Raw genomic sequence first — 71,899 nt, 5'->3', positions numbered from 1 at the left:
AAAATAGAAACAGACTCCCAGATATAGAGAACAAACTAGTGTTTACTGGAGGGGAGACTCGGGGAGAGGGGACTAGATGGGGTAACACATAAGAATTGCAAACTATGGTGCATCAAGTGGATAAGCAATGAGAATACATTGCACAGCACAGGAAACAGCTAGGATTTAGTAATAACTTTAAATGCAGCATGAAAGTGAAAGAAGATGAAGTCACTCAGTCGTGTTTGAGTCTTTGTGACCCCATGGACTGTAGCCTACCAGGCTCCTCCGTCCATGGGATTTTCTAGGCAAGAATACTGGAGTGAGTTTCCATTTCCTTCTCCAGGGGATCTTCCCGACCCAGGGATCAAACCCAGGTCTCCTGTATTATAGGCAGACGCTTTTACCGTCTGAGCCACCAGGGAAGTCTATACAAATGTATTGTCTATAAAAACATTGAATCCCTATGTTGTACACCTGAAATGAATACAATATTATAAATCGGCTACACTTCACTTAAGGAACAGGAAACAGTTAAACAGTCCAGCAAATTGTGCAGGGCCCAAAGGCCTTGCTCACAACTCTCCTCACGGGACACTTGTGCATCTCAGGGAGCTGAGGTCACCACAGCCCAGAGACTGGGTCATCCTGGAAGCGTCCAGTGGGGTGGGGGAGGTGCTGTCACCCCTCCACACACACCAGTGGGTGCTGGCTACTGAGTTTCCCTCAGTTAAGCTCAACACACTTATGTATATGTGCATGTGTATTGAGGATATGTGTACACTCACACATGCATTTTAGGGTGTCTACACAGATGTGCATATACACACACTGTGCACCTATTTGTCTGTGTGTGTACAAATAGATGGCTCCATCCACGCATCCGCACCCACATGTGTTCCTGGTAGGTTTGTACGGAAGGGTCACCATTTAGACATGGACCCAGATAGTGACCACACCCGGGGTCAAGGTGCAAGATCTGATGCACACGGGGTTTTTCCACATCAATTTGGGTAAGTTTAAATTTATAACTGATTACAAAATAATACTTGAAAACCCTCATTTAAAAATTAGAACCTTACAAATAAGTTCCAGTAACAGTTTTCCTTCACTTGTTCAGTCGCTAAGTTGTGTCTGACTCTTTGCAACCCCATGGATGACAGCACAGCCCATCCTCTGTCCTCCGCTATCTTCCAGAGTTTGCTCAAATTCATGTCCATTGAGTGATGCTATCCAGCCATCCCATCCTCTGCCACCCCCTTCTCCTGTTGCCTTCAACCTGTCCCAGAATCAGGGTGTTTTCCAATGAGCTGGCTCTTTGCATCAAGCAGTCAAAGTATTGAAGCTTGAGCATTAGTCCTTTCATTTCAAAGCATAGATAATCATGTATTTCTGTATCTATATGTATACATACTTGAGTCTTACTATTTTTGATCCAAAATAAAATGTGACTATGAACTAAGACACTGATTTTATTACAACAAATTTCATCCCAAATTCAACATAATAATTTATTTCTCAGACGGAGATAGCCTCCCAAACTGAGTGCAATGACAGCCAGTTCTCACCAGAATATTCTGTACTATAGTTAAAATTTTGTTTTATGGTTAAAAATGAACAATGGTGTTATTGTTTTAATACTTATAGCTAGAATGTAGACTTATCACCTCTCTGATAATCATAAGTATATAATCAACTAAATACAGAAATAGAAAATCCAGATTGACTATTGAATGTGTTATCTATTAAGTTATTTAATTGTGAAATAAAAGGAAAAAGTGTGACAAAGGTATCATTTGAAATTCTTACAGTCCATGGAATTTTAGTCACTGCAGGATGGTAGCAACACTGCTCAGATTCATGTAAGAACAACTCTGATCAATCTGGTTGACAGGGGTGAGCCCATAGACTTTTTTGGATTCAGTAGACATTTCTAATTAAACACAAACCATTTGAAAAGTGATTTCAAACGTAGTCTTGCCAGGCATCTTTTTCTGCTCAGTTTTTGAAGCATGGTAATTCTGAGGAAAATTTGATCCATGTGTTTGGACAACTTAAATCTGTGGCATTGGGTGGCTATTTCAAGCACCATTTAACCTGTAAGAGGCTTTACTCCCTAAGCGGAGAGGCCGCACTGCTCCATCCGTGAAGGATCTGAGCGCAGATCCAGTTTCCTCTGGCCTTAGGAGGTCTTTAAGGTTGTCTGGAGAGAGAACCACCTCCAGTCTGGCTGGCTCCTTCCATTGTGTCTGCAAGGCGAGCCCCCACGCTGGGCCAGAGCCGGCAGGGTTGGGGGCCGCCTCCCTTCCGCCCCGCTCCCTGTACCACCCCAGACCCCGGGTGGAGGCCGGGCCGTGCTGGGCTGGACCAGAGGGAAGGCCTGCATCACTTCCAGTGCCAGGCAGGCCTGGGACCTTCCCTGGCCAGTGTCCAGGCCTCTGGACGAGCACAGCCCTGCGGCCCTCCCGCCTCTGCTGCGCGGGTCCCTCTCTGATTCGGCCGCTTACTCCCCTGCAGTCGGCTCTGGTGCTGCTTGCAGAGTGCTCTGGGCTGTGATCTTGGCTGTAGACAGGGTCACTTGACTTTTCCCAGGAGAGGCGCGAGTTCAGTCTGCCGCCCTGTCCCTGCAGGAGCGAGCACGGATGGGCCGAGCACACGTCCAGCGTTTTGACCCGACCCTGCAGTGTCCGCCTCCCTGATGTTGGGTTCAGATCCTCCCGCCACCTGGCTCAGCTGGTAAAGACTCTGCCTGCAATGCAGGAGACCCCAGTTCCACTCCTGGGTCGAGAAGATCCCCTGGAGAAGGGATAGGCCACCCACTCCAGTTTACTTGGGCTTCCCTGGTGGCTCAGATGGTAAAGAATCCACCTGCAATGTGGGGGACCTGGGCTCAATTCCTGGGTCAGGAAGAACCCCTGGAGAAGGGAAAGGCTACCCACTCCAGTATTCTGGCCTGGAGAATCCCCATGGACAGAGGAGCCTGGTTGGCTACAGTCCATGGGGTCACAAAGAGTTGGACACAACTGAGCGACTGAGCACAGCACATCCCGCCCCCGCCCTGCAGGGAAGGGGTTTAGGTGCCCCACCCCACCCTGGGCTCACAGGAGGCTGCAGGGCCCCAGGGTAGTGCCCTCAGGGCATCTCTGTCTGCCCTACCTGGTCCCTGGGTCAGGAAGACCCAGGAAGTCTTGCGTTGAAGACTTGTGCATTCTCTTATCTAGCACAGCTGTGACACCTGACTACAGTTTTACTCCTGTTGAGATGTTCCTGAAATACCTGATATGTATAATTATAAAATTGAAAACCCCAGATGTGAGTGGCTGCATGCCAGCACATGACTCCCATTTTGCCTCCTGGTTGCAGAACTGCTCTGAGGTGTGTGGTGCTGGAGGTTCATCCCCCGAGGCCCCAACCCAGGAGCACAGAGGCTGTGCCCCCACTCGTGGGCCTCGGCTGCAAGCCTGGCGGCCACAGCAGCAGGGTGGAGTCCTTTTCGACACTCCTGCCTTCTCCCTGTCGGGCTGACCCAGCGGTCCTCAGGAAGGTGCTCGTCTGCACTTGCTGTGATGCCAGCCGCTGTCCTGTGAGCCCTGTCTATGTCCTCCCTTCCCTCGGATGAGGGAGGCACTCTCCCCGTCTCACCGACAGATGGGGTGGAGCCCAGGCCTTGCTGGGTGTTCCCCCAAATCTAAGACTGCAGCGGAAAGTGGGGCGTGGCCGCAGCGCGGCTCGGCGGCACCAGGCGCCCTGGCCTGTCCTGAGCGAGACTGCCTCCTGTCTCCTGTTTGCTGTGATGGCTCGTCTGTCATGGTCCTAAAGTGACAGGACACTGTGCAGAACAACTGTGGGTTTTCATTTCTGTTTTGTTTTGCTAGACATTTTCTTCTATTTTAGAAGAAGACCCAGTCTTCTTGAGTTTTGATGCTCAAGAAAGATTTGGGAGAATGTGTTTTTACTCATCAACAGGACGGTGTTTGCATTGCTGCCTGGATGAGGGGTTTCAGAGAGATGAGGGCCCTGGTGCCCGATGGAACTGCAAGGAGTGCAGACACTTTGAGGCATTGAAGAAGGAGAGGCAGCCCTAGAGAAGCCGGGGGAACGGAGGAACCGAACAGCCACGGGACAAGGAGAAGCCACCGCGTGGGGTCCCAGTGCCCAGGAGTCCTGAGAGGTGTCGGGGAGGCTCTACAGCGAGCTCTGACATGGATGCCAGGGTGTGGACCCGTGGAGAGCAGACAGGGTCGACTGGAGCTCCTCCCTGGGGACTGGGCAGAGAAGGGGGGTGGTCTGAGGAGTGCGGAGGGGCAGAGAGGCAGCGGCGGGCAGCGAGCAGGTGCCCACGTGGCCGAAGGGAGCTCGGCTGGGAATCAGGGGGTGATGTGGGAGCTGGGTTCTGAGAAGGAGGCTCTGTGAGCCCGTGTTTCCTGAGGTGGTGAGGGGGGCTTAGGGCAGAGAGTGGAGATGGGTGAACACTGTGAACCCGGGGGGCGGGGAGGGGCCTGGAAGGTGGGAACGAGGTCCGGGAGGCCTGGGAGCACGTGGGGCCTGGTGCGTGTGACCCTCCCTGTGCTGCGAGTTTTCTCCAGAAGCGTGTTGGCTCAGATGTGGGCAGAAAAAGCGGGTTCATCTCGGGCTGTATTTTCTCCAAGTGGATGAGATGAAGAGTCAGGGAGAACCTTATTTGGGGTGTTGGGAAGAAGGGCAGAACCTCAGTTTTCAGGTGGATAATAACTGCCGAGAACACAGCACAGGTGCCTGGTGAATTTCAGAGCCCATTTGGCCGGGCTGCGGTGCCCGGCATGGGGTCAAGCCTCCGTCTAGGGGTAGCTGTGAAGGCCTCGTTATATGAGATCGGCACTTAAATCAGTTCCCTTTGAGTCAAGCAGATGCCCCCGCACAGTGTGGATGGGCCTCATCCAGGAACTCGAAGACGCGAAGAGAAAAACCTGATATTCACCAGGAGGAAGGAATTCTGCCTCTAGATGGGGACATAGATGCCTCACCTGAGTTTCCAGCACTCAAGACCAGAACACCAGTGTTTCCCTGGGTCTCTAGTCTGCAGGCCTGCCCCAGATGTCAGACTTGTCAGCCCTCACAATTTTGTAAGCCGATTCCTTAAGATGGACTTCTCTGCATAGATAGGGCTTCCCTGATGGTTCAGTAGGTGAGAATCCATCTGCGATGGAGTAGACTCAGAAGATGCCGATTTGATCCCTGAACAGGGAAGACCTCCTGGAAAAGGAAATGGTAACACACTCCAATATTCTTGCTTGAAAAATCCCGTGGACAGAAGAGCCTAGCAGGCTACAGTCCAAAGGGTCACAAAGAGCTGGACATGACTGAGTGACTAAGCATGTATACACAACCTGGTTAGACGGATGGATAGATAGATGGGTGGATGAGTGGATGGATGGGTGGCTGGCTGGCTGGCTGGATAGATGGATGGACAGATGGATGGATAGATGGATGAGTGGATAGATAGATGGATGAATAGATTCAAGAATGGATGAATAGATACATGGATGGATGGATAGACGGATGGATGATGGATAGATAGGGAGACAGATGGCTAGATGGGTGGGTGGATGGATAAAGTAATCTCCCATTGGCTCTGCTCCTCTGTTGGGCCCTGGCTCTTCAACTGGTGCTTGGCAGCATTCTCAGGAGCCAGTGGGATGAAGCCATCAGATGGGTTGGGAGGAAGGAGGAAGCTATCACCAGGTAGCCAGGTCTTCAGCTCATGACCACACAGGTGAAGTTCTGGGTGACCCCAAGGTCCGGGCATATCTGGAGGAAGAGAGGCTGAGGGTGGCTGGGGGCCAGCAGGCCAGCTGAGCCAAGAGGACCAGGCGTGGGTGCCTGTCCCTGTGGGCTCATTTATCCAGGAGGGGGGTCGAGGTCGTGGCTGAGAGGCAGACAGTGAGCAAATGCAGTGACTCTGACGAGCAGGTGAGAACTGGGAGGCTAAGCGCACGGCAGTGGGGTGCACAGCTGGGGGCTCCAGGTGCCTCTCCTTTTTTTCTCCCTGATGGAGAGAAGGGGTGAACTGGGACACTTTGGACAGGAAGATGGTTTGGGGAGAAGAGAAGCACAGGGACTCAAGCACAGGCCGGTGACGTGGGAGGGTCCGTGAGGAACAGTCAGGGAGCACGTGGATCACCTACAGACACAGACCCACGCATGTGCCGTGTCACGGGATCCGCTTAAGTTAAAGCTGCAAGAGCAGACAATAGTGGCATCAGAATTAAAACCAGGTCTTTCAGTGGAAAAAAGAGAGAGAGAGAATCCTAGTCCTGAGAAGTGGGGACGTGGGTGAGGAGCGATGGCAGGGAAGAGATGAGCATCTTATAAGCATGGCTTTGCTGCGGTCTAACGTGATGTGGAAAAAGTCTCTTTTTTAAATTTAAAAACGTGGGGATGAATTGATAGTGTATATTTTTTAATATTTTAAAAGATATTTAATGTCATGTGGGTCTTTCTTTTCTGAAGTGCTTTTCTGATAAATGCTATTAGTGAAAAATAAGAAAAGAGAAAAAACAATTTTGATTTGAAGTGTCTTGTATTTTCCCAAAGACAATATTCAGTTCAATTCAGTTCAGTCGCTCAGTCGTGTCCGACTCTTTGTGACCCCATGAACTGCAGCACGCCAGGCCTCTCTGTCCATCACCAACTCCCGGAGTCTACCCAAACCCATGTCCATCGAGTCGGTGATGCCATCCAACCATCTCATCCTCTGTCGTCCCCTTCTCCTCCCGCCCCCAATCCTACCCAGCATCAGGGTCTTTTCCAATGAGTCAACCCTTCGCATGAGGTGGCCAAAGTATTGGAGTTTCAGCTTCAACATTAGACCTTCCAATGAACACCCAGGATTGATCTCTTTTAGGATGGATTGATTGGATCTCCTTGCAGTCCAAGGGACTCTTCACCGTCCCAATTCTCACATCCATACATGACTACTGGAAAAACCATAGCCTTGACTAGACGTACTTTCGTTGGCAAAGTAATGTCTCTGCTTTTAAATATGCTATCTAGGTTGGCCATAACCTTCCTTCCAAGGAGTAAGCGTCTTTTAATTTCATGGCTGCAATCACCATCAGCAATATTAAAATGCCCTAAGATCCCTTTATTCATGTATCATCTCTGGTTTCTGTGTGTGGAAGGTGTGACAACAGGGACAATTTGATTTTGATTTAATGAAAAGGACAATCACTTGTCCACTCTGCACTGGAATGTGCACCATGATTCGCGCAGAAACTTTCAGTAAAATTAACTGTCTGTTCAAATTTTCCTCACCAGAAATCCAAGTCATTCCTCTTATAATAAAACAATCACAGTAGAATGCATTCTCTAGGATTTGGAGAGAAAAGCAAAATAAAGTTCAGAGGCAGAATTTGGTATAAATCCTGAGGCTGGGCCGATCACCATGACGCGTCCGCATTGGAATGTCACGGCCTGGCCTGGCTGTGCGATCTTGGCGGGAGGCGTGGTTGTTTATGCCAGGCTGGAGAAGTCGCTTGAACCCATGTCCTTCGGTTGAGCATTTTTTTTATGAGACCTGCATAAATCTTCTCCTTACAATTGGCACACTGGGCACACAGACAGCCTGCTTTCCCTGCTGAACTTCTATGCGCAGTTGCTTCTCTTCCTCAGATTAGAGAGACTGCTACCTCTCTGTCCCCTCGCCCAGGGAAGCTCCATGTCCACCTCGACCCTCTGGTTCCTAACCCAGGGTGCGGCCATCCTTTAGGCCAGCATTTCTCCTGTGATTAATTAATTGGAAGAGCGAGGAAGTAAATAAGTGAGTGGAAAGGAGACACCTTACTCGATTAGTCTCCCACTGCTCCCGCGCATATTTGTCAAGTCAAATTTAACCACCTTCTAGGAATTCTTCTTGCAAATATCTTCATGGTCTTTAAGAGGCAAAGATTTCTTCAGTTCAGTTCAGTCACTCAGTCTTGCCCGGCACTTTGACACCCCAATGGACTACAGCACACCAGGCCTCCCTGTCAATCACCAACTCCCGGAGTTTACTCAAACTCGGGTCCATTGAGTCAGTGATGCAATCCAACCATCTCATTCTCTGTCATCCCCTTCTCCTCCCACCTTCAACCTTTCAGCATCAGGGTCTTTTCAAATGAGTCGGTTCTTCTCATCAGGTGGCCAAAGTATTGGAGTTTCAGCTTCAGCATCAGTCCTTCCAATGAATATTCAAGACTGATTTCCTTTAGGATGGACTAGTTGGATCTCCTTGCAGTCCAAGGGACTCTCAAGAGTCTTCTCCAACACCACAGTTCAAAAGCGTTAATTCTTCGATGCTGAGCTTTCTTTATAGTCCAACTCTCACATCTATACATGACCACTGGAAAAACCATAGCTTTGACTGAATCTACCTTTGTTGGCAAAGTAATGTCTCTGCATTTTAATATGCTGTCTATGTTGGTCATAACTTTTCTTCCAAGGAGCAAGCGTCTTTTAATTTCATGGCTACAATCACCATCTGCCGTGATTTTGGAGCCCCCCAAAATAAATTTGTCACTGTTTCCACTGTTTCCCCATCTATTTCTAAAGATTTCTTAGGAGGACCCAAAAATACTAAAAAAGAGATAAAAATAATCTAAAAACTAGTATCATCAAAATTAAGAACGTCTATTTGTCAAATGCAGCATTAAGAATGTGAAAAGATGAGAGACTTCCATTTGCATACACAATAAAGAATCCCTCCAACCAACCAGCAAGAGAGAAGCCAACTTAACAGCTGAGAGGAGATCTCAGGGGAGCTTCAGAGAAGAGGACCCCAGAGCCCTGAGCAGGGGGATGTGGTCAAGATCCCCAGTTGCTGAGAAGATGTGAATCAAGCCCACAATGAGGGAGAGCTCGCACTGACCGAGTATCAGAGACCCCGGAGGCTGAGACTGCTGTTCCTGGTGGGGCCGTGGCAGCACTGCCCACCACAGTTGTAGGAATAGACAGTGGTCCGACCATCGCAGCCGTAATCGCCACTTTTATGGTATGCTCGCCCCCTGACCCACAGTCCTAAGTGTGACTATGAGAAATGAGTATAACTGGGTCCACAAGACACACTCAATAATGTTCACAATAACTTTCCTCATGACAGACTCAGACTGGAGACCACCTGATGCCTGTCACCGAGGGGATGGGTGGACACCCGGTGTGCGGTCACGCGGAGATGGACACTTGGTGTGCAGTCATGCAGAGATGGACGCCCAGTGTGCGGTCACGCAGAGGGAAGCTAGTGGATAAACGCGACTCCCACCCCTCCTGCATCCTGTGCAAGAAGCAGATGGAAGCGGTTCATCCCCAGACAGAGCACGTGGTTCCTCCTCCACACGCTTGGTGTAAAGAGGACAGCAGTCAGCTGGTGCTGGGCCCCAGTGGGGAGACTGCATGCAATGTCTGTGACCAGGTGTGACCAAGGCACACAGGTGTCCTGGGGCTCGGCACATGCTAGCTGAGTGAGGAAATAAACACACGGTTTCAGTATGTGTATGTGTCAGCTGGTAACCTCTAAGTGCTTCCCAGGAGTTATTTCATTCAATCCACATGAAAACCATGGCTAGTTATTCAAAGACTTCGTGTATGAAAGGACACAGGATTGGCTACAGAGAGAGCCTATGAAGGACAGGCTGGCTTAGCCTCCAGTGTGGACAGTCCCTAGGGTCCCTCGGGCTGCAGCCTGAGATATGATGGCAGGTCTTTGCAATCAGTGACAGGAGATGAGGAAGGGACTTTATCATAGATGCTACGTGACTAGACTGAATTCACACTTTTTTCTACACTGACCTTTTCTTAGCAACCAAAGAATTCAGTTTTCCCTCTTTGCTGCATTAATTAGCAGGGTGCTAGGCAGACACTTGAAGGGTCAGGTCTCAGCTCCTTCAAGCACCGGTAACTCAGTTTGCGGCAGATTGTTGTGCTGTGGACACATGGGCCCGGATTACAGCTGACCCTGGAGCAGGACCCGGTGGGGCAGTGACCTCTGCTAAGGCCTCCTGCTGGCCCACACGTGAGGCCTGCCAGCGCGCTCACCTGGAAGCCAGCCCCCAGTGTTCCCTAGCCAAACAGGGCAGGGCCCCAAGGTGCTCCTGGAGGCCCCGCTGTTACCTGGGCTCCTGCAGCCTGAGAGCTCTCCAGGGTCTGACCTTTGGCCTTGCTTTTTGGATTCTGTGACCCACCTCAGAGCTTTCCAAAACATTCCGAGTTTGGTTTGCTGTCAGTGGAAAAAATTCGAGTGAATCAGAGTGGAGACGGGGTCTCAGGCAGGTACTGCAGCCAGGGTCCTGAGACGCCCCTATGTAACGTCCAGCCACAGAGGACCACAGCCCTTACCCTCTGCTCTTCTGCAAGCCTGCGGCTGTCCACCTTGTATGTGCAGCTGAATGAAGGTGCTGTCGCCACCCACAGGGCAGAGGAGCCCGGGGCTCGCTGGCAGCCACTGGGAGGGCCTGGAGTGGCGTCCATCCTGGCAGCACATCACCTTGTTTGCTGAGTGGACACAGTGGTCCTCAGAACTTGGACTTCAGGAGGTGGCATCAGCATCTCCTGGGGCTTGGCAGAGATGCAGACCCTGAGCTGCATCAGAAGGTGGGGCCTTGATCTGTTCAAGGAGTGCCCTGGGGCCTCCAATCGGCTCAAGGCTGAGATCAGCTCACCACACCAGGTGGGATGACTCTGCCAGATTTCAGGGCCAAGAGGAATCTGGAGGTCCCTTTTCTGCCGAGAAGTGACCAGAGTGGGAGAACATCCTCAACTTGACTGTCATGAGCTGCTAACATAGTTTCTGGTGTGCTGTGTGGTCGCTCAGGAGGCATGCAGGCAGCAACTCAGACTTGAATCGCAGCGTCCATGTCCTCCCACCCTGCGTCCGGAGGGAGCCTCTGAGGTGTCCCCAGGGTTTGGTGTCCCCAGGGCTCGTGTCTGCACACCTCAGCCCCCACCTCTGAATGTAGGCTTCCAGGTCCTTCTCACAGTGAAGTTCAAAGCGCTACTATGTCAGCGTCCATAGTCTGTTTCCAAATAACTTGATTCTCTTGTTAATAGGAGTTTCAAATTCTGTCCGTGGAGACATAATATCCAGAACACTTCCCTTAAGGATGCTGAAAAGTCATTAATTAAAACACCTGAATGTTTCGTTAGTCTCTGTGACAATGGAAACAATGGAAACAGTGACAGACTTTATTTTCTTGGGCTCCAAATGGTGACGGCAGCCATGAAATTAAAAGACGCTTGCTCCTTGGAAGGAAAGCTATGGCCAACCTAGACAGCATATTAAAATGCAGAGACATTACTTTGCTGACGAAAGTCCCTATAGTCAAAGCTATGGTTTTTCCAGTGGTCATGTATAGATGTGAGAATTGGACCATAAAAAAAGCTGAGCGCCGAAGAATTGATGCTTTTGAACTGTGGTGTTGGAGAAGACTCTTGAGAGTCCCTTGGACTGCAAGGAGAACCAACCAGTCCATCCTAAAGGAGATCAGTCCTGGGTGTTCATTGGAAGGACTGATGTTGAAGCTGAAGCTGAAGAACTGACTCATTTGAAAAGACTCTGATGCTAGGAAAGAGTGAGGGCAGGAGGAGAAGGGGACGATAGAGGATGAGATGGTTGGATGGCATCACCGACTCAATGGACATGAGTTTGAGTAAGCTCCAGGAGTTGGTGATGGAGAGGGAGGCCTGGAATACTGCAGTCCATGGGGTCGCAAAGAGTCGGACATGACTGAGTGACTAAACTGAAGACTGACTGTGTTTTCCATTGATGTTGTAATTTATTCAGAGGAAAAGTAGAACTTGGATACAGTTTTGGGAGAAAGGAAACGGGGTTGACTGGACACGGTGTGTCTGGGACGTGTGTTGGAGGAGTAGCTGTCTGATGGGCTGCTCTGCAGGGAGAAGCCGAGGGCAGGATATTCTGGTGATGACCGAGCATCGGGTTGTCTGGGGTGAAAGGTCATGACAGGTTACATCCCACACAGACTTGTCACGGCCTTGAGGTGATACTGAGTGGGGTGGAGATGGGATTCCATCTATCGTCAGGTCAAGTCCAAGGCTTCCCTGAGTTGCTTCCCATCTTTCCTGCATGAACCTCCCCCACCCTCGTCCCTCCTGCCCTTAGCTGCCTTGGCTTGTTTCTGACCCTTGTTTGGCCCTGAAAGCTGGTTTGTTTTCTATTTCAAAATGATGGTCTCCCTGGTTGGCCTGGGGGGACCCTTCAGAGCCCAGTCTTTTCCTTCTGCATGTCCCCACCTTCTAACTTCACCAAGCATAGACTGAAAGCTCCCTGAACTCTACTGAAGCGACCAAGTTCCTCAGAGACGAAGGTGGCTGGTGAGCAGGGCTGGTTCTGTTATAGGCACTCAGTGGGCGCAGTTGGCCTCTTGGACCGTAGATTCTAAGGCGGGCATCTAATGCTCAACACGGTGAACTCTCAGAAAATGTTCAGCTTGTTGAAGAGTTGTACATCGTGCCAGTGTAATTTTAAAGAGCTTTTATCTTAATTGTTGAAATCCAATTCCTCCCAAGTTCCAACCCGGTCATGTGGCCAGTGTAGGCACTGCATGGTCGCTGGCCTGGAGGTCAGCACTCTGCCCACTCTGCCCTGGCTCCTTCACTCCATCTCCGCAGCGACTGTTTGCTCAGGAGGTGCCAGATATTCTCCGTCTCTGGAACCTTCTGGAACTGCCCCCCGCTGCACCCTGGCCCTTCTCGCCCCTCTTCCTCGCTTGCCTCTTGCTTTCGTGTCTCAGTTCTCAGGGCCCAGCTCAAAGCCGGGGTTTTCCTCGTGGCTTCGGGCAGGAGCGGGCTCTTCCCTGGGCCCCAGTCGCCCTCCCTGTGCCTCCTCTCCTGGCTCATGTCTCCTGTTGCATGTTTCTGATTCTTGGGGTTGGGAACCAGGTGTTGGGATGATGATAAGAAGCCTCAGAATGCCTGTGGAACCGAGAAGGAACTGGCGGTGTCGGCCTTGTTAGAACAAACAGCAGCAACAGCAGCAGAACCAGATAACGCGGAGTGAGATTTGGGGTGGGAGTGACGGGAGCCCCGACAGGTAAGAAGTCTGGAGGAGGAAGGAAGGTGAGGCTCAGTGGGGTTTCTGCAGCCATCGTGCTGTGAGGACCCCAGCCCCTTGTGTTCCAGCAGCACCTCTGAATTTTCAGAGTACTTTGCGTTGGTTGTCTGATGTCACCTCTAGTCCAGGCCCACGGAGGCCTCCTGTGAAGGATGAGCAGGCCGGGTGAGACGTGTGAGAGACACTGTCCACTGCCACGTAGCTGGGCTTTCTCACCAGCCTTTCTCCGCCCCAGGAAGGTCCTGTGCTGACCATGGTCATGGAGCTGACCTCACCTCCGCACTGCAAGTGACTGCCTGTCCCGGGGTTTGCAGGGTGGAGGGGGTCACGGAGCGGCACCCTCGGCAGTCGGCAGGGTTCCTGTGTTTATACGGTGAACAGGTTCCACTCTGAGCCACGGCCCCAGAGTGCTCTTCACCCGGGCCTGGAGCCACGGAGGTCTGCTGAGTGGAGCGTCTCTCAGTCCCCCTCTATCCCCGTCAGTCTCTGGGACACATGCATGCACACATATGCACACGCACACACGTGCACACACACACACACACCCCTCGGGCTCTCTGTGCTCCTGCCGGCAAGTACTAAGCGTACCTGGCTTGGGCAGCCACGTCTCTGGGATCACGGACCACAAAGGGAGTTACAACATGGCAGCAGGGACTGAGCCCCTAGGAGACGTCCTCTGCACAGGGCTGGGGATGCGCTGGTGCTGTAACCCCTGTGAGTCACTGCAGCATGCCCGAGCCAGGGCCTCCTTCACACATGAGAGATCGGGGGTGAGGGTGTGGACTTGGCAGCCTCTCTGTGTTCACGTGCCTTTATTCCTCTAGGATTACTGAGAAGGCGGCCCTCCACCGGGCCGGAGCGTGGTGTGCAGCAGGGGACCTGTCTGCTCAGGACGCAGCCATGACAACGATGCTGCTGGGCGTAGTGTGGCTTTTGCAGAAAGTGTTTCCCGGAGGACTTATCTCCTCCAAGCAAAGCGACACGCGAGCTCAGTGAGGGCGCGCCACCTTGCTCACGACGGAGGACGTCTCTGGCAGTGGGTGGGGGGTGAGGACCTCGGTGCTCTCCTGCGTGACGCTGTGACCTGGCCTGGCTGCTGGCACATGGTCCCACGTGCTGGCATGTGGCATGGCTCTTACAGGCCCTGCTGTTTCAGACCGCTAGATCTGGCAGGCGTTTCTGCCCTTCAGAAGGTTGCATTTCCTGAAGGCTCTTTGTGGATCCACAGAATGCGTGAAAGGCATCTGCTCTAAGGAAACGCCATCTGACTTTCCTTGTGCCCACTGCCCCACGCCACCCCCTCCCTGCTGATTACAAGGTTCCCTAGTAGGTAAAAATAGCAAAACAAACTTAGCCCTTTCAGAACCCTGTAAAGAGACCAGCCCAGAGGTGAGACGGCGAGAGGCCTGAGCCACAGGGTGGGCTTTCGTGTTGCCCTCTTTGCTTGAATTCCAGGTCAGAACTTTGTCCAAACTCCACGGAAAGTTTAATGATGTGGAATCCATCAAAGGCAATTTTCCTACTGCGAAGGGATTTTCATTTTAAAAGGATCCATTTCCATGAAGCTAGCATTTACTGGCATTTTAAGTTTTGCTCCACACAGCTGTGGAACCTGGGAACATTTGGCCACGTTTGTATTTATTTAAGCAGCTTGAAATGTGCCCACATGGCTGAGATCTCCTGAAGGAAAATATCTGTGTGTGATTTTGAATCTAGAGTGACTTGGCTGTGAGATGCTCAGATTCCCACAATGGGCTTAAGTGATTCTGTCCTTTGTGCTGTCAGATTTCCTATTGCTAATAGTTGCCGATAGCATGTATTCCTGATTATGTTTATTGTTGTGAAAGACTGCACTTCTTACATCATCCATCACCAAACGCAGCGTTTCTTAGCCAGTCCTTGAAAAACTGCTTTCAACTTCAACTGTCTGATCAGTTCTCTAATTTCCTGCCACTTGATGCACAAAACTACGTATTTGTCCAAAATTTTATTTTATTTTTTTTTCAGGTTGCAGCGATTCAAGAGTTAACTTTTGTTTACTCAACTGACAGTCATTTTATTTCATTATGGGGAATATAATTTCAGTCTTCAAATTCCTCCTCAAAGAACTGAATAATCTGGTCTAGGGTTTGCTTTAATAAATCAGATCTGAGGACTCAGCGCCCCTCCACGGAGGGACCGCATGTAATACGTGGTAGGTATGTAATGCAGACAATTGCTCTGGCAGTAATGACAATAAGGATAAATTGGCCTTGCTACTTTATAACTAATTATTGAGATTTCATTTAACATTTTAAAACCCATCATATGTAATCTTGGCATTCTATATTTTCAAGTGTATTAATGAGAAATATTTTTTGATAGTGATCACATATAATATTCTAGCAACTCAGACTGTTATTTTTTTGCAGTAATTTCACCTTGTATTTATTTGAACAGATCATTTGAAAGGTGGGCGCTTTACCAAAGAAAGCCTCTAATCTGCTCATTCCATGTCTTAACTCTACTCAGAGTCAAATAGTGGTCAGGTATGAGCTGTTTTTTCTGACCCCCTTCACTCATTTCTCCCACTCACACCACCTGCCTCTGGTACCACCAGTATGCGCTCTGTTTCTGTGAACTTCTGTTTAAAGATTCCACATATAAGTGAAATCATTCAGCATTCGTCTTTGTCTGACATTTCACTCAACAAAATGTCCTCCAGGTCCATCCATGTTGTTGCAAATGGCAAGATTTCCTTCTATTTTATGATTACTATTCCATCTTACATATGCACCACACCTTCTTCTTTACGCATTTATGTTTGCTCATTTATTCAAGTTTTTGCCGTAGGTCCGTGCTGGCTCTCTGCTTTGAGTGTAGCAGTGTCTGCCTGTCAGCCTCAGTCTCCTGACCTATCCCTCCCCACGCCACCATCCTTCCCCTCTGGTAACTAGAAATTCATTCTCTAAGTCTATGGGTCTGTTTCTGTTTTATAAACAGTTCATTTTTACCATATTTTTAGATTCCACACATAAACCGTATCATACAGTGTTTGCATTTCTCTGTCTGACTTACTTCACCGAGTATGAGGATCTCCGAGTTCACCCTGATGGCTGCAAGTGGCATTATTTCATTCTTTTTTTATAGCTGAATAATATTTCATTGTATATATTTACCACATCCTTTTTTATACATATTGTACATTCATATACATTCCTTGGGCTTCCCAGCTGGCACTAGTGGTAAAGAACCTACCTGCCAATGTAGGAGACATAAGAGATGTGGGTTTGATCCCTGCGTTGGAAAGATCGCTTGGAGGAGGGCATAGCAATCCACTCCAGTCTTCTTGCTTGGAGAGTCCCGTGGGTAGAGGAGCCTGACAGGCTACAGTGCACTGCGTCTCAAAGAGTTGGACATGACTGAAGCAACTTGGCATGCAGGCATATGTTCCCACCACGCCCTCTCCAGCATTGATTACTTGTAGACTTTGTGATGGTGGCCATTCTGACTGGTGTGAGGTTTGGAGCTCCATGGGCTTCCATGAGCTTGGTGTAGTATGAAGACTCTTGGGAAATTTATGATGCAAATAAGAAAGTAATGATCAAGGAGAGTATTAACTGAATTCTAACATTGTGAGCATCTCCAAATAGTTGGAAAAAAGAGCATAGCAAGTTTTGACGCCTTGGAAAGCACTATGGGAGGAACTGGTAAGGTGCCTACTTAGTTCCAGTTTCTGAGCATATGAAGAACCGTGTTTCTCAGCCTTCCTTGCAGTGAAATTGGGATGATGAGACAAATTTGTCCAGTGGAATGTGGGGGGAGCAATATTCACCAATTCCAGGCTGGCAATTAATGCCCCCCACACTCTACCCTATGCACTAAAGAAAGAGTAGGATTCAGAGATGGTGGGACCATAGGATAGAAGGTCAACATTCCAGAGTCACCACTTGTGGGAGATCCCAGGGGAGTTGCAGGTCAGCCAGGCTGGGGTCAACCAAGTATGACTTTGTGGGTAAAGTTTGCCACCCCTACCATGTCAGCTGTGATGTAGGGAGAAAGAACCCTTTATTTTATTAAAGTGTTAGGATGTAACATAGATAACTACAGCGCTCAGGTGCTCCCTACACCACCTGCTGCTAACTTCACTGGCTTATACCGCCACTCTCAGCGCTCAGAGTTTCTTGTGCTTTTACTATAAAAGCAGTGAGATGCTGTGTGCGCGCGCACACACACACACGCACACACAGAGTTGACCCTGAACAACATGGTCTGAGCTGGGCAGGTTCATGTATACATGGGATTTTTCAATGGTAAGTGCTAATACAGGATCCATGGCTGGTTGGATCTGTGGATACAGAACCACAGATAGGGAGGAACTGTGTATACAGAAGGCTGACTATAGGTTATACACAGATTTTAGACAGCACAGAGTGTTGATGTGCCGAAGCCCCTGTGTTGTTCAAGAGTCAACTGTGTGTGTGTGTGTGTGTGTGTTCCCCATATATGAGTGTTTGTTCAAATATATCTCATGATATAGTTGAGAGACAAACAGAGTATGTAGTAATGAAAATTCTGAGATTATAAATTTTATTTTTAAAATAATGTAAATTTACTACTTTTGTGAAATTTGGGGTCATTTTTGTCTATTCCTTTTGTTTTACGAATTAAAAGACTAGAAGTGTGGGTGATGCCAAGGGCTGATGAAGCTGTTAAGTGATGGTAAATTTCATCACTGCTAGTGAGAGCAACTGTGGTCCAGACTTTCCGGAAAGTGCTCAGAACTCACCGACTCCTACTCTGTGACTCAGCCTTTGTGACCTTGATCCACATTCCAGGGCAGGTCTGCATGGGGCATGTACAGGGGCACCTACTGAGGCATGTCTGTGGAAGTAACCAAATTTATCCTTAGGGGAATGGGTGAATGTTTGATGAATTTTTAATGGATAACTACTTACAGACATGCAGAAAACGCAACTGGAGTGATCTTCAAGTAGAAAGGACGTGGGAGAAGATAGCAAAAAAAGAAAGACATTATTTCACTAGGATCAGAGACAATAATTCACATAGTAAAATTTCCGAAGTATTTTCAAATGGGGAGTTTATTTTACTAAACATGTTGAATTAATTTAAATGTCATTGGTCATGATGCTGCTGTAGAGAATTATTAAAACACATAGAGATATTGGCTTTAACGTTTTTATTGAACATTTCCTTGGCCATTTTAAAAATTATCATTTACTGAACACTTACTCCCTTGATTTCTGACCCAGACTGCTTCACTGTATGCCTGTCACAGGACTCTGCATACACTAACTGCTCAAAGGTTGATCATTGTTATTATTGTGTTTTTCCACTATGAATGTAGGTAATGGATGACTTCATAAAGATAATTTTGACTTTTCTTTTAAAGATAATATTTGTGTCAGTTTTGTATTTTACTCTCTCCGGATTCCAGCATTTTCTTCTCAGTTATGACTCTTTTATTTCTAGGACCCTTTATTTATTTATTTTGCCACTTGTCAGTGTCATTCCTTCCTTCACCTTGCTCTGTGGCTTTACAAAGTGATATGTCAGGAGGCAGATGCTTAGCAGAGAACCTACGTGTGTCTGGACAGTGTGAGTTTGAATTAGTCTCCCAGGTCTGTTACTGACAGCACAGCAAACAGCAAAGTCAGTTCAGCTTTTACTGCTAACGTTTCATCTGATGCAGATCAGTCTAACTCTCTGAGGCATGATATTTTCTGTCAACTGCTGCTTTGGTGGTTTTGTAAGGATTTTATGGACTTCTGTCAGTTCTGAAAATTTACATTCATCCTTTTAGCTGTATTCATTTTTAATGACCTAAGTGCTTGTCTCTAAGCTAATACTGTGTCAACTCTTCTATGCTTGAGGCATGGATGGTCAAAAGTAGATGACGCCCTGGTGTTGAAAAGGCACGATAAGGAGTCCTACGTTCAAGACAGAGCAATGCCTGCATGGATTTTTCAGACATACACCAAAGTGGGATCTTTGTCTTCAGTGGGTTATTGGTGAACACAGATGGCGTATGGCAGGTCCTTGGTCTAAAAACATACTTACTGTGGATTCTGAGTCTTCCATCCTGGCTTATCTTCTTGTCTTATTCATATTTTCCTGCTTAGAATGGCATGGAGGGGATGTTGGTACTTTTGTATTTAAAATTGTTTTCCTCTTTTTGTGACCTGGGGGAACACTGATCTCCAACATTAAATCTTGGCTGTATTAGTCAGCTGTAATTAACTTACTTGCTGTCAAGACACACAGTAGCTCAGAATTCCTCAGTTGTTTCTGACTTTACCTTTTCTCAAGATGAATGATCTAGTGCCTGAATGCATCTCTGTGTATTATTTGCTCCATGCAGAAGCAAATTAGGGCTTTTCAGTAGACCCACACCCTGGCAGACAAGAGTGGAGATGATGCCAGAGGGTTCTCACCATGAGATCAGCTGGAGTCCTGGCTCTAGCACTGAAATAATGCATTTGATTATTAAATACTTGAGGTAGAGGATTCTGGGAAACTGGCAGAGAGTAGACAGTACCTGGTAGAATAGAACATTTGTCACGAGGAAGCCTCAAGACCATGGGCAGATTTCTTTCAGAAACTTTGGAGGTCGGAGGCTGGGCTGACTGATTCAAAGTGCTAAAAAAATGACTGCCAACCAAGAATCCTGTATCCAGTAAAACTGTCCTTCACAGGGATGGAGAAATTAAGACATCCCCAGATAAACAAAAGCTGGGGCGCTTGTGCCACTCCTGCCCTGTAAGAAGTACTCAAGTGAGCTCTGCCAAATGAAAGGAAAGGAAAGTGGACAGTAATTCAAAACTGTGTGGAGAAATAAAGCTCTCAACAAAGATGAATACACAGGGAGGTTTAAAAACTTGTGTTATTGTATCAGCAGCTTAAAACTATACTTTCTGTTTTCTACATAGTTTAAGGGACTAATACACTTGAAAGAAAAAATACAATTATTGGTGTAATTGGTACCTTCTTGATCACATGTTCCAAAAATGTATTGCAAAATGTCTTAAGCAAAATAAGGACTACATTTGTTCACATACCTAAAAACCATCTAGCTGGAAAGGCTGGGGACACAGCAGTCACCAAAGTGGGAAAAGTTTGTGTATATTTTATAGAAAGAAAATGGAAGAGACATACAATCATGCTGACAGTTTATAGCTATTTTTTTGAATTTAGATTATGGGTTATATTTTCATGTGAATTTATATCTCTTAATGCAACGTGGATACAAAATAAAATTTAAATGGCCATTAGCCAGTTGTTATTTAGTTTGATATCTCTTTTCATGAAAAGAAAGCCAAAAGAACTGGTTTGGGTAGTAACTGGATGCTATTTCCTGTGTTTTACTCAGGAATGAGTTCATTGCAGGAGAAAGAAGTACTGTCTAGCTGTTTCAAGAAAAATAAGATTTTGAAAACAAAGATTCAGGAGTCTATTGCTGAAACTCTGACAGGAGCCCTGCAGAGCCTCAGGACGGCTCTTACGGCATGTGATGAGGGACAAATGCTAGGAACCGGGCCTTGCCCCTGGCCAGATTGTCACAACTGTGGTCATGGACAGCTGGTCATAAACACACAGGTGGCTCTTCCATGACCACAGTTGTGACAGTCTGGCCAGGGGCACGCCCTGGATGAGTCTGGCAGTGCAGCCACCGAGGGCAGGGAGTCAGGGCTGTGGGGGATGGAGTGGGGGGCATGGGCTGCAGACCCTCCAGATGTGCCCAAGCCCTGGGTGCTGACTTACTCTGTTTATCTCAGGAAGTAATATTTGTGCACTGATGCTTACTTCCATCAACTAGGTGGGGTAGTTCAGAGCTTTAATGACATCTATTCTTACGCTCATTTATTTTTCAGCAACATTTGAGGTCTGTTATTTCCAAGCACTGTGCCAGGTGCAAGGATACCCTAGTGGGTGAAAGATGGTATTTCTTCCTTCTTTCACAGGTTGATAATATGAGCAAACAGGAAGTGACACTAAAACTTTAAAGTCACCAAAAGCCCATTTACTAAACTCCAGTGCTCTTCTGGGCATGTTAGGGTCCCAGACTTGTATGAAGTTAAAAAACCCAGTTTCCACTGTGGAGAAACACAGAGCCTCCTTCCACAAGTATCATTTACGTTTCCAGAAGTCTCAGACTTTACCCAGCCTCATGGGCGCATGGCCGTGGGAACCCCAGCTGGTCCCTAGAGGGCCAGCAGAGGGCTGTGTCATGTGCTTCCTTCCAATCAAGATGTGAAGGAGCTCAAAGAAGCTCTGACAAGGAGCAGTTGTCTTGCAGGATGCTTTTAATGGTGAAATACACCATGAAGGAGATGTTTCAGGCCTAAATCTTACCTGCCTGCCTCCCCAGCAGTCTCTCCCGTATCATCACCCAGTGCTACCCAAGTTTATCAGGTGGAGCCCCTTATAAATGAGGTCACTACTTACATAGACAGTGTAGGCTTGACAAAATAAACCCTGGTTATTTTAAATCATATGGAATCTGAATTGGGAATCCTAGGATGGACAATGCCTCTTATAAATGTGAAAAGGAACATTCACGGGATTGATGAGTGAGGAATCATTGTTTGCTTTCTGAAAGGTTCTTTGCTCTTCTAAGTAATTTATCATGAAATTGCTTTAGAGAGTAAAACCCTTTAGTGCTCCTAAAACTCTAATTACGACTTTTAGTTTAAAATTGCATCTGGCTGTTTCCTTATAGGTTTCCTCTTCCAAATCCCTGTTAAAACATCCAAGGAACATAAAACATCAAGAACTAAAAACTGTGCTGTAAACAAAATGACCATCAACATTTAATATGATTCCTAGAGCAAGTTCCAGTAATAAGGGGCAGATGTGTTTGGATTCAAATTCCTTAAAATCTTTATCCTCTTCTTCACCTTCTGAAACAAAGGCAGCACATCCAGGAAAGAGAGGACTGGGGTAGGTTCTCTCTGTTGCCCACCACCTGCGACGTCAGCCGTTCTCAGAAGCAGCAGGAAGCCTGTGTCCTTGTCCTGAGATGCCAGCCCACCAGGAACCACACTCTTTCCTCCTGCAGAGGACACGGCTCTGAGGACACAGCCCCTGTGGATGCCGCTGAGCAAGTGTGTGGCCCAGAGACAGGGGGATGAACCAGATGGACCTCAGGAGGCCTGGAGGCTGCTGCACTTAGGTATTTTAAAGCAATAAATATTTACGGCTTCCTATACTTGAAGCATTATTTATTCTGCTGTAAGTTTGAAAACTGGACATAGGAAATGGTATAGAGTCTGTCTCAGTCTGGCAGAAAAGTAGTCAACCTCTGTTCATCCCTGGAGATTGGACCAATTCTCTAGTTGGTGCAGGAGGGAGACTATGTCAGTACCGACTTGAACAGAGAGGAGACTTTCACATCATGTTGGTGTGGACATTAGTTTATCAGTGTTTATCTCATTTGTATTAGAGACAATTTTATCTGGATTACTTAACGATTATATCTTAATTTAGACTTCACACAATATTAATGTGGGCAGTCCCTTATCTTTCTGTTTGTGTCATTTGATGCTTTCTGAAAAGCTTAACCTTTATGAGTAGCTCTGTTTTGGGTACACCTCTTACAAGTGTGGACTCAGTCACTTAGTGTCTGACTCTGTGTCCCCATGGACTGTAGTCAACACCAGGCTCCTCTGTCCATGGGATTTCCCGGGCAAGAATGCTGGAGTGGGTTGCCATTTCCTCCTCCTTGAACATTAATTAAGATTTGCCTTTTTAGCCAATGTTGACATGTTTTAAGAATGACATTATCTAAAATAATCTCTAATAGTGTGAAAATTTGTGTAAGTGATTATTTAGAAATAATTGCCTCACTCCCAGCACTGCAAACGCACCAGGGCAAGAGCTCTGTTTTGTTCACAGCTGCGTCTCTGACAACTGGAGTGGAGGCTGGAGAGCAGTTAAGGACTCACTCAACGTTTGTCGCATGAATGACTGAGTAATGAAGGGAGACTTTTGGTTGAAACAGTCTTTCTTTAAAACTGTAAATGTTGGTCCCCGTGTCTCCTGGCACCTGATGCTGCCAGAAAATGAAGCCCCTTGGAGGTTCTCTGAGGTGCTGGTGCCCTGGAGGATTCCTGGGGAGGGCTGGGGAGGAGGCACAGGACATGCTAGGTGTTTAGTTTCATTCCTCATCAGAACTGGGTTTGCCCTGGACCAAACGACGCTGCAGCTTTAGGCTCTTCCCAGGACCCAGTGGGTCCCCTGCAGCACACTCACACCATCATGTGTTGTGAAGTTTTCAAAAGGTGTCACCTGAAGTCAGCAAAGACCATGCCTCTTTCCAGGCCAGCTCCCCCAACCCGCGTTTCCCTCCATGGGAGGATGAGAGATTCCTGCAGTGGGTCAGGCTCTGGGGAGCAGGGGGCAGGGGCGGGCATGGTTAGAGTTAGTGGAGCCGCAGTAACTCTGTCTCAGTGCTGGGATGACTTCCAAAAATGCTCTAACCACACACTCTGCTGACTTATCCAGTGTCATGATATGAAGACTCAGGAATTAAAGATAAGACAGTAATCAGCCAGAAAATGCAGTTAGAGTTATGTAGAGGTATGCAGTGCCCTTAAAATTGAAAAAAAAATGCTATTTTCCAGATTGTGTGATGCTTGTGGTAATTGTCATATTTCAAATGTTTATATTATTCTTTTACGTGCGTACTTTTCTTAAAGAAGTTCCCCAGGTTATGTGACTTGAAAGCCTCACAAAACCTGGGATCCCATGCTTGTTAAAATCACAAAAAATTAAGAAAACTTTTAAGTCTCTAGATTTCCCTGCACCAAATAACATGGAATAAATTTCTCTGGAACAAGAACTGTTGAGGTTACAAGAAAAGATGTCCAAAAACACATTAGCTATGAGAAACTTAATACTTATTTCTCTCACTCAGTAGTCCATGGATCCAGAAGAATTATGAAAGATGTGTGTATGTGGATGTGGGAAAAATAAAAAAAAATAGAGGGGAAAAACAGAAACAGTAAATGATAGACTGAGCTAAATCTTATCAGTAATTACATTAAATGTTAACGGTCTACACACAGCAGATGGGAGGCAGAGATTGTCAGCATGGATGAAAAGCAAGTCCAAACCATGTGCTGCCTGCAAGAGACAAACTTTTAGTAAGAAGACATGGAGAGGAGCTTGAAAGCAAATGGAAGGAAAAGGAAAATCATGCAAATGTTGAGAGTAAGTCCTTGGAGTAAAGTGCGTTCATCTCAGAAAAAATAAACTTCCATATGGCGAGTGTTGCCAGAGATGAAGGGAGTTTGTGTCATGGTCGAATGCTCTTCATCAGGAAGTCAAATAATTATAAAGATGTCTGAGGAGAAGTACTCCAATATATGAAGCAAAACTGATTCAATTAAAAACTGAAATAGATGAGTCTATAACCGGATTTGGAGAAGGCAATGGCAACCCACTCCAGTGCTCTTGCCTGGAAAATACCATGGATGGAGGAGCCTGGTGGGCTGCAGTCCATGGGGTTGCTAGGAGTCGGACACGATTGAGCGACTTTTCACTTTTCACTTTCATGCCTTGGAGAGGGAAATGGCAACCCACTCCAGTGTTCTTGCCTGGAGAATCCCAGGGACGGGGGCGCCTGGTGGGCGGCCGTCTCTGGGGTCGCACAGAGTCGGACACGACTGAAGCGACTTAGCAGCAGCAGCAGCATAACTGGATTTTAACACTCCTCTCTTGGCAACTGATAGAACAAAGAGATTCAAAAAATGAAAAATGAGTCAGTGAGGAGAAAGCATCTCCCTGAAGAAAGGCCTGACTGAGGCGGCTGGAGGTAGTGGGGGCCTGGCGCCTGGCTCAGTCCTTGTGGGAGGTGACGTCCCTCCTCCACAGGTGTCTGCTGCCCCCCAAAGCCTGCTTTCCACCGTGAGGAGGTCTCCGGCTCTCGGGGGCCACAGAGGCAGTGTTTGTAGAGGCTGGACAGGGTACCAGGCTTGTCAGGTGCCCCGGGGCCCTGGCCAGCATTGGCCCACGGACTCACCTGTCTGTAATCTTGGGCCATGGAAAGCTCCTTACTTCCCTGTACACTCAGGAATGCAGTTATAGAAGATAATTTTAAAATCACATTCAACATTTTAATTGTTTTCAAGAATAAAGAAGTTCAGGGAACTTTGTCACAAAGGGTAGAAGTAAACTTTGCCTTTTGAGACATACAGTAAATTGGTGCATATCCGTTCACTACGGGTCATTTCAGGATTGTTTGTGACAACAGAAAGTGGCAAAGCTACACTGACAAAGTGGAATCGTTCCGTCGAGTGTGCTGCGGTCACATGACTGAGAGTGGAGGGGCGCTGGACGGACAGTCGGCGTTCCCGGGAGGGACCCTGCGTCTCCTCTTGTTTCTAGCAACCGTGTACATGTTTGCCTTTGTAGGAGTCCCTGGGTTTCCAGGGACCACGGCCAACAGTGTCCCCCTGGAAGAGCGGCCTCCCAACGTGCTGTAGGTACAAAGCACAGCCTTCATTTTCACTGCCTTGTGCCTGTGAGACCCGCTGGACAAGTGACCCAGCCGTGACTCCCACACTGGACCCGGGCTGGCTTCAAGGCAGCCGTCAGCGGCGTCCATCAGATTCCAGCCCTGGGGCTCCCCTTTCCCGGATTCTTCACTGACTTACTCTGAGCTGACTTCTATTTCTTGCTCCTGCATCATAAAAGTGGATTGGAAAAGCAAATATCATCTCTAAGATTCACTGATGTTACTTTAATTAAATGCACATTACCTTTTTAAGCGTTCTGCCTCAAAGTGGTGAAGCCAGAGAACGAGAAGCCGCATGGAAACCACATCTCCTTCCACCCTCTCACCTCCTTTTGGACGTGGCAGATTGGATTTTGGCTGAGTCTGTGTCAGAATTCAGACTTGGCCGCGGTTAAGCTCTCGCTGCTACTGCAAAGGCAGTAATAACAACCAGCTGAGTGAAGAATGGAGCCCAGACTCGGAAAACAGGAGAGCCGCCCCTTGGTGAGGTTGTGCTGCTTGGTGATACCCTTGTTGGGGGAGCCTGGGTGGGAGGCCTGGGGTTTGGGGGGTCCAGGCACGACTGCGTCTGAGGTCACTCTGCTCCCCGACTCGGAGGAGCCGAGTCAGCTGTCAGCCAGTTTGCGAAGGTAAGACTGAGGTGGAGGCAACACAGAGTTCAAAAGTGAGGTCTGGAGTACAGTTTGCCCTGGGATTGTCTCAGAGGACCGAAGCGGCCCCAGAACCAAGTCAGGCCAAGTTTAATACTCTAAAGCCAGTGTATTTCTTAATAAGAATATGAGTGGAAAACAAAACAGCTTAGCCAATATTCCCCCAACTGCCATAATCCCTCAACTCGGGGAGAAATTCCACCCCAAAAATAACAACAAAGAAGATCCAAATGAATAGGAACCAAAGTCCGCCTTCCCCCCCACCCCCCAGCTGGCATTTCCGTGGCAGACGGGCCTTGGATGAAGAGCCAGTTGGCGAATGCAGGGCATGCGGGCCGCTGCAGCCACGTGGCCCCAGGCAGGGATGTGTCGGCGTCTCCACGAGGCCCCCTGCCTCTTGCCCCGCCCGCAGGGTGCCGGGACTGGGGCACAAGCCAGCTCCTAACTGCAGGTTGGCACCTAGGTTCCTCACACAGGTGCAACTCTGTCTCTAAACGTGCATGCATGATAAACATTGTATGTTCTTTCAAGCGAGGGAGAGGGAGGGGGAGAGAGAGGGTGGCAGGCCCGGCTCCAGAGAAACCTTCTAATGGGTTGAGTCCCTCATGTAAACGTTTTCTAGTCTGTGTTGGGTCCTTAGAACAGCTCCCCAGGTGACATTTCTGACCTGTGACACATAGGGCAGTGTCCCTGCCCAGCCTGAGAAAAGGTTGTGAGTGAGATCCTGAGGTCTAGAGCAATCATCATCTTTCCCCAATGAGCGAGTGCCTGTGATTTCCATGTTTGAATGTGGTAGCAGAAGGCTCTCATTTGGAGTTCTAAATAAATAGATTTTGTCAATAATATACCTTTAAATTAGGTTGAAAGTTTTTTCAGGACAGAGTTTTCTATATTCTTCCAATTTTGGGGAGGGGGATGTGGGGAGGAAGAGGGTCCTTTCATCCTGCTCTGGCCATGGAGCCACGCTGAATCTCACCAGCTGTGCCCCCAGCCTCAGGGAAAACAGTCATGTGAATTCATAGATTTTTGAATCTATGAAGATGTTAGACAATACGTTATTGTCTCGTAACGTGTTTTGAGAAACATCTGTGCTGTTTCGATGAGTAAGACATGCGGGTGCTTTCCACGCGTGGCTTCATCTTCTTCCTGCAAACAGCTTCTACCTTAAAAGGTCTTCCATCTCTACCTTTACCATATCCTTGTTCTAAATCTTTGATAACTAGCCACTTATTGTAGGATACAGCTAAACCTTGGGTTTCAGAGGCTGTAGCAGGTGACTCAAACTCACCCCTGTCAGCTCGTGAAGCCGTGTGAGGAACGAGCCCGCTGCCCTCTGCATCAGGCAGAGGGTCGGGGTGTTTGCCAGGGTCTTCACAGCCAGGTTCCACCTGTGTGCTTCCCTCACCGGCCCCGCAGGAAGGGTGGCTGTGGGCGGCCCACGCCTGTGGGCATCTTTGTAACTTGCTCTGGGTTCCTGAGCACAGGTTTGTGTTCTCTCCCCGGTTTGCTGGTTTGTTCCATCCTGTGTTTATATCTGTGTGGAGTCGTGGGTATTTACTTTACGCCCTGGGTTATGATCCAACATGACTTTGTTTTGCTGCTCAAACTGTTGCAGCTCTGACCGTTGGCTGTTGTGTCCCTTTGACCTGCCCCCTTCCTTGCCTTCTGACGTTATGAGAAGCTCTAGGCTTATCTTGTATAATTCCTGCCCCAGTTTGTCTTGCAATCAGTCATTTCTCCAAGAAGCCCCGTGACTTTTTATGGAGAATGGAGTTTAGGCCCTAAGGTCTGGGCGCCGGGGTGCTTGTTGCTACTGAGGTTCCACTGCTTCTAGGTCCCCTTGGCCGACGGAGCGGGAGACGGAGTGCACAGTGACGGTCCAGGCACACTAGCTCGTGTCCCTCACACACGTAACATCTTTCCACTTCTTCTCTGCGTGTCCATCAGTCTCTGGTGCCAGCGAGCCTGAGTTCATCCTGATGGTGGCGGTTCTGACCCGCACCACCTCTCTCCCGTGTCTGTGTTTACTTTTGAACCTTGCACGTTTGCTTTTATTAGCAAAAAGCATACCCAAGTAACCCTTTTCTTCCCTAATAATTCGAGGAACATAAATTTGTCTAAAAGTGCTACTTTGAAGGGTATTTTATAGTTCTTGAAAATATTTATATTGTGGTTTGCTGTATAATACTTTATACACTTGTTTAAATCTATCCAAATAGATACTAAATTCTTGGAGAGTAGGGCTAGTGTCACTTTCATATTTTATTCCTCCTGGCACCTGGCACAGACAGTTGGTTACGTCCTGACCAAGCGTCTGTTCCTGGTGCCTGATTCAGGAGTCCCAGCCGTGCTGCGGGAGCTCCCGTGGGGCGGCCCCTCTTCTGCGCTTGGAGCTCTCACCACACCGCCGGTTCCCTGGTCAGAAAGACGAGCCCCACCACTCCCGAGGGTGTCTCTCTGCATCCACTTTGGGGACAGAACTGGGATACTTGGGGGAACGAAGTACTTTTGGTTTGGGTAAAGACATTCAAACGTTTATAAGAATGCAATTTTTGTGTCTGTGGTGGTAACTTTCTTTTTGTCTTTGGAGAGTTAACATGGGTTACATAAATCCGTGGAGTAGCAGAAAGAAATATTGCTGTCAGCGTGAGTTCACATTGACTGTGGTTGGGCCGGATGACAAGTACTGGGGGTAAGAAAAAAGGACTGACTGTGCCTGATAATCTATAGCGTCTGTCAATAACTCAGGCATGTTTAATGACAGGAAGTACACTGTGTGTCCACGCAGCTGAGACAGTGATGAGTGATCCTGCGATTATGGTTTTGGGGGGCTCTCTCTGGTTTCACTTCTTAGTTGAAGGGCAAATGCAGGGCAAAGGCAGCATTTTCCTTGGGCCACAAAGCTCTGGCTGTTTGTCTTATGACTTACAGGATTATGATCATGGCCTTCTACAGAATGAGCCAGGCTGGTCCCATGCTCAGGGTTTAATGCTTCCTCCCAGGGAACCAAAATTGCTACATTTCTAATCCCATCACACTTTATCTCTTAAACATTCTTGCACTGCTGTGGTTTATGAAATGGTTCTTATGTAAAACTAAATTATTTGAAATAATGCTCACATTCAGGATGCCAATGATAATGATAATGTGAATGATGACATAGCTTCCATGGGGAGCTGTGTGTGTAACTGTGGTGTGTAAGTAGGGGCCCATGTAATTTATCATCTGATCTGGATCCACACAGTTAAAGGCATTGGCATAGCCAATAAAGCAGAAATAGATGTTTTTCTGGAACTCTCTTGCTTTTTCGATGATCCAGCGAATGTTGGCAATTTGATCTCTGGTCCCTCTGCCTATTCTAAAACCAGCTTGAATATCTGGAAGTTCATGGTTCACGCATTGCTGAAGCCTGGCTTGGAGAATTTTGAGCATTACTTTACCAGTGTGTGAAATGAGTGCAATTGTGTGGTAGTTTGAACATTCTTTGGCATTGCCTTTGACTGTGTGGATCACAGTAAACTGTGGAAATTCTGAAAGAGATGGGAACACCAGATCACATGACCTGCCTCTTGAGAAACCTGTATGCAGGTCAGGAAGCTACAGTTAGAACTGGACATAGAACAACAGACTGGTTCCAAATAGGAAAAGGAGTCCGTCAAGGCTGTATATTGTCACCCTGCTTATTTAACTTACATGCAGAGTACATCATGAGAAACGCTGGGCTGGAAGAAGCACAAGCTGGAATCAAGAAATATCAATAACCTCAGATATGCAGATGACACCACCCTTATGGCAGAAAGTGAAGAAGAACTAAAGAGCCTCTCGATGAAAGTGAAAGAGGAGAGTGAAAAAGTTGGCTGAAAGCTCAACATTCAGAAAACTAAGATCATGGCATCTGGTCCCATCACTTCACGGTAAATAGATGGGGAAACAATGGAAACTGGCTGACTTTATTTTGGGGGGCTCCAAAATCACTGCAGATGGTGATTGCAGCCATGAAATTAAAAGACGCTTACTCCTCAGAAGGAAAGTTATGACCAACCTAGATAGCATATTAAAGAGTAGAGACATTACTTTGCCAACAAGGTCCATCTAGTCAAGGCTGTGGTTTTTCCAGTGGTCATGTATGGATGTGAGGGTTGGACTATAAAGAAAGCTGAGCGCTGAAGAATTGACGCTTTTGAAGTGTGGTGTTGGGGAAGATTCTTGAGAGTCCCTTGGACTGCAAGGAGATCCAACCAGTCCATCCTAAAGGAGATTAGTCCTGGGTGTTCATTGGAAGGGCTGATGTTGAAGCTGAAGTTCCAATACTTTGGCCACCTGATGCAAAGAGCTGACTCATTGGAAAAGACCCTGATGCTGGGAAGGATTGGGGGCAGGAGGAGAAGGGGACGACAGAGGATAAGATGGCTGGATGGCATCATTGACTCGATGAACGTGGGTTTGGGTAAACTCCAGGCGTTGGTGATGGACAGGGAGGCCTGGCGTGCTGCGGTTCATGGGGTCGCAAAGAGTTGGACACAACTGAGTGACTGAACTGAACTGAACTGATCTGGATGCTTCTGAAACTGGCTGACTCTGTGGTTAATGACCCTACCCCCCCACAGGCTTGGAAAGGGAGGTGTGGTGGCCACCTTGTGGAAAAGCCCAAATGCAAATACAAGGTACCTTTTGGTTCCTTAAACACTATTCAGATTCCCTCAGTTCCTCTGCCTGAATTTCCCAGCAGCCTGGCTCTCAGATGCCCATGGAGGGCAGGAGTGGAGAGAAATGGCACTGAGCTGAATTCTAAGGAGGGACTTGGGGGGCTCCGGTCTGCTCTGGTGGGGAGCCCCAGACTCAGTATTCCTTCATGCTGAAGGCGATGAGAGCAGTGGGGCTGAGGGGGAGGGTGCCCACCATGGCAGGGGGTCACCTGGGTGGAGCGTGTGGAAGAGGGAGAGCAAGAGGCACAGGACCGTCAGACGCAAGGCCCTAGAGGCCACTGTGTGCCGGCTCAGGGCGTCTGGCCCAGAGGCCGTACAGACTTCAAGGCTCTGAAACCAGGTCTGCCCCTCAGGGTGGCTCTGGATGTTGGGGAGGGGCCTCCAGGCAGGGTGGGGTACCTGCCACGCAGGCCCAGACTTGGGGAACCTACGTAGCTCAAAGGGCCCTCTCAAAAACAAAGGTTTTTGACCATGAACAAAACTAGGTATAACAGTGAGTGTGTAAGTGTCAGTACAGCAAGGAGGAGGGTCTGTGCTTGGAGGCCGCGCCTGCCCTAGAACACCTGATGATGGCTCCACACCCCGAGGAGGGACCCGGGGACCACACCACACACCCTGGAGGGACCCAGAGAGACCACACCACACACCCCAGAGGGGCCCGGGGACTACACCACACATCCCAAGTAAGGGCCAGGGGACCACACCACTCATCCCAGGAGGGACCCAGGGACCACACCACACACCCCAGAGGGACCCGGGGACCACACCACACATCCCGGAGGGACCCAGAGAGACCACACCACACACCCCCAGGAGGGGCCCGGAGACCATACCACACACCCCCAGGAGGGACCCGGGGACCACACCACACACCCAGAGACCCAGGAGGCCATGCCACCCACTTCTCAGAGGGACCCAGGAGCCCACACCACTCATCCCGAGTAAAGGCCAGGTGACTATGTCACCTACTCCTTGGAGGGACCCAAAACCCAGGGGACCATATCACCCATCCCCAGAGGGATCCAGGGTCTCAGGAAACCACACCACCCACCCCTTGGAGGGACCTGGGGACCATGCCACTCATCCCTCCAAGCCAGCAGAATCAGACGCTCCCATCCAAGCCCTCTAACCAATGCTCACCAGTGCCCAGGGTCACTCCAATGCAGCCTGACATGGAGCTGGGAAGACAGGCGAGTGGCCCTGAGGGTTTGCTAGTAAAGTATCTTTGCAGGTGGAATAAAGCCAGTGCTCACACACACGCACACCGCTTACACTCGTTGAGAAACCTGGACTTTTGAGCTTCACGCAAGCCCACCTCTGCATCTGGGCTGAGAGGGCCAGAGTCAGGCCGTGGGCGATAGGAAATTACTGGGGTGGTTAGAAAAACAGTCCCTTTGGGATGTAGTTAATGGCTGGGTGTGGCCAGTAAGGCACCGTGGCGTGAGCTGCAGTAAGTAAGGCACAGATGGAGCGCTCCGTGTTTATTTTGTTGGCTGCAAGTCTTAGAAATCAGAGTGTGCCTACAAAGGAGTCAGTAGAAAAGAAGTATGCCATGCCACGCTCCCTCCTGTTTCAGGGCGACTGAATGTGTGGAAAGAGGGAGCATGTGTGAGCCCATGAGCCCCGGGGAGCACCTGGATTGTGCTGTTTCCACCCCATGACCACAGCCCAGGTTGTCGCTCTCCCCGCGTGAGTCACCGGTGCTACACAGACTGGGTTGGAATCATTGACCCCTAAATGGAGGTATTCTGCAGTTGGCAGATGAACTAGTGTTAGAATTTTTCCTGCTCCACATGGAACATGGTGTCTACTGCGGGTGGCTGATATCAGCTGATGGCTGTTTGTCCTTGGCTCGTCACCCGTAGGGAGTGACCTCGGCAAAGGTGAAGTGAAATGTTGTTGTTCAGTCGCTAAGTCATATCTGACTCTTTGCAACCCCATGGACTGCACCACACCAGGCTCCTCAATTCTCCATTATTGCCTGGAGGTTGCTCAAATTCATGTCGGTTGAGTTGGTGATGCTATCTAAATGCTATCTAACCATCTCATCCTCTATTGTCCCCTTCTCCTCCTGCTTTCAATCTTTCCCAGCATCAGGGTCTTTTCTAATGAGTCAGCTCTTTGCATCAGGTGGCCAAAGTACTGGAGCTTCAGCTTCAGCATCAGTCCTTCCAATGAATATTCAGGGTTGATTTCCTTTAGGATTGATGGGGTGATCTTGCTGTCTGAGGGACTCTAAAGAGTCTTCTCCAGCGCCACAACTCAAAAGCATCAATTCTTTGGTGCTCAGCCTTCTCTTTGGACGGTGGCATGGAAACCCCCTCCAGTTTCTTGCCTGGAGAATCCCATGGTTAGAGGAGCCTGGCGGGATATGGTTCCTGGGGTCACAAAGAGTTGGATACGACTGAAGCAACTTCGCATGCATGCAGCCTTCTTTATGGTCCAACTCTCACAACCATAGATGACTAATGGAAAAACCATAGCTTTGACTATACGGGCCTTTGCTGGCAAGGTGATGTCTCTGCTTTTTAATACACTGTCTGGGTTTGTCATAGCTTTCCTTCCGAGGAGTAAGCCTCTTTTAATTTCATGGCTGCAGTCACTGTCTACAGTGATTTTGGAGCCCAAGAAAATAATGTCTGTCACTGTTTCTACTTTTTCTGCTTCTACTTTTTTCCCTTCTATTTGCCATGAAGTGATGGGACTGGATGCCAAGATCTTAGTTTTTTGAATGCTGAGCTTTAAGCCAGCCTTTTCACTCTCCTCTTTCACCCTCATCAAGAGACTCTTTACTTCCTCTTCACTTTCTGCCATTAGAGTGATATCATCTGCATATCTGAGGTTTTTGATATTTCTCCTGGCAATCTTGATTCCAGCTTGTGCTTCATCCAGCCTGGCATTTTGTATGATGTACTCTGCATATAAGTTAAATAAGCAAGGTGACAATATACAGCTTTGACATACTCCTTTCCCAATTTGCAACCATTCTGTTGTTCCATGTCTGGTTCAGTTGCTTCTTGACCTACATGCAGGTTTCTCAGGAGTTAGGTAAGGTGGTCTGGTATTCCCATCTCTTGAAGAATTTTCCACAATTCATTTTGATCCACACAGTCAAAGGCTTTAGCATAGTCAATGAAACAGAAATACATGTTTTTCTGGAATTCCCTTTCTTTTTCTGTGAGCCAATGGATTTTAGCAATTTGATCTCTGGTTCCTCTGCGTTTTCTAAATCCAGCTTGTACATCTGGAATTTCTTGGTTCACATATGCTGAATTCTAACTTGAAGGATTTTGAGCATTACCTTGCTAGCACGTGAAATGAGTGCAATTGTGCAGTAGTTTGGATATTCTTTGACATTGCCCTTCTTTGGGACTGGAATGAAAACTGACCTTTTCCAGTCCTGTGGTCACTGCTGAGTTTTCCAAATTTGCTGACATGAAGAGTGTAGCACTTTAACACTATCATCTTTTAGGATTTGAAATTGCTTAGTTGGAATTCCAGCGTCTCCACTACTTTTGTTCACAGTAATGCTTCCTAAAGCCCACTTGACTTCACATTCCAGGATGTCTGGCTTTAGATACACCATTTGGTTATCCTGGTCATTAAGATCATTTTTGTATAGTTCTTCTGTGTATTCTTGCCAACTCTTCTTAATCTCTTCTCCTTCTGTTAGGTCCTTACTATTTCTGTCCTTTAGTGTGCCTATCCTTTCATGAGATGTTCCCTTAGTATCTCTAATTTTCTTGAAGCAATCTCTAGTCTTTCCCATTCTGTTGTTTTCCTGATTTCTTTGCCTTGTTCACCTAAGAAGGCTTTCTTATCTCTCCTTGCTGTTCTCTGGAACTCTGCATTCAGTTGGATATATCTCTCCCTTTCTCCCTTGCCTTTCACTTCTCTTCTTTCATCAGCTATTTGTAAAACCTCCTCAGACAACCACTTTGCTTTTTTGCATTTCTTTTTCTTTGGCTTTGGTCACCGCCTCCTGTACAATGCTATGAGCCTCTGCCCATGGTTTTTCAGGTACTCGTCCTACCAGATCTAATCCCTTGAATCTGTTTGCCACTTCCACTGTGTAATCGTAAGGGATTTGATTTAGGTCATTCCTGAATGGTGAATGGCCTAGTTGTTTTCCCTACTTTCCTTAATTTAAGTCTGAATTTTGCAATAAGGAGTTCATGATCTGAGCCACAGTCAGCTCCAGGTCTTGTTTTTGCTGACTGTTTAGAGCTTCTCCATCTTTGGCTGCAAAGAATATAATCCATCTGATTTTGGTGTTGACCATCTGGTGATGTCCATGTGTAGAGTTGTCTCTTGGGTAGTTGAAAGAGGGTGTTTGCTATGACCAGTGTGTTCTCTTGACAGCAGTCTATTAGCCTTTGCCTTGCTTCATTCTGTGTTCCAAGTGCATTAGCTCTGGAGTAATTTAAACCCTTGGGAAGCTCTGTGGGATGTGATCCCAATTCTGACAGAGCTGGTGTGTTAAAGAAATGGAATTCCTCTGTGGAGGGGTGCAAAGCTGGCCCCCGCACTGCCCTGCTGCCTGACCAGTGGGCGACTGCCCTTCAGATCTTGCAAACATTCAACTCTGACACATGTGGATCACCCAGCTGAGCTGACACTGAGACATTTTACTGTCTCCTTTGACTTTCTGGGAGGAAAAGAGAGGCAGGACAGTAGAACTGATGACCGTCTGCAGCAAGATCAGGGTGAGTAACCACCCTCGCCTCTGGAACACAGGCAGGAAGGGGACAGAGGTGTCCCGTGCCCTCCTCTGAGGGCTGCTTACTCCCAGTTCAAGGCACAGGGGAGCCTGGGGGAGGGGCTGACGCGGGGAAGGAGAGACTCCGGGGCTGTGGGTCCAGGTCAAACGTCTGAATCCTCCGCTGTCCTCCACAGTGGCTGGACCTCCCACTAGCAAGACACAGTGGACGGTGAAAGAGCAGGCTTCCTGCGGGCCAGAGTTCAGCCTCCGCAGGGGTCACAAGAAACTCCAGGAGTGAAAGGGGAAAGATAAGTTCCAAGGAAAATAGGAATGGACACAGTATCTGTGGGTCCAAAAGCAAACGCAAGGCTCAAGGTTGTCCCCAACTCACCTGCTCAGAGACTGATTGTGATAGAACTGGAAGACGATGTGGTTGAAGAAAGGCAAGCAGAGACCTTGGGACATTCCTGCAAATTGTGTGTCTTTGGTATGAGCTGGTGATGGTGTGGAAAATGCACGGATTGAGGTGTTTTGAAGGGCAGGGGCTGGCTGGGATGGCATAGAAATACTCTTTCTACTGATTCCTCCTTGGTGAATTTGTAGATGGTCCTCTCCTAAGTAAATATTTTGTACTTGATAGCATTCTACTTATGTTGCTTGACATTGAACTGTCCCATGATTGGCATTTCCCATTTTTGAGAGGATTCCAAACAAACTGTGAGATTGATTCCACATGGTGTGTGTCTTCTCAGCCGAGATCATGTGCTCCAGTTGAGAAAATATTCAAGTAATATTGGGAGCACATGCTTGTTTTTCTTTTCTCATGATTTATGCAACACATGTTTTTTGAAAACTATTTGGGGATTTAGAGAACATTCAGTAGAATTCTATCATTCTAGTAGTAAATTATTATTCTAGTAGTAAATTTAGAGTAATTCTATTGTGTCATTGAAGAATTTTGGGTGCAAAGAATCCATGTACTTCTAAGAGACAAAAATCTCTTTATCATTCTCAAAGGAATTGGATATTGCAGGAATTCTTTGATTAAGGCCAGTTATTTTGTTTATAATTCTTTTAGTATCATAAAATATATTTATATTTAAGAGATTGTGCTATGAACCATGAGTTGAGTTCAGGCATGAAATTATTCCCCAGTGTCGTCATGGGAGGTTTGTTATCCTTTCTCCCCAGATCCATCCAGGGACCGTTGGGATGAGCAGGGGGGTCAGGAGTCCACATTTTGCTGAGGCTGAGCTTGCAGACGGGCTCATCTCAGTGAACAGAGAGTCACTCACCCTCCAGAAATGCAGCCTCAGGACCATCACGCCTCAGATCAGGTCTACCCAAGTCAAAAAGGTAGACCTGATGTGTTCTCATCTCGTTCCATACTGACTGGTTAGAAAACAATGTGAATACATCTCACGGTTCTGTTTTCACTCATCTTTCATCATCTTATTTCTGTACATTCTTCTGAGGCGACCCCTGAGAGGGCCTGACACCCGCTGAGAGTCTTGTGCTGGGCTCCCAGGGGAGCCAGCATGAAGCTGCCATCAAGGCTCCGCGCTGACCTCCCTCCTGAGAGCTCTGTCCTGTTGTCAGCTGGCACTGGAAAAAGGAAGAAAGGAAATGCCAGGTGAGATGGTGATTGCCATCTCCTCTCCCTGTTCCATTCACAGGACTTCATTTGAAATCATGAGACTGTCTGTGGGCTCCAGGTACTGGCCACCGCATTCTGTGTCTCTTGAAAGAAATTATACTTTGGTTTGGCCTCAAGCATCTTGTCTTTTGCAATCCTATGAGGTGGTCAGAGCTACATCTGCCATTGATAGGGATAAAACCAGATATAAAGATAGAATTCCAAATATTCATGGATAGCCTGAGACAGACACCAATAAATACAGTATTTCTGTGCATTTGGAAAAACAAACTATAGTAAGCATGTGCATTACAGAATCCGATCAATCTGTTGTTGATATTTTAGCTTTTTGCCTATACGGCTCTGTGTGTGCAGTCTACATCTCTGCCAGTGACAGAATTTAAGGAGACCACCCAAATTTGACATTCTTTTCTTCTTCCAAGTAGATTTGGGATTAATTAAAAAAGCCATCATTTGTGAATAATTTTAAAGTGAATTTCGTATGCACACATGTATTTTGTATGTATTTATTGATATAACATATGGGTATATATACATAAAGACATATATCAGTTCAGTTCAGTTCAGTTGCTCAGTCGTGTCTGACTCTTTGAGACCCCATGAACCACAGCACGCCGGGCCTCCCTGTCCATCACCAACCCCCGGAGTTTACTCAAACTCATGTCCATTGACTTGGTGATGCCATCCAGCCATCTCATCCTCCGTCATCCCCTTCTCTTCCTGCCCTCAATCTTTCCCAGCATCAGGGGCTTTTCAAATGAGTCAGCTCTTTGCATCAAGTGGCCAAAATATTGGAGTTTCACCTTCAACATCAGTCCTTCCAATGAACACCCAGGACTGATCTCCTTTAAGATGGACTAGTTGGATCTCCTTGCAGTCCAAGGGACTCTCAAGAGTTTTCTCCAATATCACACTTCAAAAGCATCAATTCTTCAGCGCTCAGCTTTCTTTATAATCCAACTCTCGCATCCATACATGACTACTGGAAAAACCACAGCCTTGACTAGACGGACTTTTGTTGGCAAAGTAATGTCTCTGCTTTTTAATATGCTGTCTAGGTTGGTCGTAGCTTTCCTTCTGAGGAGTAAGTGTCTTTTAATTTCATGGCTGCAATCACCATCTGCAGTGATTTTGGAGCCCCCCAAAATAAAGTCAGCCACTGTTTCCCCATCTATTTGCCATGAAGTGATGGGACTGGATGCCATCATCTTAGTTTTCTGAATGTTGAGCTTTAAGCCAACTTTTTCACTCTCCTCTTTCACTTTCATCAAGACGCTCTTTAGTTCTTCACTTTCTGCCATAAGGATGGTGTCATCTGAAATATCTGAGGTTATTGATATTTCTCCCGGCAATCTTGATGCCAGCTTGTGCTTCCTCCAGCCCAGTGTTTCTCATGATGTACTCTGCATATAAGTTAAATAAGCAGGGTGACAATATACAGACATATAGAGAGAGAGACATATATACATACATATATTTTTCTAGGCACACAGCATGGTGGTTGGTAGCACAGAATCTAGAGCCTAAGTACTTGTGTTCTGGGTTCAGCTCTCAGCTCCATTCTTGCTTCTGTGTGAACTTGGGCAACTCAGTTCCCTTCCCTCCTCAGTGTCCTGACCTGTGAAATAAGAAGAAAGACGGGACCTGCCTGTCATGGTGCCAGGAGAGCTAAGTGAGTTACTGTTAATACTCGTGAAGTGTTAACAGTGCTGCCGCTGAAATGCTCACTAACTCCCTCCTGCTGGCTCATTTGATCCTCTTCATAACCCTGAGGGGTGGTGTGATTTTCCCCTTTTACAGAAAACAGACTCTGGACTCTGAGAAGTGAAGGGACTGGCTGAAAACCACACAGTTCATTCTCTGAACCCTGAGCTCTTTCTGGTTTCCTCAGAGAAGCTGAGGCAGTTTGAGAAGGAAGGAGTACGTCCTCAGGCATTTTGCTCCATTTCCACGGAGAGCATTTCTAAGTCGCTGTCCCGCCATCACCGTTCTCCTCATCCTGGGGGGACCTGCATTTATTGCTTTTCTCTTTGAAGAGGGAGAGCTAAGCCCATGCGTGTGTCCCTACTCTGACCATTTGCCCGTGAAGCACTGAATTCGGGCACCTCCCTGCGGAAAACGATGGGTGGAATGTGTTTCTTAAATTTCGTACTCGTGGCTGGAGGTGCGAGGGCTTCCCCTCGCTCACTTCAGCGGCCCCCAGGCGTGCCTTCCTGGGCCTGCCTGCCCCGCCCTGGGCTGCCAGTGCCCTAGTCCCCGAGCTGAAGAAAACTCCGCTGAGACGGTGAGCCTGATGAACACATACCGAAGGGGATTAGAAGCAAAAGCAAGCGTGTCAAGTGTTGTTAAATCTTAAGATTTGGGATTTTGGGACCTGGAACATGTCCGAAGATGGTGCAGTTATGAGTCGATAGATATCCCTCGAAGGTCACAGTGACTCTTCCTGGTGGCTCAGACTGTAAAAATCTCCTGCAGTGCAGGACACCCAGGTTCAAAGCCTGGGTGAGGAAGATCCCCTGGAAAAGGAAATGGCTACCCACTCCAATATCCTTGCCTGGAGAATCCCATGGACAGAGGAGCCAGGCGGACTACAGCCCGTGGGGTGCCACAGAGTTGCACGCAACCGAGCGACTAACACCTTCTCCTCTCCTCCGTGCCATCCAAACATGAAGGTCTTCTGTGTTCACAGAAGAGCTCTCGGCAGAGGCCGCTGCAGTGGTTTCTGTAAAGCGCCACCCCAGCAAACGCAGCTTTCCTTGCTGGACACGTCCCCAGCACACCAGTGACAGGCGAGTGTTCTTCCTCTGCAGACCCATGGCCCTCAGCGCCGTGCTGGGCTCTGTGTGTGTGTCTGTGGTTTAAAAGTGCGTGTGGCTGCGTGTACTTACTTCATTCACGCTGACAGCTGAGCCTGAGGCAGGAGGGCCCACGTGGTTCATCTCGTCTCCCAGGCACCGGCCTCGATGGCTGGGATGTCCCTGGCAGGGAGCTGCTGGCCCGTGGCAGGGTCTGAACTTGGAGCAGAGCGTCCAGCTCTGGGGTTCGCAGACCCTGCCTTGCAGCACTGCCTCTGCCCTGGGAGTTTTTATAATTCTTTGTGAGCTTTCCAACTCAAGGCCTGTAAGAATGTTTCCCTTCATTCTTTGTTGAGGTTACATTTGGAAGATATTCAGTTAACCGCATCAGAGTGAGTAAAGCAGTGGCTTTCGGCACTTTCACAGTGTCATCCTGCCACCACCATCGTCTGGGCCCCAAACAGCCCCATCCCCCAGAAGGAACCATGTGCCCGAAGCAGTCACCTGATCCCCCGGGCAGCCCCCGACAGCTGCCACTCTGCTTCCTGTCCCGGGACTCGCCTGTTCTGGACGTCCCATGTAAAGGGAGTGATGACCTGGGGCCTCTGCTCTCAGCCGCTCTCACTGCAGGTCATGTTTCCCAGGCTCGTCCACACTGTAGCCTGTGTCATTGCATCGCTCCTTCTTGGGGCAGAATCGCATCCCATGACGTGGATGGGCCACATTTGTCCACTTGTCAGCTGGTAGAAAATAACCTGAATGGTGGTTTCCACAGTTTGGCTTTGAGAATGGCGCTGCTGTGAACATGCATGAACGTGTATGTTTGACGTCTAACATTCTTGAAGACTTTCCCAAAGGAAATTTTATATTTGGAATCAAGTCAACATTTTTAGACATTTAATGTGACAAGCAAAGGAGGGTTATTTGTATCATGATAATTGGGGCTTTGATGTTCGTTTTTAAGCATAAATGGTTTTTTTTTTTTTTTTTAATAATTCTCCCAGTACTTGTAAACTGCACCTGCTTTCCTAAATTCTATCATTATCATGGGGAATAGTATTTGTGGATGAGCATTTTACAAGTACTAAACACGTAAACACTTCACTATGAATACTTCATCTGATGCCAGAAATTTACCATGGGTCCTCAGTGTCTGCGGGGAATTAGAATTCAAAGTGGTCAGAAACCAACGAAATTTTAAAATGCTCCCCTTCTATGGACCTAACTCAAGTTGAAAGGCTAGAGGATCAGATTCAGCAAATATTTAAACAACTTTATCTAGGCTATCAAAGGAGATTTCTGAAAATAGCAGGGTGGATAAACAGACTGAAAAGGCATAAGAATGACTTTTATGCTATTCACATCAAGCATTAAAGAGATTTTCCTTATATTCTGTTCCTAAGTAAAGACAATACACATTTTCAAAATACTGTCTTAAAATGTATAAAATGGAGTTATACTTTTATTTGTTTCATGTTAATGGTTTACATCTTCAAATATAAACTTGAATTATTATAAATTATAATTATCATTGAATTATTTTTAACTCATAGGCTTAGAATTATAGGTTATTAATTCAATCTGTTAAGGACACTTGGAACAAATTAGGAGGGAGTGGCTGTAATCACTATTTATTAGTTTAGTTATTTATTATCTACTTAATTCACATGAATTTTATTCAATCTTTTATTACCAGGTGGTTCCTCTGATGGAAAAAAGATAGGGGATCATCTCATGACTTGTCTGATGTTGGGGGTAATTTTTTAGCATTTACTGTCTGCTCTTCTGTAGAGATGTGTATGGAAAAACTTAAAAAAATACCACAGCATTACATAGAGTGAAATATTCATCTTCTGAGGAAATTTATACCATCCTGGGGGACCCTGAGAAAATGTCTTTATGGACATAGAAGGCCTTTCGATCAGTTTACAGTTTAGAGAGACCGTGTTTAGAGGACTGGCCACGGCCCTAAAAGACAGAAAACATTAGTTGAGAAAGCAACCGGGAGAAAGGAGTGTCCAAGAAAATGCCCAGCGCGCGTGTGCCGGTCACGGGGCTGCGTCCAGGAAGGTGGGTCGTGCACAGTCCTCCGAGGACCGCGTTTCCTGCAGGTTGCTCCTCTTTCTCGTGGGATGTGGATGCCCTTTCGTCTCTCAATTTCCGACGGTCCTTCACGCAGCTGAGTTGTCATTTACATCAGATGAACACACTTCCTGATGGCAGCGAGGATCTGCGGTGTGGGTTAAGCAGACATTTCTGGTGTTGGCTGATATTTTGCGTCTTTTAAGCCGCCCTGCGCACCTGCCCTCACCCCACAGAGAAGCCGAGAAGGTGGGTGAGCGGGGTTGGGGTGAGGACATCGCCAGGAGGCGCCCTGTGAGTAACCTGGGTCCCCTCACAGCTGCTGAGACCTGGCTCTGAAGGCGGTCTGAGTGGGAACCCTGCTGAGGCTGAGACGGGGCGTCCCAGCGCGCTGCTGCTCGTCCTGGATGCGAGTTCGGGGCTTCCGCCGGCGGGCGCCTGCTGCTTTTCCCGAAGGAGGCTGCCGCACGCGGGCTCAGCCCTGGGTTCACGAAGCCGGAGAGGCTGGTGAGAACCAGGCGGGGCCTCCTCCCGCCCGCGGGGTGTCCTCGGCAGCTCCTCCTGACGCTGGGCCGCCTGAGCTGCAGCCCCGCCCCGCCCCGTCTGTGGGCCTGTGGAGGCAGGCGGGCGTGGGCAGGCCCTTGTCTTCAGGAGACGCGGACGCCTCAGGGCCTGCCCTCCGGCTGTGCGCCGAGCTCGACTTCACCGGCAGACTCGTCCTCAAGTCCTGGGGGCGGCGCGTGCGCTCTTCCCACCACACGTACCGCCGAGACCGAGGAGACGTCGAGGCAGAGGGCCTGAGGCGGAGAAGGCTACATCCCAGCTTCTGCTGCACGAGTCACAGGGTCAGCAGCCAGGACTGCCTGCGTGTCCCCAGCGAAGCAGCCGTGGACCCGGCCCGAGACCCCCGGACCCCCGCCCCTGGGGCGGCAGTGGCGAGTGTTAGCGGTGTGTTTTCTGAAAATTACTGTAAAAGCGGTCTCACTGAGGAAGCATGTATGTGGCCTGACGTGTGGGGGGTCTCTCCTTTGACCTGGTCTGCGCTCCTGGCACCTCGGACCTTCAGTCTTCACACCAGAGCCTGGAGACCCAGGACCCAAGGCTCACCCTAGCCAGGGGTGGTGCGGGGGTTTCCCGTCTTCCTCCAGGCGGTTTCTAGACATCGCCGCTGACTTGGCGCCCCATTCCCGTCCTCAAAAGAAAGGGAAATGTCTTCTCAGACATCCAGGAACGAAAAGTCACCAGAGGGAGGGCCAATAAAAGAAGATTGTATAAACCAGATCACATATGCCTTAAACACAGACGGTTTCATCTGCTGCCAGCCCGAAAGGCTCCCTGCGACCGACAGGCACGTCTGTCAGTCAGAGATCAAAGGGCAAGGCCAGAGGGCTGTTCCCTCTCCACCACCTCCACTCTGCTGAAGCCTGGGCTGTGATGAGCACAGCTGAAATGCTTATGTCCACCCAACACTTCAACATGGGGAAGAGGACTCGAGAGCGTTTATTTAACATTTAATGCTTTAATAGTGTTATTATACACTTCCAGCAAGTGTTCCTACCCAGGAGCTGAATGCTACATCGGGGATCCTGCAGACCTGTCTCAGATTCTTGGATCGTGTGTGTGCTACATTGCTTCAGTCGTGTCCGACCCCGTGTGACCCCATGGGCCACGGCCCACCAGGCTCCTCTGTCCATGAGGACTCTCCAGGCACAGACACTGGAGACGGTTGCACGCTTTCCTCCAGATTCTGGGGTTAAGCTTTTGGAGTCATCTTTCCTTCCCTCTTTTCATTCTTCTCCTCCTCTTCCTCCTTTTTCTTCTCTCTTTCTTTCTTTCTTTATGTAAAAATGTTTGCAAATTATTGGCAACTAAATTTCTATTGCTTTTTAAATTTGTTCTCCTTTTCTTTGGTCATAATTTCGTAAGTTACTGGAAATCCACTTGGACCCACTGTGCTGGGAGCACCTCCAGGGGCTCATGCTAGAGGCCAGGCTGTTCTGAGCGTCAGGTCCGTGAGCTGCTGCCTTCAGAGGTTGATTGTCTCTGGGAAGAACGTTTCCCTTCATGGATGCTGTTTCTAGTGGACCTCTCGCTGCCGAGAGGAAGGGATTTGGTTTTAAGGAAAGAGAGCTCCGATCCTGGCAATAACATTGGCAGCTGGACCAGGAGCTTGGGATACATTTTCATTTTAGGTGTTTTCCTCCTGAATGGAACTGACGGTCAGAGATCTGCTCTCCACATTGCTTCGTGTTAATAAAAATATGAGAGGCAAGGACGAATCTGTATCCTCCCATGTGTGCAGCTGAAGGGAAAAGCACTTTTTGGATGGACTGTAACATATTTTACAGCCTGCTGAAATCAGCAGCTGGGCGCACGGAGTGCAGCTGAGGCCCCAACTGTTGGCACCGGCGGGGGTGTGCCTCGACCTCCCCAGCCGGCTCTGCCTCCAGACGGAGGACGGGGCCCAGGAGGGGACTCCCATGAGTGATGAGCTCAAGTTACTGTTTCCCACTCTTCTGCCAACTGGACAAGTAGCAGAGAGCGACACAGGACCGCCTTCAGCTTCTCCATCCAGACACATCAAGGAACCGAAGGCTGTCCCCCACTCCAGCTGTCACGCCCTGAAAAGCTGCAGTGTGGCACCCCCATCACAACGAGAGCGATGCAGAACATAGATTCGGTTGAATTAAAAGACGCTAGGGCTAATGCCCCTTCTACACAAAGGCAGAGGAGACAAGCAGGCGATCTGGAAAACGTTATGTCTATTAGGTTGTGACTGTGGGCAGTTCTTCTCTAGTCAATGCGAGCTCAGGGAGTGAAAAGAATTAAACCCAGGGTTTCCTCTGGGTCGAGCAGGACCTTCTCCCTCAATGCAGTGATCTGCGGTGACTTTCTCAGGGCACTTCCACTTTCTAAGGCCCGAAAGGGACGTGGGCTATGGCCCCTCTCTGACTCCAAACCCTGGTGGTGGCTCCTGGAAGGGCTGTGAAAGGTTCTGAAGGGCAGAGGAGGCTGCCCGGGACGTGTGCCCAGCTTGGGGGGTATTAATGCGGCCTGTCTGGTTATCACTGTTTCACTTTTTTCCCTATTCAAATGGAAGGTCACGGAAGAAGGCACCCCTGTCTAGACTCTCCATCAGTTTCCCTCAACACCTCCTGCCTGGCCATGTGTAACCTCAGTTCCCTGTGAATTCTTTCATTCCTAGAAGCCTTTCTCTAACAACCTCTAGCGGGTGACTTCTTGGCTAGACCAGAGGCCCAGTTCCTTGGTCCAGGGCACCCTCAGGGTCTCAGTATTTCTCATGATGCTCCTGGCTTTACCAGCACTGACCAGCTTGCAGTCCCAGAGACTTCCAGTGGCTCAGATATTTTCAATACTTGGGACTATCAGTCTCTAATTTTAGCCATGCTGGTAGGCAGTAGTATCTCCTTGTGAATTTAATTTACACAGATTTTCCAATCTTTATTCCTCAAATGTATTTACTCTCCCACTCTCACCTTTGTTTTCCTCTGACTCTCACTAGATGTTTGTTAGATATTCTTGTCCTGTCTGTCATGGTCTTTACTTATTTCTCATATTTTATCTCTATCTATAATTCTGTTTTCTTTCTGGGTGATATTTACAGAAGTACCTTCTGGCTCTCTGAACCTTTTTTGGACTATGTCTAAACTGTTGATTAAAATAACCCATAGAATTTTTCACTTAAGATGTATGTATTTTCATGCGTGTGTGTGTATATATATGTTTATATATGTGTGCACATATGTATGGGTGTGCATTCTAGAGGTTCTGTCTGATTCTTATCCAAATCTACCTGTTAATTTTTCATTTCCTTTGGTATCTTCCTTGTATTTTTAATTTTAACATTTTTTCTTAGTTTACAGATATTTGTTTTATATTTTCCATATGAAAATTTTAGTGTTTGAAGTCCTTGGGGGCCTACTTTAGCTGTTTTTTCTACAGATTCTTGCCATTTTCCCTGTGTTTTGTAATCATAGACCTCGTTCTTAATCAGTTGATGTGAGTGGAAATTGAGGGTCCTACCTTGTATAGATGACCATCCACAGAAACTTACTGTCTTCAAGGGCGATTTCAAGTTGATTTCTTGGCCAGGGGTTTATGGAATCTGTGTTGTCCAATGTGGTAACCACTAGCCAAATGTGCCACATAAATCAAAATTCATTAAGATTTATTAAAATCAGTTCCTCATTTGCAAAGGCTATATGTCAAGTGCTCAATAATCACACATGGAAAATACAGTGTATTTCCATCATTGATGAAAGTTGTATTTGAAAGTTGCATACTGGGTCATGGAGGTTTATATAAACTTGAACTCCAAATCAACAGACAGCACTGTTGTAACAAATTTTTAAGCTGGAGGTGTGTTTTCCCGATGGTAGGGGAACCTTTCAGTCCTTCAGGTAACTTACATTTATGCTAGGGGATTTATTCAAATCCTCACTTTCTTTGCCTAAAGGCTTGTCTCCTATCAACTGTGTGGTCAGTAAAACCTAAGACTTTAGGTTTCCGGTCCAGTCAGAATTGTCCCCAGAGAAGCGGAGAATTCAGTTCTGCCTCCTCTGTGTTCGCTTTTAGCCTCTGGAATCTCGCATGAGATTCTTTTGAGCTTGATTAAGCATTTAAAATTTGGGGTTGTAATTCATCTAGTTTTTCAAAGTCTTCTGTAGGATGACACACACATATATACATATATATTTTTTTTTTCCAGAAAAACAGATTCTCTCCTGCCCCTCAGCTCAGCTCGCGTCTGGAATGAGTCTCCCCCTGGGGAGCGCCCCCTGCCCTCAGGCTGAGACCCCGCGGGGCCCGCGTGCCCCCACCCTGCCCCTCCTTAGCGGGGGTCCCCGCCACCGTTCCCATCTCTCACATCTGCGGCTCAGTAGCTACAAGCTTCCGAAGAGCAGCAACTGTGCTTTTTTCATCTCGGTTTCACCGCCTGGCACTAGCCCAGCCAGGAACAGCACCGATTCCAGTCCTTGCTTTTAGCATTTAAAACACTCTCTGTAAAACTACGTTACCTGGGAGATCTTTCGGTGAGGAGCAGTACCCCCAGCGGCTGAGAAGACTAGGGATGGCCATCCTGCCACACTGTTGCGTCTCCTGAGGTGATGCGCTCTCTAAGCGCTGATGATCTAGGCACTCACCCCCAGGTTTTAAAGAGCTGAAGCAATAGAAAGTTGAGGTTTCACAGGAAGACTTGTGATGGGAGGACAAACAGCCAGCGGCCCAAGGCAGCCGGAGGCCCTGCCATCCCCAGCCGGCTGTTTCTCAAGCTGTGCTCACTCGCCCGGCCCTGAGCTGAGCTACTCTGCTGTTTTGGGAATCTGCTCAACCACAGTTCTAAGCACAGGAGGCACAGAAGGTCTTTTTAGCTCTACTTTTAATATTTTCCTTGTTTTTTACAAAGAATCTGTAAAACACATGCAGATGTTGATGGCAACGCAGAGCAGACATGTCTGTGGGTCACTCAGTGTGATCTCTTTGATGAGGCTCCATTTGCTCGTCTTCAGGGTCTGTTACTGACGCTCCTTTGATGGGAGGGAGTTTGTACAGACTATTCCTGCTGGTGTTTTCAAAACCCTCGCCCAAACTGCCGGGGCCAGTGCTCAGCTTGTGTTCAAACATGATGCCTATAGGAAGAGGAGACCCTCAGAGGGCTGCGACACTTTAGTGAGAATTTCACCTGCAGACGCCTCCTGGGATCCTCTCCTGAACTTTTCACACAAGACAGACACACATTTATTTTAAACTTAAAATTTTTTTTTCTTGGAAATCAACCAAGTGAGCAGAATTGTTTAAGATTCAGTCATTCCTTTAAATGATCAAAAATGGAATGCTTTTGATTGAATAATGAAAATTGTTAGAAATCGTATTTTAATAATTAGATCAGCAAATGGCCAACTCTGACCTAGGAAGAATGTCCAGGGGTCTTTCATTGCAAACCTGCAGCTTGAGTCATGTTGCGTGTGGACCCTGCTCAGCACGCGTCCTGCCATGCTTCGGGGGGGTCTGGGGCGGGGGCGAGACAGGCTCTCACCTGTCAGTGGGGGCTTCCTAGGTGTCTGGTGTTCAGGGCGCCACCTCTGAGGATCAGCTGTGTCATCTTCGGAGACAATCATTCCTCTGATAATATCATTCTGAGGAGTAGATCAGTGAGCATAAAATACCTGGCACATAAATGTGCCAGTCACATAATAGTATTATCGAGTGATTCAATAATCATTTATGATGGTTTCTTCCTATTCCACTGGCAGTTTTCTACAAATGGGAGCTGAATAACCTGCTTTGGGTTTTGACTGTGTATCGCATAGCATTTTCTGCATGCAAATCAAGTGTTAATATGGAAAATAGTGTATAATATAGCACTTTCTCTTAAAAAGGATGCAAATAGGTGTGTATCTTCTTATACTAGAGAACTTGAAAGTGTTGAACTATAGAAAAAGGTGGTAATACGGTGTTGGATACATGACTTTTTTTTTTTAATCTCAAAACAGGAGCCAGATCTTTGAATATAACTCGTTCTGTATCTTTGACTTTGGAGTCTTAAAATTTGTGTTCATAAGCGTGGAATGCAAATAAATTTTAAAGCTTAGTTTTGAAAAATCTAAACTCAAAGAAACAAATGAATCTTAATGTGCATACAGATGGGGAAATAACTACACAGAAAAAAAACATTAAAATGACTCTAAAACACAGTATATTGTACATTCTTTGTAAAATACGTATTAAGGATAAAAATCATAAAAAGCTAATACTTTTTGTTGTAATCACACTGTAGGATAAGCATGTTAACATTTTTATTCTATGAATTTTGAGTGTGGTATTGTGGGATAAGGAAAGTTAGTAATTATGTATTATTTCATCCTGTCATTTACAGAATTATTTAGAACCAAGCTTTTTGGCATGGGATAATGAAAGCACAGATGTAAGATATAAAAGTTTTGGTACAAACCCCAAAGTATGAATGTAATTGACTATGTTGGAATGAGCTCATGCTGTATTTTACATTTCAAACAAAGAGCCCCTAATTTTATCCACTAAAATAGCCTAAAAATAATGGCCAGTGGTAATGAGCACCTCTAGTGTCCAAGTGGAGGTTCTGACATCTTATCTCCCACAAGAAAGAGTCAGGCTTCTTGAAGAAAAGCTGTATCTAGACCTGGGTAAGAAATGCATAAGGTGAGCCTGGACCATTGGACCTTGTCCCATTACCAAGGAGGATGCTAATGAACTAAGCCATTATTTTGAAAAATGATAAGACAAAAACAGAAAGAACTTGACATTTATCTTTTCCTTTCCTGTGATAAATCAACCCATCACAGACCAGTGGGATTGCTTTTGTGTAAGTATGTTAGCTAATGTGGGAAGAAGGATTGGGAAAATATGACTACTTTGTAAATACTAATGAATGAATTAATCTAGATGTTAGCCATCAGCAACTGTTTACATTACAAAAAGAAGTAGCTAGACGCTTTGTGCCTACTTTGCATAAAAATAGCCTGTGTTGTATAAGTTAAACTTGCCCAAAGTACAGAGAATTAGAATAGAACCTTATCAAGCCTCTACATCCAGTTGTCAATTTACAGGAAGAAAAAAGGACCAAGGCATCTAGAAGATTCCAGAGGCTACAATCACCAGAGATTAGGCCGTGAAAAATGCCGGAGAACAACATGTGAAAAAATGAAAAAGATGGACCTGGGGCCTACAGAAATAGAAGAGGGTTAGGAGATGTATCAACTCATCACAGTGACTGAATCGTGTTCAGATCCTAATTTAATCACTATTTCAAAAAGGGATATGAAACACATGAAAATTTGAACACGGACAGAATATTTGAAAATAATGATTGCTCATTTTTAAGATATGATAATGGTATTGTAGTTAATTTTTAAATAGACCTTGTATTTTAGAAATACATACTATACTATTTATAATGAAATTCTATGATGCTATTTTTTGCAAAATACTGTTGGTGCAGTCAGGTTGGGGCAGAAGGTAATGTAGTAGTTGAAACATAGTTAATATTCCATGGTTAGAAATAAGCAGCTTTCCATCTCTAGTCTTTAGGAGTTGAAATAACACTCTGTACAATATTTAGTTTCACTTCCCAAATGTCATAAATGACAGAAAACTAAATGATGTCTTCAGAAGTCACTATACATAAAGTGAGAAACTCAGCCTCACCTGGAACGTAGTGTGGCAAAATCGGAGTACTTTTTTCTGGGGTGTTGGTGAAGAAGGATGCACATGATCAGAGTGGACAGACCTCACTGACACCCTGGCACACAGTGGGGACCTGGAAATGCCAAGTCCGATGGGGAGCTCGTGTCGCCCAGCTCCCGGAGGGCCCCGCACGGACCGCAGCAGCGCCTGGCTCCTCAGCCAGTTCGCCAACTGCTTGCTGAAGCATAACTCAACACCTGTAATGGTGACAAATGTATGTTCAGACTTCGACAGCCCCACTCTGTTTAGTGGTCCCACTTTCTTGGCAGCATCCAATCATTGTACGTCTACACATACATACACACACACACACACACCCCTATACACACATACCCCTACTTACACATGCCTACATATCCCTACACACACACCCTACACACATATACATACATAAACACCCCTACACACACATATCCCTACACACACCCCTACACACACACCCCTACGCATACACACACACACCCTACACACATATACATACACACACCCCTACACACACACCCTACACACATATACATACACACACACCCCTACACACACACCCTACACACATATACATACATACACACCCCTATACCCCTACACACACACAGGCACACACTGGTGCTAATATCTCCACAATTCATCAGAAATCGAGTCTCCCTCAGTGTGACTACAGGGTTTCAGCGAGTCTGGGCAGCCTCTCGTTACTGTGGCTTTGTCCTGAGAACGTGCCTTTTCCATTTTTGGCATCATGACTAATATACTGTTCTGTTGAACAATCAAGCAGATAATGATGCTGGATCCCAAACAGTTCCTATCTGTTTCCATTAGGAAGCATGTTTTAATTAGACTCAGATTTTTATCTCATCTCTTTTCCTTGTTCCTGATCTACTTTGAGGCAAAATGTGATAGAAAATATTTTTAACAAAGTTAAATAATTTGAAAGCTTGATCTTTAAGCACAGAATGTGAAATTGGTAATGGCCTGATAAGATTTGGGTCTTGGATGTTGATGTTCTGGAATTGTCTGTTTCTTTTTTTTATTTTTTATTTTTTAAAATTTTAATTGGAGGCTAATTACTTTACAATATTGTAGTGGTTTTTGCTGTACATTGACATGAATCAGCCATGGGTGTACATGTGTTCCCCATCCTGAAACCCTCCCCTCTCCCTCCCCATCCCATCCCTCTGGGTCATCCCAGTGCACCAGCCCTGAATACCCTGTCTCATGCATCGAACCTGGACTGGTGATCTATTTCACATATGATAATGTACATGTTTCAATGCTGTTCTCTCAAATCATCCCACCCTCGCCTTCTCCCACAGAGTCCAACAGTCTGTTCTTTACATCTGTGTCTCTTTCATTGTCTCACATATAGGGTCATCATTACCATCTTTCTAAATTCTATATATATGCATTAATATACTGTATTGGTGTTTTTCTTTCTGACTTACTTCGCTCTGTATAACAGGCTCCAGTTTCATCCACCTCATTAGAACTGATTCAAATGCATTCTTTTTAATAGCTGAGTAATATTCCATTGTGTAGGAGATCCAACCAGTCCGTCCTAAAGGAAATCAGTCTTGGATGTTCATTGGAAGGACTGATGTTGAAGCTGAAACTCCAGTATTTTGGCCACCTGTTGCGAAGAGCTGACTCATTTGAAAAGACCCTGATGCTGGGAAAGATTGAGGGCAGGAGGAGAAGGGGATGACAGAGGATGAGATGATTGGATGGCATCACTGACTCAATGGACATGGGTTTGGGTGGACTCTGGGAGTTGGTGATGGACATGGAGGCCTGGTGTGCTGCAGTTCAGAGGGTCGCAAAGAGTCGGACATGACTGAGCAACTGAACTGAACTGAACCACAGCTTTCTTATCCATTTGTCTGCCGATGAGCATCTAGGTTGCTTCCGTGTCCTGGCTATTGTAAACAGTACTGCGATGAACATCAAGGGTACAAATGTTTCAAATAAAATAAAAAACTATTGAGACCCTGGTTCAGATTTGGGGATGAGGTCGTTCTTGTGATAGAAGCAAACCTGGATGCACTGCTGCCCAGCGGCTCACCAGCATCACAGGCGGTGGGGCCTCCTGGTGAGCGCAGGACACACTGACCCCTGAGCCTCCGAGTCCTCACGGGCACCTGAAGCCCATGCACATGACCACAGCTTCTAACGGGACCGCAGACGTCCCAAACTGACATCCTTGGGAGAAGGACATCAAGGATCTCGGTCGAGCGGACGGGATGGTAAACAGCTGCCGACCTGCACAGACAGTATTTGAAGCTTACCACAAAATCCACAGACAGCCCTGATACCGGGGTTTAGCTAGGGCCTGGGGGACAGCTGGCTGCTGGGGCCTGAGAGCCAGTCCCACAGCTGAGGTGGAGGCGAAGTCGGGCAGGCGTGCGGCTCAGCGTCCTCCTGGGCCAGAGCCCTCCCAGTGGGTTGCTCCTGTGGTTTTGCCTGGGTTTATCTTACACCAGGAAGGCATTCAAGAGGCTGTTTGTCCAGTTAATCACATTTATGTTTTCTCACCTCTTCTCAAAGCTCTCTGTAACTGGGGCCCCTGCTTCTTTCTGAAATCATTTTCCTTCTCCAGAGGACCCCTCTGGTATTTCTTGTTCATTTTTTTTGTTTGTTACTGAAGCAATTTGCGCCGACACTGAATTCCAGTTGGCAGAGATTTTCTCCTGGTCCTTTCAAGGCACTTTGACTGTCTCGTGACCTGCTTTCTTGCTGTTGAGAATTTAACCAGCAGGCTGTTCACTGTGGCTCTTTGGAGAGCGTGCATTCTCTCTGTGGCTTAGGAAGTTGCCCATTGTCTTTGGTATTGAGAAGTTTGGCTGTGATGTGCGTGCATGTGGTGGTTGGGCTTATCCTGCTGGGAATTTGTGGAGCTTCCACCACCCGTGGGGCTTCTCTGGTGGCTCAGGTGGCAAAGAATCCACCTGCAATGCAGGAGACCTGAGTTTGATTCCTGGGTCGGGAAGATCCCCTGGAGAAGGGAATGGCAACCCACTCCAGTATTTTTGCCTAGAGAATCCCATGGACAGAGGAGCCTGGTGGGCTGCAGTCCATGGGGTCGCAAAGAGTTGGACCTGCCTGAGTGACTGACACTTTCAAGCAAAAGTGAGCGCAGGACACACTGACCCTTTCAAGACACTTTGTCTTTGGTATCGAGAAGTTTGGCTGTGATGTGCGCTGTGGAGGTTGGGTTTATCCTGCTTGGAATTTGCTGAGTCCCCCTTCTGTGGGCTCCTTTACCAGGCTACTGAAAGGCTGGCCATTCTGTGTTCTCCTGACAGCCTGGGAGAGCTCCGGGCCGCACTCCCCTGGAATGCTGCCTCAGCCTCTTCACCTGTCTCCGTTCACACTGGACCCCATTGCGTGTCTGGGCATGCGTGCACACGCTTGTGTCTGTGTGTTCCATTTTCTGGAACAGAAAACATGATTTTACGTTAAAAAAAAAACCACTAAGCAAGTCTGAAAAGTACGGGCTTTTAGGTAAACATGGTTTATTCATACTGGCTGTTAGTTGTAACGAATCTATTGTGTTCATCTTTCAGGATTTGAAAGAGCTCAACTGGAATTCCATCACCTCCACTAGCTTTGTTCGTAGTGATGCTTTCTAAGGCCCACTTCACTTCACATTCCAGGATGTCTGGCTCTAGGTGAGTGATCACACCATCGTGATTATCTGGGTCGTGAAGATCTTTTTTGTACAGTTCTTCTGTGTATTCTTGCCACCTCTTCTTAATATCTTCTGCTTCTGTTAGGTCCATACCATTTCTGTCCTTTATCGAGCCTATCTTTGCATGAAATGTTCCCTTTGTATCTCTAATTTTCTTGAAGAGATCTCTAGTCTTTCCCAATCTGCTGTTTTCCTCTATTTCTTTGCATTGATCGCTGAGGAAGGCTTTCTTATCTCTCCTTGCTATTCTTTGGAACTCTGCATTCAGATGGGAATATCTTTCCTTTTCTCCTTTGCTTTTCGCTTCTCTTCTCTTCCCAGCTATCTGTAAGGCCTCCTCAGACAGCCATTTTGCTTTTTTGCATTTCTTTTCCATGGGGATGGTCTTGATACCTGTCTCCTGTACAATGTCATGAACCTCTGTCCATAGTTCATCAGGCACTCTGTCTATCAGATCTAGTCCCTTAAATCTATTTGTCACTTCTACTGTATACTCATAAGGGATTTGATCTAGGTCATACCTGAATGGGCTAGTGGTTTTCCCTACTTTCTTCAATTTAAGTCTGAATTTGGCAATAAGCAGTTCATGATCTGAGCCACAGTCTGCTCCCGGTCTTGTTTTTGCTGACTGTATACAGCTTCTCCATCTTTGGCTGCAAAGAATATAATCAATCTGATTTCGGTGTTCACCATCTGGTGATGTCCATGTGTAGAGTCTTCTCTTGTGTTGTTGGAAGAGGGTGTTTGCTATGACCAGTGCGTTCTCTTGGTAAAACTCTATTAGCCTTTGCCCTGCTTCATTCTGTACCCCAAGGCCAAATTTGCCTGTTACGCCAGGTGTTTCTTGACGTCCTACTTTTGCATTCCAGTCCCCTATAATGAAAAGGACATCTTTTTTGGGTGTTAGTTCTAGAAGGTCTTGTAGGTCTTCATAGAACCATTCAACTTCAGCTTCTTCGGCATTACTGGTCGGGGCATAGACTTGGATTACTGATGTTGAATGGTTTGCCTTGGAAACAAACAGAGATCTTTCTATCGTTTTTGAGATTGCATCCAAGTACTGCCTTTCAGACTCTTTTGTTGACCATGATGGCTACATGGAAAACTCAGCAATGGCCACAGGACTGAAAAAGGTCAGATTTCATTCCAATCCCAAAGAAAGGCAATGCCAAAGAATGCTCAAACTACTGCACAATTGCACTCATCTCACATGCTAGTAAAGTAATGCTCAAAATTCTCCAAGCCAGGCTTCAGCAATACGTGAACCATGAACTTCCAGATGTTCAAGCTGGTTTTAGAAAAGGCAGAGGAACCAGAGATCAAATTGCCAATATCCGCTGGATCATCGAAAAAGCAAGAGAGTTCCAGAAAAACATCTATTTCTGCTATCTTGACTATGCCAAATCCTTTGACTGTGTGGATCACAATAAACTGTGGAAAATTCTGAAAGAGATGGGAATACCAGATCATCTGACCTATCTCTTGAGAAACCTGTATGCAGGTTAGGAAGCAACAGTTAGAACTGGACATGGAACAATAGACTGGTTCCAAATAGGAAAAGGAGTACGTCAAGGCTGTATATTGTCACCCTGCTTATTTAACTTATATGCAGAGTACATCATGAGAAACGCTGGGCTGGAAGAAACACAAGCTGGAATCAAGATTGCCAGGAGAAATATCAATAACTTCAGATATGCAGATGACACCACCCTTATGGCAGAAAGTGAAGAAGAACTAAAGAGCCTCTTAATGAAAGCGAAAGAGGAGAGTGAAAAAAGTTGGCTTAAAGCTCAACATTCAGAAACGTAAGATCATGGCATCTGGTCCCATCACTTCACGGGAAATAGATGGGGAAACAGTGGAAACAGTGTCAGACTTTACTTTTTTGGGCTCCAGAATCACTGCTGATGGTGACTGCAGCCATGAAATTAAAAGACGCTTACTCCTTGGAAGGAAGGTTATGGCCAACCTAGATAGCATATTTAAAAGCAAGGTCATTACTTTGCCAACAAAAGTCCGTCCAGTCAAGGCTATGGTTTTTCCAGTAGTCATGTATGGATGTGAGAGTTGGACGGTGAAGAAAGCTGAGCGCCACAGAATTGATGCTTTTGAACTGTGGTGTTGGAGAAGACTCTTGAGAGTCCCTTGGACTGCAAGGAGATCCAACCAGTCCATCCTGGGGGAGATCAAGCCTGGGTGTTCATTGGAAGGTCTGATGTTGAAGCTGAAACTCCAATACTTTGGCCACCTCATGCAAAGAGTTGACTCATTGGAAAAGACCCTAATGCTGGGTAGGATTGGGGGCGGGAGGAGAAGGGGACGACAGAGGATGAGATAGTTGGATGGCATCACTGACTCGATGGACATGGGTTTGGGTGGACTCTGGGAGTTGGTGATGGACAGAGAGGCCTGGCGTGCTGCAATTCATGGGGTCACAAAGAGTTGGACACAACTGAGCGACTGAACTGAACTGAATGTCCTTTTTTATCCTCAAAAATTTTTCTTGTGAAGTTTTTTCCTTTTAAATTTGTGTGGTTGATGCAGCTTTCTTTTGGTTAGTTGCTATGGGCATATCTTTCTCCATGCCTTTATTTTTTAAGTTCATTTTTAATCAGAGGATAATTGCTTTGCAACACTGTGTTGGTTTCTGCCACACATCGACATGAATCAGCCACAGGAATGCATATGCCCCCTCCCTCTGGTACGTTCCTCCCACCACTCCCACACCTCCAGGTTGTCAGAGAGCCCTGAGCCGAGCCCCCTGTGTCACACAGCTTCCCTTTGCTCACAGAGCCCTGAGCTGAGCCCCCGTGTCACACGGCTCCCCACTGGCTCTCTGTTCACGTGCGGAGATACACACGTGTCAGTGCTGCTCCATCAACTCGTCCCATCCTCGCCTCCACCCTCTGTGCCCATAAGTCTGTTCTCTATGTCTGAGTCTCTATTCCTGCCCTGCAGGTAGGTTCATCAGGACCATCTTTCTAGATTCCATGTATGTGCACTAATATACAATATTGTTCTCTTTCCGACTGACTTCACTTTGTATAATAGGCTCCAGTTTCATCAACCTCATTGGAACTGACTCAAATTCGTTCCTTTTTGTGGCCGAGTTACAGTCCGTTGTATATATGTTCCACAGCTTCTTTATCTGCTCATCTGTTGACAGATATCCAGGTCGCTTCCATGTCCGGCTGTTGTAAATAATGCTGCAATGAACACTGGGGTACATGTGTATTTTTCAGTTATGGTTTTCTCAGGGTATATGCCCAGTAGTGGGATTGCTGGGTCATATATTTTTATTTCTAGTTTTTAAAGAAATTTCCATACTGTTCCCCATAGTGGATGTATCAATTTACAGTCCCACCAACAATGCAAGAGGGTTCTCTTTTATCCAAACCCCCTCCAGCACTTACTGTTTGTAGACTTTCTGATGATGGCCATTCTGTGTGAGGTGATGCCTCATTAGTTTTGATTTGCATTTCTCTAGTGATGAGTGATTTCCAACAAAGGTCTGTCTAGTCAAGGCTATGGTTTTTCCAGTAGTCATGTATGTATGTGAGAGTTGGACTGTGACAAAAGCTGAGCCCCAAAGAATTGATGCTTTTGAACTGTGGTGTTGGAGAAGACTTTTGAGAGTCCCTTGGACAGCAAGGAGATCCAACCAGGCCATCCTAAAGGAGATCAGTCCTGAGTGTTCATTGGAAGGACTGATGTTGAAGCTGAAACTCCAATACTTTGACCACCTGATGCGAAGAACTGACTCCTTGGAAAAGACCCTGATGCTGGGAAAGATTGAAGGCAGGAGGAGAAGGGGACAACAGAAGATGATATGGTTGGATGGCATCACCTACTCAATGGACATGAGTTTGAGTAAACTCCGGGAGTTGATGATGGACAGGGAGGCCTGGCGTGCTGCAGTCCATGGGGTCGCAGAGAGTTGGACACGACTGAGAGACTGAACTGAACTGAAGTGATGAGTGATGTTGATCACCTTTTCATGAGCTTATTAGCCATCTGTATGTCTTCTTTGGAAGAACGTCTGTTTAGGTCTCCTGCCCATTTTTTTGGTTGGGTTGTGTGTTTTTCTGTTATTGAGCTGCATGAGCTGCTTGTATATTTTGGAGATTAATTCTTTGTCAGTCATTTGCTTCATTTTCAGTTATTGTCTCCCATTTTGAGAATTGTCTTTTCATTTTATTGTTTCCTTTGCTGTGCAAAAGCTTTTAAGTTTAATTAGGCCCCATTTGTTCATTTTTGTTTTTATTTTCATTACTCTAGGAGGTGGGTCATAGAGGATCTTTCTGTGAATTATGTCAAAGGGTATTCTGCCTATGTTTTCCTCTAAGGGTTTATAGTTTCTGGCCTTGCATTTAGGTCTTTAACTCATTTTATCTCTGTATATGGTGTTAGAAAGTTTTCTAATTTCATTCTTTTATACATAGCTGTCCTGTTTTCCCAGCACCATTTATTGAAGAGACTATTTTTTTCTCCATTGTATATTCTTGCCTTCTTTGTCAAATATAAGGTGCCTACAGGTGTGTGAGTTTATCTCTGGGCTTTCTATCTTTTTCCATTGGTCCGTAGTTTGTTTTTTTTTTTTTTTTTTGCCAATATACTGTCTTGATGGCTGTAGCTTTGTAGTATAGTCTGAAGTCAGGAAGCTTGATTCCTCCAGCTCCATTTTTCTTTCTCATAATTGCTTTGGCTATTTGGGGTCTTTTGTGTTTACATATGAATTGTGAACTTTTTTGTTCTAGTTCTGTGAAAAATGCCATTGATAATTTGATAGGGATTGCATTAAATCTGTAGATTGCCTTGGATAGTATAGTCATTTTCACAATATTGACTCTTCTGATCCAAGAGCATGGTGTATCTCTCCATCTGTTTGTGTTGTCTTTGATTTGTTTCACAGTGTCTTTCAGTGTTCTGTCTATAGCTCTTTTGTCTACTTAGGTAGATTTATTTCTGGGCATTTTATTCTTTTTGTTGCAATGGTGAATGGGATTGATTCCTTAATTTCTCTTTCTGATTTTTCATTGTTAGTGTATAGGAATGCAAGGGACTTCTAAGCATTGATTTTGTAGCCTGGAGCTTTACCAAATTCACTGATTGATTCTGGGACTTTTCCGATAGTATCTTTAGAGTTTTTCTATGTATAGTATCATGTCATCTGCAAACAGTAAAAGCTTTACTTCTTTTCCAATGGATTCCATTTAGTTTCTTTTTCTTTGATTGCCACAGCTAGGACTTCCAAAACTATGTTGAATAATAGTGGTGAGAGTGGACACCCTTGTCTTGTTCCTAATCTTATATCCCTTTATTTTCAGTCTGTGAAAGTTTATATTTTTAAAATGCATTTCTTATAGACAACATATACTTGAGTGTTGTTTTATCACATGTTCTTGAAGTCTCTGTATTTTACTTGGTATATGGATCATTCACATCTTAAGTGCTAACTGATATAGTTGGATTAATATCTGCCATGTTTGTAACTATTTTCTATTCACTGTGCTTGTTTTTTGCTTCTATTTTTCTTCTATCTTTTCTGTATTCTCTGGTTTTAATTGAGTACTTTATGATTACATTATACCTCCTCTCAGAATCTTATTTATACTTCTTAAATAAACAGCTTTTGGTTGTCCTATCTCATCAGCATCAATGCAGTAAGGAGGAAGACATAACATCTATGCTGTGAGGGTTGGTTTTTTTTTCTCTTTTTCTTGTCCTCCTCTTGATGATAAGGACACAGAGAGGAGTGGGAGGAGAAGGAATCAGGAGAGAGATTAAAAGTGTATGATGAGAAAATGATGTCTTCTTGTATAAACATGTTTAGTTGTCTTAAAGTTTGCAATTTGAATCTTCAGTGAATATAAGTCCACATTCAAGCACCACTTTTCCCCTTTACAAACAGTGTGTGCACCTCATAACAAATGATGCCCAATACCTCCCTCGTGTCATTTATTTCCTTTACCCATATAGTATTCATTCCCAATACATTGTTACTACTGTTACTTTAAACAAAGTTCTATCTTTTAGAGCAATGAAATATGAAAAATAAAGGATTTCATTTTACCTTAATTTATTCTTCCTCCAATGCTCTTCCTTTTACAGACAGACCCAACTTTCTAACCTGTATCAATTCCTTTCTCCTGTAAAGAATGTATGTAAATTGGCTTCCCTGGTAGCTCAGATGGTAAAGAAACTGCCTATAATGCAAGAGACCCAGGTTCAATCCTGGGTCAGGAAGATCCCCTGGAGAAGAGAATGGCTACCCACTCCAGTATTCTTGTCTGGAGAATTCCATGGACAGAAGAGCCTGGCGGGCTACAGTCCATGGGGTCGCGAAGAATTGGACATGACTGAGTGACTAATACACACAAATTGTATTTCAGCATGCTTTATTTAAAAAAACAAGTGCAGCTCCTATTATGAGTTCTGTGGGGTGATGTTCAGGACAGATCTGAACAGCCCCCGTGGAGTGGACTATTGAGAATCTAAGGGAAGGGGTAAACACATAGTGTATTGCGGCTGTTTTCTGTTGCTGAGTCCTGTCTGACTCTTTGTGGCCCCATGGACCGCAGCACCCACACCAGGCCTCCCTGTCCTTCACTGTCTCCCCGAATTTGCTCAGACTCATGTCCATTGTGTCCATCCAACCATCTCACTCTCTGTCTCCCTCTTCTCCTCCCACCTTCAGTCTTTCCCAGCATCAGGGTCTTTTCCAAGGAGTCGGCTCTTCGCATCAGGTGACCAAAGTGTTACTGTATTGAGTCCCTGCTGTTTCTTCAAGTGAAGAATGGTACATGCAGTGAGTATTTCTGCATGACTCTGAAATATATCTGTGCTAAAGAAATGTTTATACGGTGTTGACACCATGGAACTCGTCTTGTTTTCCATGTAACGAAACTCCACCTTAGAAATGGTGTTCACATAAGTTCAGAAACTATTTAAACTAAAAGAAATCCATGGGAGCAAATAATACACTTTGTTCTGAGCTTCTGAATCAATCCACCTAATTTTAATTATTATCCTGCAATGAATGAATTAAAACCATATGATTTAGTCATGTTTGTAAAATGCTCTTATTTTGAATGTTTTGATTGTTTCTTTTTATAATCATTGGGTAATAAACTCCCTTTTTTAAAGTTTAAATGTCAAACATGGATGTCAAATGAGTAATGTAAAAAGTCTGACGTATACAAGAGCCATATATAACATTCGGAAACGTCTTATTAGGCTTCCCTCGGGGGGCTCCTGCCCTGAGAGGCGAGGGATGGTTTCAATTATCTGCTGAAGGGCTCCCGTCTATGAAATGTCAAACTATGATGAAATGGAAGGAATAATCTGCAGCAGCGACTCACACAGCCCCGCTTGTCAAGATGAAGGGCCGAGCGTGAGTCACCTAGCCGGGGAGATGCGGTCACAGCTCCTCAGCGCGGAGATGTCCGCGAGGCTGACTGCGCAACGGGACGGCCCCTTCACCCGGCCCAGAGGCCCTGGGTCACACGCCGGGTCAGGGCCGCGCGGCAGAGAGGAGCCCCCAGCTCGTGGAGTCCGCCCCCCTGGGGGCCCGTGCGGGGCTTCGTCTGCTTCAGAGAAGACTGTCTGGATCAGCAGCGTCCTGTGGGCGTGAGCTGGGGGCAGCCAGCCCCCTCCTGGCGGGCGCCGCCTTCCAGCATCGGGGCATCTCGGGAGATGCAGGACGGGGCTGCTTTAATTCAGGCTTTGGGGGGAAATGGCTTAAATAAGGGAGGGGAAACGCTGCGGAGTCGGGAGACCCAGTCGAGGTGACCCCGTGAGCTCGGGCTTTCCATCCCCACCCCCCTCCCAGCAGCGAGGACGGAGAATCGATGCGCGATGGAACAGAATGGAACAGAGGAAGCCGCCGGCCAAGGTTGTTTAATCCACGCGTTTTATTGAGGTGGAGTTGATTCACATGTTGTCTTAATGAGTCCCTTCTGCAAAGGGATCCAGTTACTCTCTTTTGAACGTTCTTCCCCACTATCGTTTCTCGTAGGATGCTGAGTGTACTTCTCCGTGCTGGGCAGGAAGACCTCGTTGCTCATCCGTTCCACGTATAAGAGCGTGTGCCCGCTGGCCCCAGCCTCCACTCCGTCCTGCCCTCCTCCCCTGCCCCTTGGCCGCCCGTCTGTTCTCTGTGTCCGTGATTTCGTTTCTGTTTCATAGATCAGCTCGTTTGTGTCGTGTTTTAGATTCCATATATCACATATGAGTGATGTCATGCGGTCTTAGAGCCAGGCTCAGACCTGGTCCCAGGAGAGGCCCCACTGTGGGAAGCAGGTGACACAGGGACCTGGGACCCGGCATCAGGCTGCCTGCAGGACCGGTCGGAAGATGAGAGGTGAGCACGGACCGCAGGCCATGCCTCCCGCTGAGGGAGCGCCTCCTCGGCTCCAGGCTATCTCACCGCCTCCTCTGAGCGCCGCCCAGAGTCGGATGGCTGCGCACCGTTCTTCCTGCATGCAGTCCCCAGCACGTGACACAGTGAGTACCTCCCAGGACGCTACTCGTGGCAGGGTCAGAAGCCACCAGCCCTGATTTGATTAAATGCATGGGGGTCACGGTGTAGAAGGAGCCACCACGTAGCTGAAACATGGTGTCACAGGGGTCAGGTGGACAGTGACGTGACGCCTGAACCCAGGGAGTCCTTGAGGTAGAGCAGGGGCTCACGGGGATGTGTGGGCCCTGAACAGGGAGCAGATGCCCGCCGGGTGAACAAGGAGACAGGCTTTGAGTGCTGGAAGCCGTGATGCTGAGGGGAAGGGTTCCCAGCGGCATCTGGGGCGGGAATAGACTAACGGCTCTGCTCTCGGTCACCCGAGCAAGCAAGCAGCTTCTTCCCCATGAGGGTCCCCTCTGGGGACCAGAGGGTGTCGTGTGGGTGGAGAAGGGCCCTCTCCTCAGTCCCTGGGGCCAGGGACTTGTGTCCCAGAGGAGTTAGCTGTGAGCTGAGTTTCCGAGGATGACAGTGGTGACCGGTGGGTAAGCCTGGGGGAGGGACAGGAGCTCTGGAGAAAAGACACGCCTGCGAAACGCGAGAGTGAGCCTGGCGGGCGTGCTGCCGAGCCGACCGCTGATGCGCTGGCCGTAAGGGTGGCAGGTGTGTAAACGCTTTCTTAGGAAGCTGGGCTCATTTGCTGGCCGGCGACCAGCTGTTCCAGGTGTGAAGAGTTGAAAGAGACAGGTCTGCTTTGAATGAGATCAGTTTTAGAACCAAAGGTAAACTATAGTGTCTGTGTGGGTGGGGCTGACTGGAAAAAGTGAGACCCTGCGGCGTGAGGATTGTAATCCCACCTCCGCTCCTGACGCCCTGCTCTTCACCTGTTGTCATTGTTCAGTTGCTCAGGCGTGTCCAACTCTTTGCCACCCCGTGGACTGCGGCACAACAGGCTTCCCCGTCCTTCATCATCACCTGGAGCTTGCTCAAACTCTTGTCCATCGAGTCAGTGATGCCATCCCACCATCTCATCCTCTGTCATCCCCTTTTTCTCCTGCCCTCAATCTTTCCCAGCATCAGGGTCTTTTCCAGTGAGTCAGTTCTTCACATCAGGTGGCCAAAGTACTGGAGTTTCAGTTTCAGCATCAGTCCTTCCAATGAATATTCAGAGTTGATCTCCTTTAGGATTGACTGGTTTGATCTCCTTACAGTCCAAGGGACTCTCAAGAGTCTTCTCCAGCACCACACTGGGAAGGCATCCATTCTTAGGTGCCCAAGCTTCTTTATGATCCAACTCTCACACCCATACATGACCACTGGAAAAATCATAGCTTTGACTATATGGGCCTTTGTTGGCAAAGTGATGTCTCTGCTTTTTACTATGCTGTCTAGGTTGGTCATAGCTTTTCTTCTAAGGAGCAAGCTTCTTTTAATTTCATGGCTGTAGTCACCATCTGCAGTGATTTTGGAGCCCAAGAAAATAAAGTCTGTCACTGTTTCCACTTTTTCCCCATCTATTTGCTGTGAAGTGATGGGACTGGATGCCATGATCTTAGTGTTTTGAATGTTGAGTTGTAAGCCAGTTTTTCACCCTTGTTACTCACAGAGTCACCTGTAGCTGCTCCCCGTGATTCACGGTCGCCTGGCAGCTGGACACTGACCAAGGCTCTCCTGTTCCCCTTTCAGGGCCCACACACCCTCGTGAGCTACTTCGAGGCTTGTGGGTCACACACAAGGTTGTGATTCCTTCGGTCCAGAGTCTGAGATTTGCGGTGAGACAGATCTGCCCATGAGAGTGAATTTGTATCCGCCTGGCTGTGTGGTCTTAGTCATCGGGCTAATCTCTTGGAACTTCAGTTTTCTTATCTATAAAATTTGAATAATAACACTCAGTCCTCAGATTGTTGCGAGAGTGTAGTCTGTGGAAAGTATCAACAGTGTTGAGGAATTGTCTGCGTGAGAGAGGAGGGGCCCTCCTCTCGGGGGATTCAGAGGACAAGGTCGTGGGGTCAGAGACTCTTTGGAGTCAGAGCTGTTGGACGATGAGGAACTCCTGCTGCTGGAGGGGTCCCGGGGGGTGGAGAAGGGCTGGGGGAGGATGGTGGCTGGGGTTTCTTTCTGAGGTGAATCCCAGGCACTAGGAAACATCTGGTTAAGAGCATTTCGTTTGCGCCCGGAAATGCAGAGTTCAGAAGACTCTGGGTCTGGATCTGTAAGTCTGGAAGAGTATGAGTGAGGCTGAGATCATGGGAACGGGAGAGGTTTTTGGGAGGGAGAGGGCGTGGGAGGGAGCAGGCTGCGGACAGACCCTGGGGACCCACGCGCTTGACCGCAGCGGGCGGGAAGCCATCACCGGGCTGGGGCAGCGGGGGACTGGCAGGGGCGAGGACCCGTGGGGCAGGGTTGTCCGTGAGCCTCCCCCAGACCTGAGTCCATCGCCTGCCTCGGCCCCGCCTCTGAATCAAATGGGACGCAGCCAATGGTGGGGAATTCGCTGTCCTTGTGGCTGTCTTGGAATTGGTCAGCATCCAACAGGCTCTGGTTAGAGACACAGCGTCGTGGCCTGGAGAATCCAAGCTGTTCACACCACTGGCCGTTCAGTTGTATCTGATTCCTGCTTTAGGCACTCGATAGGTATCCGGTAGGTGTCCTGGAGAATTCCGTGGGCTGTATAGTCAGTTCATGGGGCCGCAAAGAGTCGGACACGACTGAGCGACTTTCGCTTTCACTTCAGGTAGTCGAGGAAATGGCCGTGATTACATGGATTAGATGCTCCAGCATCCAGTCTGATACAGTCAGCAGCATCATCACTCTGTTACGTCGTCAGTAAATTGGTGTGTCTTGTGCTCCTCTTTGCCCATTTTCTTTTTTCTGTCACAGCCTGGTGATCTGAGAATCCTGAGCAGAAGTTGAAACATCATCCAGCTTTCCCACAGCCCGCATCAAGTGGACAGTGCTGGCCAGAAGGGGAGCTAGCACCTTGAAAACTGAAGGAGTTTATCCGGCTTCTAGAAATGATGTGTGGGGGGGTCACCTGTGGGGCGTCGAGGTGAGGAGCCCAGAGTGAAGCTGCTGGGAAGAAGCAGAAGTCCGTCTCCTTGGTCCGTGGAGACGGTGCTCTCCGTGGGAATCCTCCTACAGATCCATGTGCTCCTGCCCATGTCTGGGGACAAGGAGGGCCCTTCTCACTCTGAGCCCAGGACAAGGCTGCCATCGGCCACCTGCTCCCAGGACGCCCCTCGGTGGCCAGGGCAGGGGCAGAGCTGGGGTGTGTCCGGTCACAGGTCACGTGTGCACATGTGTGTACAGACACGTACACACACATGCCTACCCCCCACCAGGACGTCGTCGTAAAGCCTGGTATCAGGACGGTGCCCGGCTGGTAGAGCCCTCACTCGGCCCTCCTGCACCTCATTCTCCTAAACCTACAGTGGTTGTGAAATGGTCTCTAAAGTGCCTCCTGCCAGCCCTGGACACGACACACAGGCGCCCCCCGCTCCAGCTCCCGCTGTCCAGCCCTCTTCCCCACCCCGACACTGAGCAGCCCTTGCCAAGCGCCCCGAGCCGGGCAGCCCTGGCCCCATCTGTCCCGCTCAGCGTGGCCCGTCTCCGAGGCTCTGCTCACAGGGATACAGTGTGCACTTCCGCCACAGCCTGTCCTCTTGTCGCCACCCCAAGATGTGTGCCTCCCAGGGCTGGGCGCTGGCCAGACCCGGGGTGTCTGTGGTGGCCCAGAGGCTGAAGCACCCACATTTCATTCTTTCCAAGCAGAGCTGGGGGACAGTCTGAGCAAACTGGTCAGTTCACACAGTTATCCTCACAGATCACACAGGTACGAAGGATGGATGTGTATGTGGGATCATTTTATGTGCAAGACAGACCTCGACAGTGTGATAAAAAGCCAAGACATCACTTTACTGACAAAGGTCCATATACTCAAAGCTATGGTTTTTCCAGTAGTCATGTATGGTTTTAAGAATTGCACCATAAAGAAGGCTGAGCACCAAAGAATGGATGCTTTAAAACTGTGGTGCTGGAGAAGACTCTTGAGAGTCCCTTGGACTGCAAGGAGATCAAACCAGTCCATCCTAAAGGAGATCAGTCCTGAATATTCATTGGAAGGACTGATGCTGAAACTGAAACTCCAATACTTAGGCCACCTGATGGGAAGAACTGACTCATTAGAAAAGCCCCTGATGCTGGGAAAAATTGAGGGCAGGAGGAGAAGGGGACGACAGAGAATGAGATGGTTGGATGGTATCACTGACTCAGTGGACATGAGTTTGAGCAAACCGTGGGAGAGAGTGAAGGACAGGGAAGCCTGGGTGCTGCAGTCCATGGAGTCGCAAAGAGTCGGGCATGACTGAGCGACTGGACGAGAACAGCTACTGTTTATGTACAACAGACCTACTACTGGTGCGCGTAACTGTGCTCATTTTGAGCAGTTATGCTGAGATATGGGGCAGGGTTTCAAGCATTCCACAGGCTGCAACAGGGGCATCTCTCTAGCAACCATGCCTCCCCGACCCGCAACCCTCAGAAGCAGGCTCTGTTCTCTGCACCTGCTGCCTGACCCCTGGAATCTGTGGTCCCGGGTTGCCTGCTTCTAAGGCAGTGAGGGGAAGGTGGCTTAATCCAGGTGGCGTCTTCCATGTTCTGGATGAACAAAATAACAGAAGAAATAATCGAACACCAGGAAAGCCTGTCTGATTCAGAACGAGGCTCCCAGATCTTTGTCGGGACCTAGCAGGAAGCGCAGCACTCACCTCTGTGGTCTGACGGCCAGGGCCCCGGCCGTGGTCCTAGGGTGAGGCGCACACTCAGGGCCCAGCCGCCTGGAGCTGGTGGAAGACACGCAAACCAAAGTGCTTCTTTTTATAAAATTTATCTTGCCTGTCTTTTGAATATGCTGTGCTGCGACCACGGAAATTTTTTCCTGATGTCGTACCACACGCTCTAGTCAAAAGAAAATGCCAGAAACACACGTTATGCGTGAACGCTCTTGGGAGTGAAAACACGTATTCGGAAAAGCTCAGGTGAGCTGGCGGACTGCCAGGGTCGTGAGGGCTGCTTGTGTGGAAGGCAACGGCCGTAATGGGACTCAGGGAGCTGGAGGGCTTGTCACCCACACAGGCTGCAGCCGCTTCGCTGGCCTGGAAAACCCAAAGGCTGGGGGTGGGCGGGGAAGGGCCGGGACCCTGAGGGGACCGCAGCCCGAGACTCCAGGGCCCTTGGAAGGTAAGCCTGTGGAAACCGTGTTAAGGGTCCGAAAGCAGGCCGTTAACAAGGGCCGGCCCTGTTCTGTGCTGCGTCTCTGCGGCACCTTGAGTCACAGGTGAGTCAGGACGGGGTGAGTCCGGGCACTTTGCGCAGGTGGCCTTCTGACTGTGAGCAATCTGAATTCTCATCCTCAGCACCTGTCGCCACCTCGTGCCCACAGCTCTGCCCGTGTGATGGCTCGGCCCCCTCTGTCTCAGCCCCATGTGCCCCCAGCCCCGCACGGCGCTGGACACGCACTGGACCTGACTCGAGGTCAGGAGGTTATGAGCAGATGAGTGTCTAGAAAACGCTGATCACATGCTTCTTAGCGGCATCCCTGATGTGTGTGAAAGCACTGGGATTCAGCACAGATGTGCGCTGGGAATGTTCGTTTTACAAAGAAGGACTGACTTATTTTGTGACAAGTATAACTATATATCACATCACCGTGCTGCGCACTTTAAATACCTCCTGGCTGTTTGTCACTTATGCCTCAACACAGGGCTTCCCTGGTAGCTCAGACAAAAGAATCTGCCTGCAAGGCAGGACACCAAGTTTCCATTCCTGGGTCTGGAAGATCCCCTTCTTCTTGCCTGGAGAACCCCATGGACAGAGGAGCCTGGCGGGCCACAGTCCGCAGGGTTGCAAAGAGTTGGACACGACTGAGCGATAACACTTTCACTTTCATACCTCAGTAAAGCTGAAAAAAGTGCTTTTGGTGACAAGGCAGTCATCAGATGCCCCCGTGGGGCTCAGCAGTGACCAGGCTCCTCTCCTTGGGGGTTACAGTGGGCACACATCACCCTGCGTCCGTTCTCAGGAGACTGACCTCGAAGGCGTGAGACCGTGAGCACGTAGCTGAACCACACTCTCTGTCCATCTGTCCTGGTGGGTCCCGGCGTGTTTCCAGGAAGGAGCAAGGAGAAGCCTGGCTCCCTCTCCCTCAGGAAGTCACACGTGGTAACCGAGGGTCACCTTTCGCTCAGCTTTAAAGATGCCAACGGAACACGACTGGCTGAGGCCAAAGGCTCAGCGTCTCTGCCCCATGGGAGGAGAGTAGTCAGAGAGGGAGGCGTTCCAGCGTCTGTTCCCGCTGATCTCACCTCCAGCCTTGGACACGTTCTCCAGAGCCCGCGCCTCCCAGGAGGGGAGGCCCGACTGGGGGCCGCCCGGCCACAGAGGACCTTGCTCAGCAGCCCCGCCAGGATGGACAGGGATGAAAGGCCGCCCCCCGAGGCCCTGAAGCGTCTCTCTTGCTGCACTTTGAAGAACCGGGGGCCAGGCAGAGCCCTTCTGAATCTGGCTGCTTCAAAGACATGCACGGCATCAATCTTCCCCACTGGTCTTTGGGAAAAGATGTGGCCAACAGGACGTGGCCTTGCTGCAAGAAAATACAGGGAATCTGTTAAAGTTTATGTTGATTCATTTCCACCCCACTTCTCACCCAGAGTGACCTCCACACCCAAGTCTCACCCTCTGGACAGTGATTCAAGGACCCCGGCCTGCCTGCCTCTCTGCGGCTGATGCCCCTGCTCCTCCAGAGTCCATGCCTCCCTGGTCCTTGGAAACAGAGGCCCCAGAGAACTCTGTCGGACGTGACAAGATAAACACAGCCCCAAAGACTTGCAGGTTCCTGGAACCTGCAGCTGCCCCCTGATTTGGCAGAGTCGTTGCAGGTGACTGAGACGGAGACTATCTTGGATCGTCCACGTGGGCCCCAGATACCCCTGCAGTGTCCTCAGGAGGGAGGTAGAGGGGTGATGATGGCCCAGAGGCAGAAGGGGAGCGACCGCTGGGCCAGACACTGGGCTGCAGGACGTGGGGTGGGGAGGGGCTGACAGGAGGGAGGGCTGCTTTCTGCAGCCCAGGTGGGAGGATGTGGGTTTGGTCCAGCACTTCTGATTTCAGACTTCCAACCTCCAGAACAAGACGAGAAGGAAGACATGCCATCAGAAGCCACCAAGTCCACGGTCAGTTGTTTCAGCAGCACAGGAAGCTTGTTCGGCAGCCAAGTGTCAACGGAGAGCGAACGCGGTGCGTCTGAGCTCCTTGGGCAGCTCCCGTGGCCGTTGTGCTGGGTTCCAACGGGTGAGATGCCCCTGAGCGCACGGCGCCGACTTCTGGGACAACTCCTGAAAGAAGGGGACGACTTCGCCTCTGTTCTCCTTCCTACCAGCTTCTCTGGCACGATCCCTGGGCACCATCAGCTGTCTCCTCAAGGAGAAACCAGCTGTGTTCTGCCAAAGCAAGTGCCGCTGGGCCTGCCCGTCACTTTATTCCAGTCGCAGGAGGAATGAGAAGTGATTCAAACAAGCCATCTGCTGATCCATCTTCCCCAAAGGGCCCCCTGGGTTGATGAGGCCCCTGTTTCTTGCCCACTAAAACTGTTAGCATCAGTATCATAAACTGATAAATAGTAAGAAAGCCTAATGAGATTAATTTGCAATAAGGTGTGGTTGACTAAGAGCTTTCTCATGGTTCACATTTGAAGAGGAAGCTTGTTTTGAATCGAATGTCCCTCCCAGGCTGTGCGTGGCACGTTTGGGATAAACTCGGAGAAGAAAGTGCCAGACTACCTCCCCTGTGACGCTCCATCCCTGTAGCTTCCGCAGGGGCTGGAAGTTTGGAGCCGCGGATCAGCGGTCCTTTTCTCTTTTTGTTTCTTCTGGGTGTTCTTGGTTGCTGTCTGTTTTCATGTTCACTCTTACTTCCTTTTCTCTAACATCGACAACAGGAGTGTTTTGTGTTTTGTTTTTTCAGGTCTGTGTCCACACATCTCAGCATGGCTCTCAGCACGATATTTTATGGAAACAAACGCAATGATTTGACTGTGCTTCACTTGAGTATCTTAAAAACATAACAGTAGTAAGATTCATAAAGTCTAAGATCACCAAATGGGATTTTTCTTCTGTTTATAGAGCAAAGCTTTCAGTTGCTTTTATGAGTTGGTTTCCAAGCACTCTCTCTTTGTGAAGCAGTGGGGATGGGCTTACAAATGTGGGCGCCTGGCCGGTGACCCAACACACGTCCTTCTTGCCTGGAGTGAAGGAAGATGAAAGCTGGCCCTTGGATGCCACTGTGATGGAAAGTTTTTGAGAAATGCATCGGCAATAAAAGCAGCGTTTAATTATGTATAGCTGATCATCGTATGTTGAATAAAGCTCTTGAGATGCTTGTGAAAACAGATTCTGTGGCCGGGTTTTTTACCTTCCTGTCTTTAACTAGGCCAGGAAAAGACATGTCTTTCCGTTTTCTCAGCATCTTGGCAGTGTCAGTTCCCGTTCCAGCCAAAATCTGGAAGTGCAGAGAGTGGTGATTGAGAATAGCAGTTTGGAAAAGGCTGGCATGTTTAATGCTGCCCATTGGGTTGACTTGCACTTGGAAATAAATATTCAGCTCCAACCTTTGTATCAGGGTGGTTTCAACAGGTTTCATCGCCTGCCTTGCTGGAGGATGACTACTGTCATCCCATCAAAGTGTCCTGTGGTCCCACAGGGGGCGTTTCCGCGTTAATGGATCCCACGAGCTGACCCAACTCAACCTTTCAGAAGTACACCGAGGAGGGTCAGTGTTTCCTAATCAAACTTGATATCTGAGTTTTCAATAGATTGAAGTTATTTAGAGTTTTACAGTGAATACTGTTCCTCTGAGAGTCTGTGTCTTTGAAAGAGTTTTCAGTGTGTCTTTAGAGATGGCACAGGGTTATCGTTGGCAGTGTGCGCTTTAAACTGTTCCTGAGAACACAGACTGGAAGCCAGAGGTGCTTGGGAGGCCGGGTATTTTTAACAGGAGGGTTGGGTTTTCACAAGTAGAGTGTTGAACCAGGGCCTTCTCACTGTAAACCTCGAAAGGCTAAGTTAGAAATACTCGTGTCGGGGTACGTGGGTGATGACGAAGCTGGTGTCGGTACAGAGCAGCTTTCTCCGTGGCCCTGGGGTTGGCGAGGATGCCGGTCACCGTTGAGGCTCTGCGGTGGCTCCTCGCCGGTCATCCTGTCCTGGAGCCGCAAGCCCGGCCTTGTCCCCTCGGGCTGTGGGCATTGCTTTGTGGGGAGGAGCCATTTGGTGAGAGCCATCCGCAGGGTTCTGGG

General features: G+C 47.8%; 1 long non-coding RNA gene across 4 annotated transcripts; it reads left to right on the top strand.

Annotated features, from left to right (window-relative positions):
* Nucleotides 1–61,352: 61,352 nt before the first annotated feature.
* LOC145520807 (uncharacterized) lies at nucleotides 61,353–70,993 on the top strand. 4 transcript variants are annotated; one of them, XR_014064841.1, is made up of 4 exons: nucleotides 61,353–61,485; nucleotides 61,927–62,013; nucleotides 62,110–62,597; nucleotides 65,431–70,993. It is a non-coding gene; the product is annotated as an uncharacterized LOC145520807 (long non-coding RNA). The 4 variants fall into 4 exon arrangements; XR_014064839.1 differs by having other exon boundaries at nucleotides 61,353–62,013; nucleotides 65,431–69,485; nucleotides 69,733–70,993; XR_014064840.1 differs by having other exon boundaries at nucleotides 61,353–61,986.
* Nucleotides 70,994–71,899: the final 906 nt, after the last annotated feature.

The sequence above is a fragment of the Giraffa tippelskirchi genome, chromosome 9 (assembly GCF_054371585.1).
Source record: "Giraffa tippelskirchi isolate mGirTip1 chromosome 9, T2T-mGirTip1v1.2.pri, whole genome shotgun sequence".
Classification (NCBI taxonomy): Eukaryota; Metazoa; Chordata; class Mammalia; order Artiodactyla; family Giraffidae; genus Giraffa; species Giraffa tippelskirchi.
The sequence above is the reverse complement of the archived record's forward strand: the minus strand, read 5'-3'. Positions and strand labels throughout refer to the sequence as shown.